This window comes from Rhineura floridana, chromosome 12 (assembly GCF_030035675.1).
Source record: "Rhineura floridana isolate rRhiFlo1 chromosome 12, rRhiFlo1.hap2, whole genome shotgun sequence".
Classification (NCBI taxonomy): domain Eukaryota; kingdom Metazoa; phylum Chordata; class Lepidosauria; order Squamata; family Rhineuridae; genus Rhineura; species Rhineura floridana.
This window is the reverse complement of record NC_084491.1, coordinates 6,667,823-6,739,355: the sequence shown is the minus strand read 5'-3', so window position 1 is coordinate 6,739,355 and position 71,533 is coordinate 6,667,823. Positions and strand designations below refer to the sequence as shown.

Sequence of the window (71,533 nt, the reverse complement as noted above, 5' to 3'; positions counted from 1 at the left end):
ATGTTTAGCTCCAGCTTTCCTCATCCTCAGCCAGCATTGTGTTGAGTTTAAGTAGCCAGCCACCTGAACATGGCATGGCACCAGCCTGGAGGAGGATAAGTTGCCATCTCTCCGCTACAACAAATGAAACAGTTCTGAAGATCTATTCTTCTTGTTCTTTAACTGATGTGGTTACCACAGCACCCTTTGACATCTGAGACAGATACTTTCAGGACCCACCCTATTCCTGTGGCTATTTGTTTTAAATTGTTTTTAATATTGGATTTTACATTGTTGCAACCCAACCTGGAATCTTATGGTGAAGGGTAGGTAAGCAATTGAAATAATTTCAACTACTCCATGGGACTTACTCTCAGGTAAGGAGGGTTAAGATTGCAGCCTCTGTATGAATCTGATATTTCTGAAGTAACTCTATTGAATACTGACATGTCTTTGGATCCAGAGTTTAAAAGGGATTGAAATTCTCAAAGAACTCAAGAATCCCTTGATGGCTAACTTCTCAATTTTCCATCCTTTTCAGAAATTCCTCCTTAGCCTGACCATCTTGTGCATCGCCCTCGGCTTGTGTCATGGAGAATGTTACACAAAACAACACAAAGCACAGATTGTTGATGGTAAGGTGAACAAGCAGCCTGTTCCTTTGGGCAAAGAATTATTCTGTGCTCAGGAGACGGTGGCCTTTCCCCACACCGTGAGATGAAGCCATGAGATAGTATTGTGGGTTGAAGAGCCACCCTAAAGAGACTGCAGCACACTGGACTGACTTGCTCAGCCCGTGAGGGCAGCCTCTCTGGGGCAGACAAAAGGGAGCTTCTTCTCCTATCCCCCCTGAGGGCAACTCCACCCTGCCCCAAGCACTTAATTGGGAGATTAACTGGCCCATGCCTTTCATTGCCTGCTCACCTAAAAGCATGTCGAGGGAGCTTTACCACCCATCATTCCCTCTAAAGTGTTTGGAAGGGAGAAGCGTCCAAAGTCCACACAGCAGGTAGGAAGAAATGAATCGGTCAGGTTCAGGTTCTCACTTTTCTAACCTTAATTTCAGTTCTCTACATTTCTGCAGCAGCTTCCGCATGAAAATCCTCATTAATGTTCATTAGCATTTTAATGTGAAGTTCTAGTAAACACATATTTGTATGCAGTTTTTATGACTTTACTCATTTTTTCAAGCAATTTTACCTGTTATTTGCATTTTTGTACATATTATTTGGCTAGAGAACTGCATTTAAAAAATCAGAGAAGTACAGTGTTCAAAGAATACCTGCATTTTGGTTTTCATATTGATGTGAGAAGTGAGGATTAGTTAGTTTCTGATTAAAATGCAAGCAAACTTGACTTTCTCCCCCCATCCCTAAAAGCACTCCCCTCTCCAACCCAAGCTGGCCAGCAATGACAGCTGGATTAGGAAGCACCCCATTATCATTGGTGTCTCAGGGTGCACCCCAGTAAAAGATATTGTATTACTTACCTCTGCCTGCCTGCCGGCCAACTGTTGCTAAACATTAAGCCAATAAGTCAAATATTTCACACCTGCCCAAATAAAGTGGAAAGGATGGAGTAGATGGGGGAAAAGATGATCCCTCAGCCACTCTGGGAAACACACCCAAAATTCCTGCTCAGCCCCAGAAACAGGCAGCTGGCTAATCCTCTACTCCTTTAAGGGGCAGGTGGGTGGGCTGCATTGCTGGACAAAAAAACCCTTTTCAGGTGCACTCCCCAAATGAGCTGATGGGTCCTGCCAAGGCCAATTGGAAGGTCAGTGCATCTTCCCCCTGAAGAGGGTGGGGCAAATCCACCTGCAGATAAGTCCGGAAGGGCATGAGTCTAGCAGAAGGAATCTTGAATACTGCTTCCAGTTCTGGTCTCCGCACTTCAAGAAGGATGCAGACAAACTGGAACAGGTTCAGAGAAGGGCAACAAGGGGACTGGAAACAAAGCCCTACGAGGAGAGACTGAAAGAACTGGGCATGTTTAGCCTGGAGAAAAGACTGAGGGGAGATATGATAGCACTCTTCAAGTACATGAAAGATTGTCACACAGAGGAGGGCCGGGATCTCTTCTCGATCGTCCCAGACACGGAATAATGGGCTCAAGTTGCAGGAAGCCAGATTTCGACTGGACATCAGGAAAAACTTCCTAACTGATAGAGCCATACGACAATGGAATTAATTACCTAGAGAGGTAGTGGGCTCTCAGACACTGGAGGCATTCAAGAGGCAGCTGGACAGCCATCTGTCGGGAATGCTTTGATTTGGATTCCTGCATTGCACAGGGGGTTGGACTTGATGGCCTTATAGGCCCCTTCCAACTCTACTATTCTAAGTTGCAGGTCTATCTATAGGGAGTATAGATATGTAAGTAACATCCATGTATGTTTCAAAGCAGCATAATACTTTACTGATCCCATCTCATCCCATAACGAGGTTTGGTTTGCTTGTCATAATATGGTAGGTGCATGATGCTGAGTTTTTTTCCCCAGACTAACCTCTGGTTTCAGGCCTTAATGTTCTGCCAGTACTGAACGCAAAACTAATTGGAGTTTCTCTTCTAGACCAGATAGTACTTCCCGATGGGTGCACCGATCTTTCTGATGGAGGCAAGCATGCATTTGGGACTGTGTGGAATTCAGCTAAATGCTTCCGATGCTCCTGTGACGAGGGAGGAATGCACTGCTGTACCAGGTGGGCAAAATGCCAAAACTGGCATTGGTATGTATTTGGGTTGTTTTCAACTAATGTTGACTCGGAGTAGAGCCGTTGAAATTAATGGCCATGACTAACTGAGAGTCGTTAACTTCAACAGGTCTTGCCCAAGTAAACGTTAGTTGACTACAACTCAAAATCTCTTTGAAAACTTCATGCTAAAAGTGGAGATGGCGTCTGTCTCCTTGCATGTGGGGCAGGGTAATGCGGCCACTACAGCAGAGGTGAGGAGCCTCAGCCCTGGAGTCTATAAGTGGCCCTTCAGAACTCTATATCTGGCCCTCTGGCCGATTCCCAAGCCACACCCACTCCACAAGCCATGCTTCCTCTCCCCAGGCCACTCCCCTCACTAGGTCTAATCCATGTCCTCGAGTGCTTTTGTCCCTCTGGAATGTGCTGTTAGACTGATAATGGGCTCTTGCCTGCCTGTTGCTCCACCCACTTTTTTGCTTCTGGCCCCACCTACTTATTGCCTGCTGCTCTGCCCACCACCTACATTCAACCACAGGAAGGTTACCCATGAAGGAATGTGGCTCTCAGGCGGACAAAGTTTCCCCACCCCCCTGCTCTGCATGAAGATGGGGAATTTGTAGTCATGGTGTTGCGATGTCTCTTTAATCATAGCTCTGAAGATATGCTGTATAATATTTATCCAAACTCATCCTTCAGTTGAAATCCTCTAAACAAGGAATAAGACCCAGCTCCTTCAACTGGGACTTCTTGGGAGGAAAAGAAGGATTTAATTGAGTCCACTGAGTCGAATGCCGCGGCGAAATCTATGAACGCTATATAAAGGGATGAATATTTTCCTTTGAGGGCTTTAGATATTAGGTGCTGTAGAATATAGACTTGATCTATTGTGGACCTATCTTTTCTGAATCCCGCCTGCTCCTGGTGGATGATCGAGAACTTGGTGTCCCACTCTACCAGTTTATTCAGAAGGAGACGTCCATATAATTTAGCTGTAACGTCAAGGAGGCTAATGGGCCTATAGTTTCGGGGGTCTGATGGATCCCCCTTTTTATAAATGGGTACTATAATACTAGTGCACCAGCCCCGGGGGAAGTTTCCTGTATTATTAATGTATGTAAATAAATTTGCTAACAGAGGGATCCACCAAGAGGATTCCGTTAGAAAAATCTCAGGCGGTAACATGTCTTCCCCAGGGGCTTTATTTAGGTGGAGAGTTGACATTAAATCCCTTATCTTGGTATAGGTGACTGGTGGCCACGGCGGCAAGTCCAGGCTCGCATCTGGAGGGCGGGGCTGGGTTAGTGTTATAGGGGCAAAAAGGGCGCTGAAATATGACACCCACGTCTCAGGAAGAATCGGGGTAATAGGGACTGGATCACTCTGAGTAAAACGTCCCTGGACCAATTTCCAAAATTGCTGGTCTTTTTTATGTAATAAGGCTTGGCCTAGATCCCTCCAATTGTTTGCAAAGAAGAGTTGTTTTTTCTTTTTTAGAAGGCATTTATAAGCCCTCTTTAATAGTAAAACTTGATGGATAGAATCCTCTGAAGGACATCGACGCATAATTTTAATTTGGGTTGTCAAATCACTTTTCTTTGCACGACATTCCCCATCAGGGTTTTTTCAGTGCCAGAGGCTTACCTTGCAGCGTTTGAATGCCATTCTTTTATACCAGAGCTTGGAAAAGTTACTTTTTTGAACTACAACTCCCATCAGCCCCAGCCAGCATGGCCACTGGATTGGGCTGATGGGAGTTGTAGTTCAAAAAAGTAACTTTTCCAAGCTCTGTATACATCCCTGCTTCCCTCCCAGCTCCTAAATATTGTTGTTGTTGTTGTTGTATATTTCTATCCCACCTTTCGGCCAAAAGGCCCTCAAGGCGGGCTTACAAAAAATAAACACAAATATAGAAATACATATCAATAAAACAGTACAATGTACAAAAATTAAATAACAAGGTAATAACATTATTAAAAAGCAACAAATCTTGCAAGAGTGTTGGATGTTTTGCCAAAGGCAAGAAAGTTCAGGGATTTCAAACCAATGAATACACCAGTGGAAAACATTTACAACCCTTTATTTGAAAGAAGCTGATGTTACACAGCAGGCCAGGCACTTTATAGCCTTTAAAGTGCTATTGAGCAGAGTTTTATCTTACGTTCTCATTTTTGTTGTTGGGAGCCCCAGATAACAACAACAGAGAGATCCCAGCTGGCCAGCAAATATATAGCACCTCCGCCTCAGTCTAGGACTGTATTGAAGCTCCCCAAACAGGAGTTAGGGAGCCTTATTTATACCCAAAGAGCCCCTGGACCTGGGTGCAAGTTTGCACCTGTCACTTTAACTAGCTATACCTATGGGGATGTTTTCTTAATGTGGGTCTCACGATTCTGTCTTTGTTTATCAATTCTGTTAGTCAGTGTCCTTGAGCTTTGTAGCAGCATGATTCATTGCACCAGCCTTGAAGGACATGCTCCCAGCCCTTAGCAGTGTGTGAAAACATCTTCACTAACGACCTATTGGCATCCACTGTCTATTTTGGCCAATTAAGGGCCTCTCTTACCTCATCCATGTTACATAAACAGAGCCTCCCAGGCTTATGTACTATTGCATTCTACATAGGCAGGGTGAGAAAGCATGCCCAAAAGCCTGCCTGGCTGGCATGCAGGGGCGTGAGATAGGAGCGTGGGATGGGGCAGAGCTTGAAAAAGTTACTGTTTTGAACTACAACTCCCATCAGCCCAATCCAGTGGCCATGCTGGCTGGGGCTGATGGGAGTTGTAGTTCAAAAAAGTAACTTTTCCAAGCTCTGGACAGGGGAATTGAGCATGTTACATCAAGATGGCTTCCGGAGATTTTTCCCATACACTACTTAAGATGCTAATTGCTGCCTTCCACATCATGCATGCAAACTCATAAGAATATGGGCCGCTGCCTTCCCCCAAGTAGCAGAGCATCTGCTTTGCATGCAGAAGGTCCCAGGTTCAATCCCCAGAATCTCCAGGTAGGGCTGGGAAAGATTTGTGCCTGAATTGGAGAGCCACTGTCAATCAGTGTGTAGGCAACATTGAATTGCATGGGCCATTGGTCTGACTGAGTAGAAGGTCACTTCCTATATTCCTATGCTGCTAAATTATTGGCCCATCTAACTTGGTATTCCCAACATTGACTGCCAGCAGCTTTCCAAGATTTCAGACTGAAGCCCCTTTTCCAGCCCTACCTGCTGGGGACCTGCTGCAGGTACAAAGGAGTCCTTTTCCAGCTATAAGCTGTGGGACAAAAAAAAGCACCCCCCTTTGCAAGTCCTCAAACAGGATGTTGCTGGCAATTAAGGTACGCTCTCCCAAAAGTGTGAGTTCCAGGACAGGGGAAGCACTTTGCAAAAAAAAAAAAAAAAAAAAGAGGTCCTCTGTCAGATCATTTTGATAACATGAATTTCTCTGAAGAGAAAGCTAAATCTTGCTAAACCTGTGATGACTTTGTAAAAAGGCCATAGCTGCTCCTTTACAAGAGAAACACCAGTAAATGTTTTTGCCACACCTCTTTGTGGAAGTTAAGATAAATAAATGCTTTCCCTCTTCCCCCCTTTTTAGGTATGGTGTAGTCCACTATCCAGGATGCAAGGGAGTGATAAATCCAGAAACTTGTGAATATGACTTCTATAGAATTGATAACCCCTCTGAGCGGTGCCCTTAGCCTTAAAAATCCCATCCTAAATCCTTTCAGACATGAAAGCCTGAATAAATCAGTCATTCCCACATCTCTTTGTGTCTTTTGCTCTTTTCTTCAACAAGCAATGAAGGGAACTCTTAAAGGATGCCTCTGGTTTGGCTATACAAAATCAGTTTGCCCGCTGTCTTCTTATTTGGGCAAGACTTCCAATTTTTTTAAAAAGATGCTTTCTTACCTGTTACAGTTTTGTTATCTGTGCTTGTGGAGCATGCTGGCATTCCCTTGACTCGTTGGAACCTTGATTTGGAGTTTTTGTACCTTTCTCTCTCAGAATGAAGCTCTCCTGTCCTGAAACCCTTTTTCTCAGGGCCGACCCTATAAGGAGGCACAGTTAACAATATGGCTCAGGCAGCAGACCAGGAAGGGTGGCGGGCTGCCTGTTGCTTCTGCTATCAGGACTGGAGGCCAGCCCATTAGCCACCCGCCATGGTAGTTGCTACTGTGTCGGAAGCTGCCACCACCAGTGCCTGCCCACCTGCTGCACAGCATTGTTGCTCCTGCAGGGAAATGGCTGGTGGCTCTCCAACATGCTCCCTTGAAGGTCCACCATTCCTAACTCCAGAGAAGGGCTCTCTCATCAGAGTGAGGCACTGAACTACAGGTGGCCATGGAAAGCACCTGTGCTGCTACTTCTTTGTTGCAACGGAGGCGATTTGGCAAATCCCACTTAACCCTTAACTGTCTCTGTTAAATGTTATTGAGGTTTGTCAGAAACAATCACAGTTTTAAACAGTGTTTTCATGGCAGAGCTACGGTGATGCAGGCAATCCCTCAGCCAGTATTCCTCACTTTGAAGAAGGGCCCCTTCCTCAAATCACAACATTGAGGGGTGAGGGTGGCCCCAGATAGGGGAAGCAGAGAGGTGGCACAAGGCAGAAGTGCAAACCACTCCTGGTCCCAAGCTATGGTCTGAAGACACATGAGGCCACCACCTTGCCGAAGCTAAGCAGGTCTGGGTCTGGTCAGTGCCTGGATGGGAGACCGCCTGGGAACACATGTATGCCGCCTTGGGTTCCATGGTGAAAGAAAGGCGGGGTATAAATGAAACAAATAAATAAATAATAAAACATGCAACAACTGGAGCGTTTCCAAAATGAACCTTGAAAGCAAAAGAGAATGTGTCTCAAAATGTTGAAGATGATGATAATAATAATAATAATAATAATAACAATAATAATTCTCATTATTATTATTTCTCATGCTAGTAGCCACCCTGTGCTGCTTCATTTGGGAGGAAGGATATAATATAAACATGGCAAATAAATTAATAATGCATACATTTAACTACAAGATGGCTGTAAGTCTTTTTCCTTTCTTTTCCTTTCTGGGAGCAACCATCTCCCCCCCCCCATGGCTCCAGGAGGAATACTACATCAAGTTAAGCTTGTCAGAATATGGTGAAGCTATTAGAAGCTGTAAAATGGGCCTCAAATCGGCAAGAAGGAGGCTGAGGATTTTGGCAGGCAAGATGTGGAAGCATAGCATATGGACATGCGTATTTTTAGAAACTACCCAATGGTCTCACTACCAGTCCCTCCCTCATGAAAATGTGAAGGGAGAGAGAAATGTGCCAGGCCAGTCACCCGCAAACACCCCAGCCATTGACATGATATTTTGATTAGCAAGCCAGCTAAATGTGGGCTGGATGGAACAACTATCAGGTGGATCCAAAGTTGGCTATAGAATTGTATTCAAAGCGTGCTTATCAATGCTTCCTTCTCAATTTGGGGGGAGGTAACGAGTGGGGTACCGCAGGGCTCGGTCCTGGGCCCAGTGCTCTTCAACATTTTTATTAATGACTTGGGATGAGGAGGTGCAGGGAATGTTTATCAAATTTGCAGAGGATACAAAATTGGGAGGGACAGCTAATATCCTGGAGGACTGTCGTGTCCAGGGCTGGACTCAGAAATCACACAGTCGATGAAAGCAATTCAGTTTTTATTAGTGTAACATCCAGACAGAGACTACATCTCCTCATGAAGCAACACAATACACGTGTCCTGCGACATGCAAGAGAGTTGACAGAACAAGGAATTTCCGCCCCCCCTTCTCCTTATTAAGGGGGCTTTCTGGCGCGAATTCTCTCACTCCGCCTTAGGACAATTTCTTCCCCGCCCCTTCTCTCTCTCCCCCTGACCCGTTTTTCCCTTCTCCGGGTTCGTGGTGAGGGTGGAAGTTCTGCCTCCCCCTCCTCTTCTGAAGATTCTGTTTCTGGGATTGGAGAAAGGGGAGGGTGAGCGTCATGCCCATCAGACTGACTTTTCCCTGGCTGAGGAGGGAGTGGAATCCCCCCTCCTTCTTGGTCTAATGGCTCAGTGAGGGGGGTGAGCGTGGGAAATTCCTGAGTAATGTCTGTTGGAGTTTCAAGGCCTCTGCGGTCGCTGGGCAACACTATCTCTGAGAGTTCTCCCTCCCCCTCTTCACCCAGCTCTGAGAAAGTGATCTCCTCCTCATCCTCTGAAGTGCTAAGGTCCCAAACCTGCATCCTGACAAGGACAGAAACTAAATTCAAAGGGATCTTGATAGGCTGGAGCATTGGGCTGAAAAACAACAGAATGAAATTTAACAGGGAAAAGTGCAAAGTTCTACACCTAGGAAAAAGAAACCAAATGCACAGTTATAAGATGGGGATCCTTGGCTCAGCAGTATTACATGTGAGACAGATCTTGGAATTGTTGTCGATCACAAGCTGAACATGAGCCAACAGTGCGACATTGCTACAAAAAAGGCAAATGCTATTTTAGACTGCATTAACAGAAGTCTAGTTTCCAAATTGTATGAAGTACTAGTTCCCCTCTATTTGGCACTGGTTAGGCCTTGAGTATTGCATCCAGTTCTGGACACTGCCCTTTAAGAAGGATGCAGACAAACTGGAACAGGTTCAGAAAAGAGCAACAAGGATGATCAGGGGACTGGAAACAAAGCCCTATGAGGAGAGACTGAAAGAACTGGGCATGTTTAGCCTGGAGAAGAGAAGACTGAGGGGAGATATGATAGCACTCTTCAAGTACTTGAAAGGTTGTCACACAGAGGAGGGCCGGGATCTCTTCTCAATGGTCCCAGAGTGCAGGACACGGAATAATGGGCTTAAGTTAGAGGAAGCCAGATTTCAGCTGAACATCAGGAAAAACTTCCTAACTGTTAGAGCCATATGACAATGGAACCAATAACCTAGAGAGGTAGTGGGCTCTCCGACACTGGAGGCATTCAAGAGGCAGCTGGACACCCACCTGTTGGGGATGCTTTAAGGTGGATTCCTGCATTGAGCAGGTGGTTGGTCTTGATGGCTTTAGAGGCCCCTTCCAACTCTACAATTCTATGATTTTGAAACAGCTCATGTGGAGTTTCAGTGCATGAGGTGAGCAGGCCAGCTGCAAGATCACAATCAAATGCAAATGGAGAAGAACATCTGCACAGAGCCAGACTCAGGCATCCAATATTACCAAAACGTGATACATGAAGCAGTGATCAAAGCTCAGTTTAGAACAGCCAGTAAACTGAAACCAGGACTCCACCCCCACCCAATAAGGAGATTATTTAAAAAACACTGGAGTGGTTTGTTTTTGTATGCTGGCTTTGTAAATTGCTGAAGATTATTTTTTATTTCCCACGAAACTTGATGAAAAATAAACCCAAAGCAAAACTTGTGCCAAGTCTGTATCTCCGTTCTCAAAACAGAAGCCAAGCATAAATGCAACGATGACAGTAACAGGCAAGCCGACAAACCATTGTGTGGGCAAGGCAATTAAAAGCATTTATTCCTTGCAAAAATACATCAGCTTTGCACTGAAGAGCTTGAGATGAGCCGTTTCGCCTTTTGTGAAAAGGAAATACCAGATTGTGGTATTTCTACATGCAGCAAATTCCTTGTTCTACAGAGAGCCATAATAGCATTTCTGGCCCCATGTGCACTATGCCTTTAAAGCAGGATTATACCTCTTTAGACAGTCATGATTTCTGGGAACTGTCATTTGTGAAAGTTGCTGAGAGTTGTTAGGAGACCCCTTTTCCCCTCACAGTGCTACAGTTCCCAGAGTGGTTTAACAATCATGAGAACATAAGAACATAATCTATCCCTCTTCCTAGCGAAATGTGAGGGGAACTTTGCATAACACTAACTGAGGATGATGGGAGTTGTACTTCAGTAACTTCTCCTAGAGGTACCCTGTTGAGTATCTGTAGTCTAGTACATACTAGGGCAGGCCTCTGGCACATTGAATATTACCTTTTGGAATTCCTTTTGGAGGGAAAAGTGGGCACACATTTTTAAAAGTCCACGGGGCCAGCCATTTTATTTACCTGTACAATTCCTCCTGGATGTGACAGAAGATCCTTGAGTCCCGCCGGTCCCAAAGGGACTCGCATGAAGGAGCCCCACTCGCCCGCCACTCAGGCTGTGGGTGGCTGGATAGACTTTTTAAAAAAAAGATTTTAAAGCGGGGAATTGGAGAGGGAAAACACAAGCCTCAGACTGTCTTGTGACGGAACCCGCTGGATTGTGGATTCTGAAGTAGACCATGGAACCAGGTTGTGACCCACCCAGGTCGGATCAGGTGAGTCCGCTTTGGAATGCAAGGAAGGCGTATTCCTCCTCCATCCCTAGTAGTGGAGAAGAGTTGAGCACACTCCTGTCCTACCACAGAAAGTCACCAGGTAACATTTGAATCCAGGTCTTTACTCTCGAAAGCCAACTAACAGTGGCAGAAGCTTTTCTGTATTAGGCCAGGGGAGAGCAGACTCCAGCCTTGTGGGATCTATTTGTTTTTTTACTGGAGCTCCAAAATCCTACAACTGGAGTCAGCTGCAAAGGAGACGCCCTTAGAATAAAATAATTCAGAGCCCAGGATGTCACTTATCAAGGGCTTCCACGTCATAAACCCCATTTTGTGTCAAAAATCAAATACTGTCAAATGCCATATAATGAAAGCAAAGAGCATCAGATGTCAAATACAGATGTGGAATATTCAGCAAGGTTTTTGAGCATGCCAAGTACATTTGGCACTAATATTCACAGAGAAGTTTCAGGAGCAGATTATAATTTCATATCTAACGCAGAACATTTTATTATTATTTATTATTATTTATTTATTATTATTTATTAAATTTATATACCGCCCGACTAGCAATAGCTCTCTGGGCGGTGAACATAAAACTATTTTGGCCAAATAGTAACAATAACTTTTAGGACAGCAGGCAGTGCTTTCAGAGAGGCGTCTGTTCCCCTACAGATATGTCACCTCTGATCAAAGACGCTTGGCAGGGTGGGTTTTTTTTAAAGCTGTTTAGCAGAGAGAAAGTAGAATACAGATACACTCCTCAAGTGGCAATCCCTAGTTCAAACAGCCTTAAACCATCTGAAGAGAATTTATTGTTGTTGTTGTTATCCTCCTCACAGCTTTTATTTGAAGAATTATTTTGATGATTCTGGACAGCCTTCCCTTTAACTGCATGTTAGAACAATAGCCCAACTTCTCAGCACAGCACAACCCCTTTGTTTAGGCAATCAAGCTTTAGCTGCAGTCTGTGGATTCTTCCATTGTCATTTCCCTCACTCCACAGGAAAGACTAGAAACGTAGTTATATTAAATGTAATCATGGAGCTTGGAGGTGGTGTGTATAATTTATTTACTTGCCAAACATTAACAATGATAAGGAGTTTTGCTTTTCGTTATATAAATCTCTTTCTCTTTTCACAGAACAATGCACCCAATAATCGATGGGCTTGCATAACTTGAGTGACTGAAACCAGGCAAAGGCATCTTGCACAGCAAAGGCGAGGATTTCAAGCCCAGGGGCCACTCGCCAGCCCTTAGGATTCTTCTCCAGCTGCACCTGTAACTGACCTTGCTCTGCACCCTCCTCAAGACTGTTTGCCTGGCCGGAATGTGCCTTTGGACTGGGATACTTCATGTCTCTTGATTTTCTGGATAGAGTGTTGTGTGTGCAACTACTTCAGACAAATCACAAATCCTGAATTCTGGTCCAAAGCGGTTCAAGGCACCTCTGGATTAGTCCAAAGTGGGTTGTATTGATCTGGAGTGCTTCAGACCATTCTGGAGCTCCAAATGCTCTCTAAGAAAGCCAGGCAGCATGGATAGGGAGTTAGAGCTGTCAATGAGGAAAGTCCAGCTCCCTTCCTCCCCCCCCCCCTGGTGTTCTGCTCATAGTGTGTTGTTTTGTATAGGGTGGCATTTGTTCAGCTTGTCTTTCGTTTCTCCTTCTTCTCCCACCCAGCCTGTCTTATTTTTTCCCAATAAGTCCTATCCTTACATTATTGTTCTTGTTCTTGCTTATGGTTGCTGCTGTTGCTGCTGTTAGTTCTTGTCTGTGTTTTAGTCTTACTAGTTACTTAGTCTGTGTCACTTCCCTCATCCCCACCCCAATCTTGGCCCTATTTTTTTAGGCTAGGTTTGCATTTTATTTACAGCTGTGTTCTGTTTTCTCTGTCTGTCTTTATTAGTACTTTCTTGTGTGTGTGTGTGCATGTGCGTGTGTGCATCTGTCTGCGTAAGTCTTGTGAATACATTGTACATAGTCAATGCACAAGCAGCACACAAACAGTGGGTGTGTAAACTCTAATGCTTAACACTAGCCTGAGGCGTCTGTCCAGCAGTCGTGGCATGGGTGGCTAGGGTGTCTGTCTTTGACTTAGTTGCCTGGATGATGGAGCTGCACCCTTCAGTCAAATTTGTTTTTTTAAATCTTCATGGAACAGGCCAAATAGAAACATAAGAATTGACAGGAATGAGCAATTAACTGGCTGTACTGTCTTTTTCAAAATATAAACAAACTTTTAAAGACATACCCCTGGACCTACCTAATGAACAGAATTAATCCACTCTGGAGGGGCTATCATGTCTTCAAACTGCATACATTTATGTGAAAAAATATGGAAGTTATGGCCATTTTACTTTGAATATTTTTTTTAAAACTTAATGTGGTTAGCATAAAAATCCCTGGATCTACCTGTCTGAAATTTGGCAATGTTAAACCCATATTGAGGGGTTTAATATGGGTTCCTGCACTAAGCAGGGGGTTGGACTCGATGGCCTCATTGGCCCCTTCCAACTCTGCAATTCTAGAATTCTAGGATTCTACCATGTTTCAAACTTCATGCACTTACGTGAGAAAAAAAAATATGACCATTTTGACTTCTTAATGCAAGTCAATGGGAAAGCTGTGTTGGGTGCTGTGAAGTGCACGTACTCCAAAAAGACATGGACAGGGTTAAAAAGCACACTCTGGAGCTCAAGGCCAGAGAGAAGCCGAAGGTTGCAGCTGGCAGGGCAGGAAGTTTGCCAAGGCTATAAAACTTCCATGGAAACGGCTCTGAGTGTGGGGGGTGTATTGTCGAAAGTGAGGGAGAGAGGAACTGGTGTATCTGTGTAGGACTCTTGAATCTAGTAAAAGATTCATCTTCACAACTCCTGTGTGCTGTCTCTATTCTTTTCCTGAATCACGCAGTGGCATTGCCCTAACAGGCAGGCTGCACATCCAACAAAGGGTTATGGGCCCAGGAAAAGGCAAGGAATAGAGCATGTGCAAAGTGCAGTGAAGGAAAAACGACAGCTGAGCTAAGCTAACTAACGGAAAAAGCACAGATGGTGAAAACAGGACCAGTTGGAACCATCTGCAGGACGTCCAGTGAAGGAGACCTGGAGTTCAAAGGATTCAGCTACGGTAAAGCTGATAGCAGAGGTTTTGTTTTGCAAGAGTGACGAAGGGAAGCCGTGTCTGTGAAAAATGGCAGTTTCACTTTCGCAAGGAATGCCATTGGAGCGTTTGAATGAAACAAATTATCTCAACTGGAAGATGAGAATGCAGGCGTTTCTCACAAAGGAAGACTTATGGACTGTTGTAACAGAGGATCCCCCGTCTGATCCCGCACCGGCACCGTGGATAAGGCTGGATAAGCGTGCGAGATCGTTTCTAATCCTGGCTGTGAGTGATTCTCAACTGTTATATGTGCAGGATAAACAAACTGCAAAATTGACCTGGCAAGCTCTGAATGAGGCCCACGTTCGTAAAACAGCGAGCAATAAAATAAGTTTAGCCAGAAGATTGTACCAGCTCAAGTACACAGACGACGTCACAATGTCTGAACATTTGTTTAAAATTTCAAAGCTATTTGCTGAGTTACAGGAAAGGGATGTGACATATTCAGACACACAGAAAATTTACATAATCCTGGCGACATTGAATTCGTCATGGGATAATCTCATAAGTTCTCTGGAAGCGCTCCCAGAGACGGATTTATCGCTCCCTTACGTGACAGGGAAATTGATGCAACATTGGGAGAGACGTCAGGAGGCTACAGAGCAGGAGTCGAGAGGAAAGCCAGAAAGATACAGTGAAAAGACTGAGTTTAATGACAGGTCATTGGGCAGGTCGTTTGGAACAAAGGCATGCTATCGTTGTGGGTCATTAACTCATCTTCAAAGGGACTGTGAGTTGCGGCAGAAAAGGCAGAGGGGAAAGCCGTCGCAAGTACAGCTAGTGAAAGCTGCAGGAGAAAATAAAGACAGAGACTATGATACATCAACAGTGTTTGGATTCTGGACTCAGGGGCTTCGCATACCCTAATAAGAGATAAAAGAATGTTCAGAACCATGGTCCCTGAAACATCCGAAGTGCTGTTGGCGGATGGAGCTAAAAAACAGGTACAAGCTAAGGGGACAGTGACTGTAAAAGCTTTAAATACTACAATGACAAATATTTTGTATGTGCCAGAGATCAAATTTAATATTCTGTCTGTATCTAGACTCATTGCCATGGGTTTTATTGTTGTATTTGGAAATAACACGTGTGAGTTGCTAGCAAGGGGGAAAGTATGTGTGAGAGGTTTTCTCAGGGATTCCCTGTTTTACGTAAATCTAAGCCCTACAGAAAAGGAAAGTGTGATGATGTATGCAAACCAGAAGCCCCATGATGGGTGCATACACTCCTGGCATAAGAGGCTTGGTCATGCAAATCATGAAGCCATTAAGAAATTGCCAACACTGAGCAGTGATGTTAAGCTGAAAACATGTGAAAAATATGTTGATTGCGAGATCTGTAAACAGACAAAGGCAACAGTGATTCCTAGAAACAAGGAAACTGAGAGTAAAACGACTAAGCCATACCAAACAATCCATATAGACTTGGCAGGACCATTTCAGAGCTCACAGGGTGGAGCTAGATATTTCTTAGTCATAGTTGATGAATTTTCGAGATATAGCACAATTTATCTGCTGCATTCAAAGAATGAAGCAGAAGGGAAGCTGAAAAACTTCATACAAAAGGTGAAGGTGCAACATGGCATGTGCATACAGCAAATAAGATCAGACCAAGGGGGAGAGTTTACAAGCCAGTTTTTGGCACAATATCTGGAAAAGAAAGGTATTAAACATGCGTTAACTGCTCCATTTAGCCCATATCAGAACGGTCTGGAGGAAAGAAAAAACAGGTCATTGCAGGATGCCACGAGGGCAATGATTAGAGATGCCAATCTGACTAATGCGTACTGGGGAGAATGTATTTTATATGCGACACATATTCAAAACAGATTGTACCACAGTGCCATACAAATGACACCATACGAAAAGCTGTATGGAAAGAAACCTAAACTCCAGCACATCCTAAAGTTTGGCGCAAAATGCTGGGTTCATGTCCCCAAGGGAAAACGTAGGGGGAAAGTAGCACCCAGGGGTCAGAAAGGAATCATTTTAGGTTTTCAAAATGTTTTTTACCGCATATGGCTTCCACAGGAGAAAAGGGTGATATTTAGCCGGAGTGTAAAAGCTCAGGAGGAGGACTGGGATAAATCAGTGTCAGTGGAATTAACGCACACACACAATGGCTCTGAACAAAGGGAGCAAACAGTAAAACAAGAGGAACAAGAGGAACATGCTGTTGTTGAAACAGAAACACATAGCAGTCCCAAACCAGAAGTTGTTTTAAGGAGATCTGAGAGATCCAATCTGGGGAAACCGCCTGATAGGTTCCAGATTAGCATCATACAAAAACATGATGAAATGCGTGGATATACAGGGTATACAGAGGTGCCAGAAAGCAGAACAAATGAAGAAACATTGTATCTGACATGTTTCAAACCAGAAATAAATGCTGACTGATGTGTTGTCTGATGTGAGAAAAAAAATGTATTCATGTAACAATAAAAGATGGAGTGAGAGACCAGAAGCAATAAAGGATAAAAGAAAATGTTAACTATGAAACTGTAAAAGTAAATTGGATTGTACATGTGAAAATAGTAACTGTAAAAAATGTAAAATGTATAAAGAGCCATGTCTGTTTGGAAGGTGGGGGCTTGTTGGGTGCTGTGAAGTGCACGTACTCCAAAAAGACATGGACAGGGTTAAAAAGCACACTCTGGAGCTCAAGGCCAGAGAGAAGCCGAAGGTTGCAGCTGGCAGGGCAGGAAGTTTGCCAAGGCTATGAAACTTCCATGGAAACGGCTCTGAGTGTGGGGGGCACATTGTCGAAAGTGAGGGAGAGAGGAACTGGTGTATCTGTGTAGGACTCTTGAATCTAGTAAAAGATTCATCTTCACAACTCCTGTGTGCTGTCTCTATTCTTTTCCTGAATCACGCAGTGGCATTGCCCTAACAGGCACATCCAACAAGCTGAAGTTTCAGATTTCCAAATTTGGATTCAGATTCGGGATCCAGATCAGGTCTGAATTAATCTGAACTGAATTGGGACCTGATTCAAATTACCAAATCTGGTTCCAAACTAAATCAGGCTAATAAACATGGTGTGCAGGGCACCCCAGGATGGCTCTGAGACAGGTTACTCAAGGCCAGGGATGCGGGCAGTGGAGATGAATTACTCCGATGTCAGTAGGGCTGTGAAATGAGCTCGAAAGTTTGGAATAAAACCAGGAGTAGATTCACCAGTCTCCACTGGGTGGGGGACCTATGACTCTTCAGGAGTGGTCATATTCCAAGGATGATGGAAGCTGGCATCCATTAACATCTGGAGGGCCACAGATTCCCTACCGCGCTGTAAGCCTTAATCCGTTATTTAAGTTTCAAGACAAAATGGATTCATCTTCCTAATAATAATAATAAATAAAATTTTATTTATCAGACGCCCATCTGTCCGACCGAACGGACACTCTGGGCGACGTACAATATAAAATACAATCTCAACATATACATAATCATCATAATATTAATATCATAACATCTCATCTAACAGACCATCCTACGCTAATACAGTATAAAATCTAGCCCACCCCAGAGATCCCATAGGCCTGCCTAAAGAGCCAGGTCTTCAAGGCTCGGCGAAAAGTCAACAGGGAGGGGGCATGCCGAAGGTCAAAGGGAAGTAAGTTCCAGAGGGTGGGGGCCACGATCGAAAAAGCCCTCTCTCTGGTCCGCACCAACCTAGTTGTCTTCGTCGGTGGGACTGAGAGAAGGTCCTGCGAGGCTGATCTTGTTTGGCGGCATATTTTGTGATACTGGAGGCGTTCCTTCAGATAAACTGGGCCGGAACCATATAGGGTTTTAAAGGTTAAAACCAACACCTTGAATTGGGCCCGGTATACAACTGGCAACCAGTGTAGTTCAATCAACACTGGGGTGATATGATCGTGGCGGCAGGTCTGCTTTATTAAGCGTGCCGCCGCATTTTGTACCAGCTGGAGTTTCCGGACTGTCTTCAAGGGTAACCCCACGTAGAGTGCATTACAGTAGTCTAATCGAGAGGAGATCAGGGCATGTATCACTCGTGGGAGCAGATGTATGGGAAGATAGGGTCGCAGTCTCTGTACTAGATGAAGTTGGTACCAGGCTGCCCAGCTCACTGCAGAAACCTGAGCCTCCATAGACAGCTGGGAGTCCAAGATGACCCCGAGACTGCGGACCTGGTCCTTCAGGGGCAAACTCACCCCATTAAGTATCAGGTCAAAATCACCCAACCTTCTCTTGTCCCCCACCAGTAACACCTCGGTCTTATTGGGGTTCAGCTTCAGCCTGTTCTCTCCCATCCATCCACTTACGGACTCCAGGCACTTGGACAAGGTATCCACAGCCAACTCTGGTGAAGATTTAAATGAGAGATAGAGCTGAGTGTCATCCACATATTGATGGCACTGCAGCCCAAAACTCCTGATGATGGCTCCCAGCAGTTTCATATAAATGTTAAATAGCATGGGGGAGAGGATAGAACCCTGTGGCACACCACAGTTGAGGGGCCAAGGGTCTGAAACCTCATCCCCCAGCGCTACTCGTTGATATCTACCAGAGAGATAGGAACGGAACCACTGTAAAACAGTGCCTCCTATTCCCAATCCTCCCGCAGTCAGAAAAAGCAGTTCTCCTGCTGGCTTTACATGATTGGTCCTAAAGAGACATCATCATAAGATGCCACATGAGAATACAAAGGTGTGACAGAGGACTTGTCCCGTTTAGAGAGTAGAGGAATATTGGAAGGAATCGTTCTACAAATGTGAGGCACTTATGATGAATATAGGACTCAAGGGCACTGCAAAGGCTGCTATCTCAGAGTACAAATCAGCCAAACACCGCAAAAGACGGAAGACGTGACAATTATAGATGGGGAGAAATTCAATTCGGTTCACATTTAAAGCTGAATTTCTCAAATGCTCACTTTCCAAAATAACATGGGAACCAAAACACAGCCATCCTTTTCAATTTGCACATATCCCAATTATGCAATACAGTTCTCCAACCAATGTTTACAAAAATGCAAATATTATTATTATTATTATTATTATTATTATTTATTAAATTTTTATACCGCCCCATAGCCGAAGCTCTCTGGGCGGTTCACAACATCAAAATATCAACATACAATTTAAAACCACACATTAATCAATTTAAAACATAACTCATTAAATTTCCAAAAAACCTGTACTAAACAAAAATACTAAAATACTAAAAATACTAAAATGCTAAATGCTACAATACTGAATGCTAAAATGCTAAAATACTAGAATGCCTGGGAGAAGAGGTAGGTCTTAACCTGGCGCCAAAAACACAACAATGTTGGCACCAGACGTACCTCATCAGGGAGATTGTTCCATAATTCGGGGGCCACCACTGAGAAGGCCCTTTTTCTTGTTACCATCCTCCGGGCTTCCCTCTGAGTAGGCGCCTCGAGAAGGGCCTTCGATGTTGACCGCAGTGTATGGGTAGGTTCATATCGGGAGAGGCGTTCCATCAAGTATCGTGGTCCCAAGCCGTGTAAGGCTTTATAGGTTAAAACCAGCACCTTGAATCGAGCCCGGAAACATATAGGCAGCCAATGCAAGCGGGCCAGAACCGGTGTTATATGTTCGGACCGCCTGGTCCGTGTTAACAATCTGGCCACTGCATTTTGCACAAGCTGAGTTTCCGAACCGTCTTCAAAGGCAGCCCCACGTAGAGCACATTGCAGTAATCTAGTCTAGAGGTTACCAGAGCATGGACAACTGAAGCAAGGTCGTCCCTGTCCAGATAGGGGCGTAGCTGGGCCACCAACCGAAGTTGGTAGAAAGCACTCCGTCCCACCGAGGCTACTTGAGCCTCAAGTGACAGGGATGGTTCTAAAAGTACTCCCAAGCTACGAACCTGTTCCTTCAGGGGGAGTGCAACCCCATCCAGGACAGGTTGAGCATCCACCATCTGGTCAGAAGAACCACCCACTAACAGCATCTCAGTCTTGTCTGGATTAAGCCTCAGTTTGTTAGCTCTCATCCAGTCCATTGTCGCAGCCAGGCATCGGTTCAGCACATTGACAGCCTCACCTGAAAAAGATGAAAAGGAGAAGTAGAGCTGCGTGTCATCAGCATACTGGTGGCAACACACTCCAAAACTCCTGATGACCACACCCAGCAGCTTCATGTAGATGTTAAAGAGCATGGGGGACAGAACTGACCCCTGCGGAACTCCATACTGGAGGGTCCAGGGTGTCGAGCAATGCTCCCCAAGCACTACCTTCTGGAAACGACCCACCAAGTAGGAGGAAAACCACTGCCACGCAGTACCTCCAACTCCTAGCTCAGCGAGCCTCCCCAGGAGGATACCATAGTCGATGGTATCAAAAGCCGCTGAGAGATCAAGGAGAATCAACAGAGTTACACTCCCCCTGTCTCTCTCCCAACAAAGGTCATCATACAGGGGAAAGTGTGAATTAAAATCAATATATGAGTGAAAATGACATACAAAAATGTGTTATATTGGGAGAAATTACTTGCAAAAAGTGTACGTTAGTCAAAACTGAAGACAAAAATGTGTTTATTAGGAGAACTTTGCCCTGAAATACTGACAAATTTTCATGAGTTTTTAAAATCAAAATTTGCAGAATCGAATTTAAGATTAGAAAAATGAGAAACGGAGAGAACTGACATTGATAAATCTTTCCCACCCTAGTGACAACACAACTGCCCACACATTAAGGAGGAAAGAGAATTTCGTTAGGTCCACTTTTTTAAGGGAATTGGTCTAATTTGCTCCTCCCAGAGCAATACGCAGATTGACACATAATTATCCTTTGCATTTCACACTTCTCCAGATTTTGTGACACAGTTCCTGGCTCAAAAACCCAGCCAAAATGCATTTTTTTAAAGTGACCTAGTTCAGTGGTGGAACATCTTGCATGCAGAAGGTCCCAGCTACAATCCCAGCATCTCCAGATAGGGCAGGGGGTGTCTGAAACCTTGGAGAGTTGCTGCCAGTAAGAGTAGATAATACTGAGGCAGATGCACCGTTGGTCTGACTCAGTATAAGACAGCTTCCTATGTTTTCAAAGATAAAATAGATGCATTTTATTTTTATTATTTATTAATGTGTATACAGCTTAATGCCAAAATAGGCAGCTTCTTTAGAAATGCACATATCAGATGTGGAGAAACTTTGACCCTCCAGAGGTTGTCCAATTCCAGTCTTCATCATCTGGAATAAACACTGGCCATATTAGCTGGGGCAGTTGTGAGTTGGAGCCCAAGAACATCTGGAAGGTGCTAAGCTGGAGGTTATGACAGAATGCTGAAAATGCATTACAGCAGTATCTGTCAAGGGTTATCACTAACCGCACAATCCTACACATCTGCTCAGAAGTCCACTGAGTTTAGTGGAGCTTACTCCCAGGTAATTGCAGCCTAACTGTAATGGAGAACATCCCTTCTCCTGCCTTAAAAGGATCAAACATGTCCTCTGATCTACCATGACATGATGGCTTTATCTCCTTTTGAGCACTGTGAATTTGTCAGAATCACAATGCATGTAGTGAATCATTTCAATCTGAAGATTCCCCCCCTTTGATTTAAATTTTAACATTATTATTATTGTTGTTGTTGCTGCTGTTACGATATGTAGTACCCATTCTGCTTAGGTCTTTCCCTTCCCATTAGCCTCAGGTAGTTCATACCCTTCATCTGTGTATTGTTTTATTGATGTATTATTGATGTTTTATTTGTGTTTTTTTATATTTTTTGTAAGCCGCCTTGAGGGCCTTTTGGCCGGAAGGCGGGGTAGAAATATTAAAATCAATCAATCAATCAATCAAGGCCTGGGCAAGATACAAATCTTCTCAGTACATAAATCATATGCAATGAAAAAAGAGAGGGCTGTTGAGCACCTGCCAGGAGGACCCATTACACGCTGGTGGGCTGTGTTCAACTTGTTTTAAGGGATGTGTGTGCGTTACAAATCAGGCAGGCATTCTCATATAAAGCAGCAGCTTGGTGACTTTCCTTCTCTCAGGGATGTTTGCTTTGAAGTTGGCCAGCTCTTAAATCTTAATCCCCCCCCCCAAAAAGCCAGAGCCAAAGCCACATTTGTGACATTTTTATCATCACCAAGATAACAGAGGAGTCCCTCATCAAGATCCACACCACGTGGGTGCCTCTGATCTGTAGCAAAGCCAGCATGGCTGTGAGACTGTCTGAATGGTCATGAGGCTCTTCTCCACGGAATTGGCACACTCTCTTCCCTGCAGGAAAGAATCCCCCAGAGGAAATGTTAGCTTGATTGGCTCCAGCCATGGGGGGGCATTTCAGACTCAGCCCCCAACTGGTGGGAGCCACTCATAGGTAAGCGCATCCCACGCCACTGCGAGACCAGGAGTTTAAAGGGAACCCAAATGGCAGAGAATGATTCCCCTTCAGGGAATACACATTTGAGGATTGTATTCAACTAAGTCCTACTCAGAGTAGACCCACTGAAATTGGTGAACCTAAGTTAGTCCTGTTTGTTGGTTTTAATGGGTCTACTCTAAGTAGGACTTGCATTGAATACCACTCATGATGTTTTTGACATATCCAAACAGCTAGCAAAGTGTAATCCATTAAAATGATCGACTCAGTGAACACCCCTAAATTCCATATAGATGTGCTCATGCGCATCTGGGGGGGAGTTCACCAGCCCCCCCAAACCATGAACCCCAGACTCCCAGCTTTTTTTAAAAGGCAGTACGTTTCAACGATATATTTATACTTATATAATTTATACTTAAACTTATACTTAAAGTATAATTTATACTTAAACAGCAGACCTGTTCAGATGCTAATTATGTAGGTAGGTATGCATATTTGTTTGCTTGGTGTATTTACTTTGCCCTCCCTAGAAAAATTCCTGCAGACAACCCGTGCAAATGCTCACTGGATGTGTAAGTCAGAAGCTAGGAATTGGGAATCAGGACTAAAGATAAATCCAGACGAGGAGAAAACTAGGCATCCCAACCAAACAGCAGAAGTACAAAACCCACCAGAGCTCCAGTAGCCCTTGCTGCTAAAGCAAAACACCGCTAAGACTGGAAGCCCTCTTATACTTCTTCCCTACCCAGGAGCAGCCAATAGCCATCCTGGGCAGAGTCAATCCAGAAGGTTCTTCCCTGAGAAGCTGTAGTGCCAGCGCTGGCCACATGAGGCAGAGATCAGCAGTTCCTGAAGCTGAATCAACTGCCTTTTACCAGGACAAATGTATTTCTTGATCCAGCTCAGCAGTGTTGACACTGCCTAGCATCAGGTCTCCCGGGGCTTAGAGAGAGAGGAGTCTTTTCCAGCCCTTTTACTGGAGAACCTTTTATCTGGAGAGGACTTATACCTGGGGGATTTTGCCTGTGCTCCACCACTGAGCTATGACTCCTCCATGGGAACTTATGGGGCCCATTGCAAGCCCCACTGAAATGCCCAGGAGCCATGAAATAATCCTCATCTTTTATAGCTCCTATTCCTCTCAATGGGGCTTGCAACAGGAGAGCATCCCATGGTTTTTGCTCCATTATTGCAAAAAGTTTGTCAGAACTGAGCCTTGTTTGTGTTTACTCTCCAGCCTCGCAATATCCCCTTTTCTGGTTCTAAATATTTTGAAAACAGCTACTGAAAAATTAAATCAGCAACCTCTCACATACATGTGCAAACACCGCCATCTTCTGGTAGAGAAAATGGTATGCAAACAGAAATGGGAATCAACAGAAAACCCGGTCCACGGACTGGAGATGTTAAAAATTTCAATGTACTGCCTTCAAGTCGATCCCAACGTATGGCGACACTACGAATAGGGTTTTCATGGTAAGCAGTATTCAGAGGGGGTTCACCTTTACCTTCCTCTGAGGCTGAGAGGCAGTGGCTGGCCCAAGGTCACCCAGTGAGCTTCATGGCTAGGTGGGGATTCGAACCCTGGGCTCCCAGGTCGTGGTCCAAAACCACTACACCACACTGGCTCTCCTTGAGATGTTAGCTGGATTCACAAGATGTGGGGGCTTCTGTGTCCAGGGCTTAGAGCCAGGGGTGACAAACCTTTGGCACTGCAAATGTTGCTGAACCACAACTCCCATCATCCCTGTCCATGGGCCATGCTTGCTGGGGATGATGGGAATTGTAGTTCAGCAACATCTGGCGTGCTAAAGGTTCGCCACCCCTGGCTTAGGCAATGCTTGCAATGGCACATCAAAAGCCAAATCCTCTATGGGGAGCCAATGTGGTGTAGCAGTTCATGTCGGATTAAGACTGGGGAGAGATCTGGATTCAAATCTTCTGTTCAGCCGTCAAGCTCACTGGGTGATCTGGAACCAGTCATTCCCTCTTAGCCTGACCTACCTCACAGGGTTGTTTGTGAGGATAAAATGGGGGAAAGGGCTGGATTGTAAATATAAATATAAATAAATAAAAATAAATGAACAGACTACATATCCCACAGCAACATTCCCACCCTGCAGAAAGCATGGGCTCATTTAGAGAGGCAAAAAGTAAATGGAGCTAATATTTCTTGGGTAAAGGGAAGAACACTTCAGGCTGCCTTTTGAATCTCTGAAGGAAATTGCCAGATCTGGGAAACTAATGGGGCATTGATTTAAATGGACATAACTTGTTTCCATTAGAATTCACGCATCATGACTTGTGCCTAAACTGCTACTCTGAAATAGCTGAATGGGCCAGCCTGGAAGAGGGTGGAGGGGGAGTGCGCAGCAGTGGAGTTCAGAAGGGGGGCACTGGGCAGGCCCATCCTACCTAGTTATTTTAGGGGGGCAGTCAGCCTGCCTAGCTGTTATCTTGATTTCTCAGTATTCAACCATTTTACCGATGTTAGGCTAAACAGAAGACAATGGAAAGATTTAGAAAACTAAACTTGCAGGTTGTTCAAATAAAGGTATAGATATATAGATGCAAACCCACTTTTAAGTCAATGGAGGCTAGCCCATTAGGGTGAATGTGGCACTGCTCCACCAACCTCAGTCTGCCCTTAGCCAGCCCCCGCTTTCTTCCTTATACCCAGTCTAGGGCATAGGACTGCCTCCTCCTCCTCATTCCCACCATAGAACTCAGCAGGGTGGAGGATGGGGGCGAAAGTAGACTTAGTTGGCCCCGCCTGTTGTCGGCTCTGGCTCCACCTACTGTTGGCCTCCTGTCTTACGCCCCACAGGTCCTAATGGGCACCAACCACCAATGCTTTGAGGAGACATTTATGGAATGCTCTCCCCAGGGAAACGCTGCTGATGCCATCATTATCAGTTTTTAGGCAAAAGGCCAAGACATTTTAATTTACTCAGGCTTGTGGTAGCCAGGCTGGCTTCTACAGTGGTGCTCATCTTTTAGTGGGTGGGGTAGAACCTGCCCTTTCGTTTGATGAGCAATTTAGGGATTTTGTATTATGTATAGTTCTAAATGTTTTTTGTTTTTAATTAAGAACACAAGAAGAGACTGCTGGATCAGGCCAGCGGCCCATCTAGTTCAGCATCGTGTTCTCACAGTGGTCAACCAGATGCACATAGGAAGCCCACATGCAGGACCTGAGCGCAAGAGCAATCTCCCCTCCTGCGGTTTCCAGCAACTGGAATTCAGAAACATGCTGCCTCCACCTGTGGAGGCAGAGCATAGCCGTCATGGCTAGTAGTCATCGCTAGCCTTATCCTCCATGAATTTGTCTAATCCTCTTTTAAAGCCCTCCAAGGTGGTGGCCATCACGGCCTCCTGTGGGCGTGAATTCCATAGTTTAACTACGTGCTGTGTGAAGATGGACTTTTTGTCTGTCCTGAATCTTCCAACATTCAGATTCATGGGACGTCCACAAGTTCTAGTGTTATGAGAGACGAAGAAAAACTTCTCTCTATCCACTCTCTCCATGCCATGCATAATTTTATACACTTCTATCATGTCACCACCTACTTGCCTTTTCTCTAAACTAAAAAGCCTCAAATGCTGCAACCTTTCCTTGTAGAGGAGTCACTCCATCCCCTTGATCATCTTGGTTGCCCTTTTTTTGATCTGATCTTATCTGTTTCTGAACAGACAGGCAGACAGATAGACAGAACGAACATGCCCCCAATATTTGGTTGTATGTTTCTTTGGCTCACCTCCTGGCCTGGGTGCTTAACACTGAGCAAGATATTATGTATTTGCCTTCCTGCCTTCCATGAAGCAAATGGTGTGCAATGCACAAGGTTCCCAGCATTCTCCCATCTGGGCACTGGCCAGACCTGCTGCACTGATCTGTTCAGCTTCAGCAAGGTTGCTGCATTGTGTACCTTCAGACCATGTCCCTGGCACGTGGCCACTTATGCAGAATCTAGTGGTTCCCCAAAAGCTGGACTCAATTAAGAGGCCTGCTGGATGAAACCTGTGGTTCTTCTAGTCCAGCACTCTCTTTCCAACAGCCTGATGTCTCTGAGAAGGCCACAGTCCGCAGGGCATGAAGGCACAGCCAGCAGGGCACTCGACTTGGTGATTCCATCTGGCCATCATTGATAGCTCTCTTCTCCATGAATCTGCCCAATCATTTTCAAAGCCATGACCACATCTTGTACAAGCCGTACATTCATTATGTGTTGTGCGGGTGGGGGGGGTTATTACTGCCATTCATGGCAATTCCACATTCCAAAAGCATGACCAAAATAGGCATCCATCTACATTCCATCCAATACATAAACTTCTATCATTTCCCCCCCATAGGATCAAACTAGATGTTTGCTAGATAACACTGGTATCCGCACTTCAAGAAGAATGCAGACAAACTGGAACAGGTTCAGAGGAGGGCAACAAGGATGATCAGGGGACTGGAAACAAAGCCCTACAAGGAGAGACTGAAAGAACTGGGCATGTTTAGCCAGGAGAAGAGAAGACTGAGGGGAGATATGATAGCACTCTTCAAGTACTTGAAAGGTTGCCACACAGAGGAGGGTCAGGATCTGTTCTCGATTGTCCCAGAGTGAAGGACATGGAATAATGGACACAATTTATAGGAAGCCAGATTTTGACTGAACATCAGGGAAAAATTAGTAACTGATAGAGCGGTACAACAATGGAACCAATGACCTAGGGACATGGTGGGCTCTCCAGCACTGGAGGCATTCAAGAGGCAGCTGGACAACCATCTGTCAGGAATGCTTTGATTTGGATTCCTGCATTGAGCAGGGGGTTGGACCTGATGACCTTACAGGCCCCTTCCAACTCTACTATTCTATGATACTATGATCTTGTTTTTTTTCTTAGTAAACTGCAGCAGGAAGAACACAGCACATGGATGGGGAGAGGCTCCTCTTCCTTTCTCAGCACAATCAGAGCCAACTGCCTCCTCCATGTGTGGCCTAATGAGTACCTTTTCTCCCTAAGGTTCCTCCTAGCCACCCAGAAGTATTCCCTGGTAAATTCCACCCACTGCATGCACCTATAATTGAGGAAGCAAAAACAAGATGAGCTGATGCAGGCTCTGGATCTCGTGTAAATTTAGTTTGACCTTTATTCACTGCTTTTCTAAACTAAAAAACCAAAGCAAAAACAACACTCCCATTTGGGGCCTTCCTCACACGGGAAGTTGATCTAACCTTCCACTAATTTTTCTAAATTGCAATAATTTTTAAATACTGTATTGGCTCCAGGGCCAAGAGTATTATTATCATCACTCAACCTATTTTGAGCAAAACTGGGATGAATCTAAAGGGAACAAAACAATTATCCAAGATGCCCAGCTCACCTTTTCTCGCTGCCACTGCTGCCTCTTTGGTAGCCCCAGACCACTGGACTCAGCTCATGTACTTGCAAGGCTTTTTTTTTTTAAGCGGGGATGGGCAACTGTATCCAACCAGCAGCCAGATCGTGATGTCTCCCAGCACCTGTCAGGCCACCCACCTGTCATCTGAGGTCAAAGAAACAGTTTGCAGCCCCTGCAGATCATCAGAAGCTGCAGGTTCTGCTTTAGGCAGGGGTTGGCTCAGCTTGAGAGCACCGATCAAGAACTCCCAAGTGGAATCAATCCCAGCAGAGCTTGCATTTAGTGCCCATTTAAAAGGCACCAAATGCAAGGCCCACATGCCAAGGAAGCATTGGGAGGGCATTTTAAAGCTCTCAATTGTTCCTTTGCAACTGCATCTTTACTTGACACCTGGCATCAAGTGTGAAACAGTGCAGTTTGCCATGGGGAAAACAGCCCCATTGGCCAAATTAGGACCTCTGCTGGGCTTCATTAGGCCCAGAGGCTGGAGGTTCTCCATCACTGCTTTATAGCCATATGGACTAGCATCTTGTTTTTATTTTTAAATTAAAGCTGAGAATTTGGGATGAGAAATTCTACACCCTATGCCAGTTTCAGCAATAGCATGGTAGTTCTGTGGAATCATGAAACACACAGCCTTCAATATAGAAACCCACTGTTTGAAATTATATTTCTCAATGTCGCATATTTCCTTATGATGAGCCACACCTGAGGACATGCTTTGCATATATAAAAGGTAACAGGTTCTGTCCTTTCTACTGATGGAAGGATTTCAGTTCTCTCAGTTTTTCATTTTCCTAATCTTAAATTCAGTTCTCATTTCTGCAGCAAATTGTGATTTTTTAAATAAGCAAAATCCTTGTGAAAATTCATTAGCATTTTAGTATGAATTTCTCCTAATATCTTGCATTTTGTATGTTATTTTCACTAATCTGTTTATTTTTATGCACACTTTCCCCTAATCTATGCATTTTTGTAAGCATTGTTTAGTCAGAGAACTGCATCGCAAAGTTCAGATCAGTTAATATTTTGAAGGTGGACTGGGCTTGTTCTCAGATTGTTCCAGAAAATGTGGATTTGACAGATTTGCCTTTAAATACGAACTGAATCAAATCCACCACCACCCATTCCTAGTTCTTATGTATCCCCAGTTTAAAGGAACTCAGGCAGCAGGATGAGAAAAGGCCTCTGAGCGCAGGTGGGCAACCTGCAGTCCCAGTGCTGCCAAACACAGCAGTTCTTCCATCCTATCAGGAATTGTTCTTTCAGGCTCATTTTCCTAGTTTATGGTGCAGAGAAAAGAATTTTCCTCCCAGCTGCCTGAGAACAAACAGATAGGCCTCTGCTCTGTGCAGGGGTGTAGTCGTCCAGGATCTATGAGCCAACCAGCATGACAGGGGTTTTGTGTTGGCCACTGAGAAGAGTCTTCTAACATGCTTCCTTGTCCTTTCCTGCTGATTGGAGCCAATCAGAGTGAAAGGAGGTGAGTCAGCCGCTACTCTTCTCAGTAGCTAACCTTCTCCCCTTTCATGCTGATTGGCTCCTAGCTTGGAAAAGTTACTTTTTTGAACTACAACTCCCATCAGCCCCAGCCAGCATGGCCACTGGATTGGGCTGATGGGAGTTGCAGTTCAAAAAAGTAACTTTTCCAAGCTCTGCTCCTAGGGGCATATGTTGTTGTGGGAGAAGACATTAACAAGGATCTCATTCTCAACCCCTCAGCAAAAAAAGGGGAACGGTGTGTGGCTGTGACTATAATGAAGGGACCCTGTGTGACGCCCTTCCCTGGCTCTCCCTGTCAGGTTCCTACCTGCTCGTGGCTACTGCCTGTCTCTAGGCACCACCAGGGACTCCACCAGTCCGGACTGTCCTTTTTTATGGTTTCTCTCTCCGCTCTAGCATAGACCTCACCAGATCCCCCTGCTAGGCAGCACCACCAGTCACGTCCTATAACCAGTATCCCCAGAGACTCTGCCTGAGTCTCTCTCAATCAGGTTACCTCTGTGACTGCGTGCTTAAGCTGTCCCCAACCCCCTTGTATCACTGCAGATAACTCATAACTCAGGGTTGCTCTAGATACTTATGAATGTTATAATCTCCTCTTCACCGCTGCCACCATTTGTTACTGTTTCCCTTCAGCCTTGGTCATTACCTTACCGTCCCTTCTGGTCTGTGAAACCCCAGCCAAAGATCAGGCCTTTGGTAAACCAAATATAGTTTTTATTAAATAACAGAGATAACAAGATTACTTTTCTAATGGTACTTAAGCATATGGTTTCATCTATTTCTGTGATACTTGACTTATCATGAACTAGAACTCCCACTCTCTTTTTCTCCACACGCTCCTGACATCCACCTCCAAACACCACCAAACACTTCTCAAACAACCCAGCAACGTCCACCCAGATTCAACTGTCATTCTTCCATTTATACTCTCAGCCATTCAAACACTCAGCCAATCATCCAGCATTCTACTGCTCATTTACTCCCCCCTCCTCTTTCATTCCACTTACCATGTATCTTCTATACAAACAGCACTTACCATATATACATTAATACAGGAACATCACACCCTGCACTTCTGAATTTGCCACTACACTGCTGGCACTGTATGTGTGTGTGCGCACAAGTGCATAAAGTCAGAAAGGAATTACTTTCACTGGCTTTCCAGAACAGTAGCTGTATTGGTCTGCTGTGCTAAAAAAAGGAATTCTCTGTGTACTTGAGAGTACATCAGACCTAGTGCTACTTCTCAGCAGACCTGCACAGAATTGCAAACTCTAATCAGAGGTTGCCATGAGGTGAAAATTGAAGCAGGTTGCTCTTTATTCCAGATTAGTTAATCCAGAACATTTTCTCTCTGGCTTCACCTACCATCTTTGAGGCTCCACCGCCACATGGGGCCCCCAACAGAATCATCTCGGAGGAAATACAGCCCTCAACAGAAAAAATGTTGCCCACCCTGCCCTTGATAAAACCTGGATTGCTGCCTCCCCTCAGAGAAACACTCTGTTGGACTAGATGGACCAGTGGACTCATTACAAGCAAACCTCGTCTGTTATTGTTCAGACGTGATCAAATCTCCAAACACAGATGTCTGCCTAAATCTGTGCCTCAGCTAGAACGTCATCTTTGAAAGCCAACAGGAACATGGCCGTTATAGCCACGTGCTGGCTGGGGCTGGTGGGAGTTGCAGCGCCAAGCATCTGGAGAGCACCAGGATGGGGGAGGCTGGCTTAATGAACCCTCCAGCTTCAGAGGCACTCTATCTGGGATGGCGATGTGGCCCTCCAGCTGTTGTGGGTCTCCAACTCCCATAATCATCCTTGAACCTTGGCTGTGGTGCTACTGGGGCGACCGGGAGTTGGAGCGCAACGGCCTCTGGTGGGGCCACAGCTCTGCACCTTAGCTCTAAATACTAGTTGATTTGGTACAGGGCAGGTACCTAGGTCTGTTAAAGGGCAGCACAGTATCAGTTATTTCATTGATTACTATTTTGTCTTGCCTGCTTTTTAACGCTGTCCAAGATTTTTCTCCTCTTGTCTGATACAGACATCGCTATAACTTATAGGGTCTCACTTTTTGCCTCTTTGCAGTATTAAAAATTCAGGGGGGGAAATATCACTGATAATGCAGGCGCCTGTTCGGGGATGCCTTGATTTAACATTTTTGCTAAATGCTCTGATTTTAGATTATAACCTATTTTATTTTTTATAAGTGGTCAAATTCCCAGTTGTAAATAGCTCTGTTTTAATCCCATTAATCATTTTGTTTGTATCTGCAATGGCCTTTGGCCCAAGCAGTAGTAACAATAAACTGAAACTTTCTTCTCCTGATTTGGCAAGTGAACTAGCAGAAGCTGGTAATTTAATTCAAAATGGACTACACCACTTATCAGAAGACAACTTGCTGAGTTTATCGAAAAACTCTCCTACAACACAGGCGAGAGCGTCTCAAGAAACATTTGGTTCCCTAGACTGCTCTTTTCAACCTGTCTCGGATTCACCTGACCCTCTGATTCCTCAAGTTGAGAAATCTCTGATCAATCTGGCAGACAATTTCCCTACTGAATGGTGGCTATTTATGTTAGCCTAGGACATTGACCATATTAAGAACTTCCTGACAGCGACCAACAAACTCCTAACTACATTGGTGGAAACCTGTAGTAAACACTTTCTTCCATCTTGCTCTGTATCACAGGGCATACAAACACAGGCAAGCCCAATGATAGTTAAACATTCAGGAAAGTCAAAACAGAGAAGAACTGGACCATCAAGGACTTCCTTGCGAAGGAACAAAGGTAATACCATCAAATTGAGCAAGAATATCAAACATCTGAAGTTCCAATGTTATAGAAAAATGAATTTTAATAAATTGTTTAAGGCGCTAGGAGCTTCTTCTTCTCCAAAGAAGATCGAGAGAACACATCCTGTGTCACAGCCCATCCACGGAGAGGACGTTGCAGCTGCTTCCCCCAGAGAGGATGACAACGTTCCTTTTTTGCCTTCCTCACCTTTGCCAATTGCTATTCCATCGCAACAACAAACTTCTGATCTGCGAGCTCCTTGGCCTTCTGCCTCTAGCGATGTTGTACCGGAGCAGATACGAACTACTGCTTTAGCATGGCAATTAACTCTTAACACCCAGAAGTTGGTGTTATTGAATTACCCCAAGCCTTGGGGGCATATTGTTCAAAAAGACCGCAAAATTCACCTTTTGAGAACTCTTGAACATGTTTTGCCTGGTTTCTTTTTTCTTAAAGACATAGGTCATATAGAATATCTTTACTATAATCTAACCACAGCTCGTGCTGTAGTATCCTTTAATTCTCATGAAAAAGCTGGATTGCTATTTCAAAATAAATGGTTCCTGCAATCGCTTGATATAGAAGTAACGAGATTTTTTGAAAATACAGCCCCTGTACAGCCCCTTACTAGCAGCTTCTGCAAGACAATTCAGCGACCATTAACAACATCAGAGCCAGCTTTTGTTTGGGACTTAATTGAGTTGGATTCTATACATGATTTTCCTTATCCTCTGCCCCCTCAATCTCAGTCGTCGATTCCTTGGAATGATAAATATGGGGAGGATTTTTGCGCTTTGAACTTGGCTTCACCTGTAACCAGTGATTATATTAACATTCTGCCCACAGCAAACACCAACCCTAACTTTTCTAATACCGCCCAGGTTTTCGACGGGAAGGATTATCCAGCATTAATTCCTCCTATGACACCATTATCCAGTTTACCATCTTACTGGATTGATATGGGGCACTCGGATAATAATGAAGTAGACTCTCTTCAAACGGCTCATACCTATAAGGGTCCTTCTTCAAAAGTTAAACAAACATATCCATCAAATATACGTTGTCCCGACCCCAGTCTAGAGCACACTGCACTTCTGCCAGATGAACTCCCGATGATTTTTAATAACTCCTTTTTGCCAGACTCAATATTTTCACGATCTGTCTCAATGACTCAACTGGCAAAACCTTGACTAAAAGTAATCCCTGAGTACAATGGAGGACGATCATCCATAGGGATGAATGAGGAAATAGTGGAGGGGATTCAGGGGGCGGCCATCGACGTTCTGAAGGGTCGGGGGAGACACGGCCCAGGGAGACAACTACTTAATCGAACTAAGAGGGAACCCAACAGAACATTGGTAACCCTCAAGCTGTCCTCCCATTCAGATAACCTGGATAGCCTTGGTGACAATCCCCCCGGGTTAAAAATGCTGCTTGTAAACGCCAGGTCAGTGAATGGTAAAACTAGTGCCATCCAGGAACTGATTCTGGATGAACACGCTGACCTGGCGTGTATTACAGAGACCTGGTTGGATGAGGCTGGGGGGGTTAATCTCTCCCAGCTCTGTCCTCCTGGGTTCTCTGTATATCAGCAGGCTAGACCCGGGGGTCGGGGAGGCGGAGTCGCAGTGGTCTTTCGAGATACCATTCACCTGGCCAGGTATCCTCTCCCGCAGTCCTCAGGATTCGAATGCGTGTATTTGAAGTTGGGTGCCCGGGACAGAATAGGGATTCTGTTGGTGTACCGCCCACCCCGCTGCCCAACTGTCTCCCTTCCTGAGCTAACCGGGATAATCTCGGAGTTGGTATTGGAGTCCCCTAGGCTTGTAGTATTGGGCGACTTCCATATCCATGCCGATGTTGCCCTTTCTGGAGTGGCTCAGGATTTCATGGCCTCCATGGCAACCATGGGTCTGTCCCAAGTAATATCAGGCCCCACTCACGCCGCTGGTCATACCTTGGACCTTGTCTTCTGTGTTGGATGGGATATTTGTGATCTGGGGGTGGAGGAACTCTCATTAGTTCCGTTGTCATGGACAGACCACTACCTGGTCAGGTTCAGACTTACTGGGACTCAGAACCTCTGCAGGGGTGGGGGACCGATTAAAATGGTCCGCCCCAGGAGACTGATGGATCCAGATGGTTTCCTGACGGCTCTTGGGGAGTTTCCTGTCGCCTCGGCAGGTGATTCTGTCGAAGCCTTGGCCGACCTCTGGAATGAGGAAATGACCAGGGCGGTAGACACAATCGCTCCTAAGCGTCTCCTTTCGCGGATCAGAGCTAAATCTGCCCCTTGGTTTACTGGAGAGCTGACGGCGATGAAACGCGAAAGAAGGAGACTAGAGCGACATTGGTGGAAAACTCTGAGCGAATCTGACCGAAGCTATTTAAAGACCTATTCTGCAGCAATGCGGGCCCAGAAGAAATTTTTCTTCTCCACCACCATTGCATCTGCTAGCTCTCGTCCAGCGGAACTGTTCCGAGTGGTCAAGAGTCTTTTAAGTTCTGACCCACATGAATATGATGCTGACCACTCAACAGCCCGCTGTCACGAGTTTGCTTGATATTTTGCAGATAAAATTGCTCAGATTCGCTCTGACTTAGACGCCAAAATTAATACAGTCTCTGCGGATGTAACTTCGGCCTCTACTTGTATAATTAGAATGGATTCCTTTCAACTTGTTCAACCCGAGGATGTGGACAAAATCCTTGGAGAGGCGCGTCCTACCACCTGTATGTTAGATCCTTGCCCTTCCTGGCTTATAAAAAATGCCAGAAAGGGACTGGTCGAGTGGGTCAAGGAAGTGATCAACGCCTCTCTACAACAGGGTAGATTACCACCCTGTCTAAAGGAGGCTGTAATAAGACCTTTGCCGAAAAAATCCTCCCTGGACCCCTCATTATTAGGTAATTATCGTCCAGTCTCTAATATTCCTTTTTTGGGCAAGATAATAGAACGAGTGGTAACCGCCCAGCTCCAGAGATTTTTGGATGAGACGGATTAACTAGATCCATTTCAATCTGGTTTCAGGCCCGGCTATGGGACTGAGACGGCTTTGGTCGCCTTGGTGGATGACCTACGCAGGGAACTGGACAGGGGGAGTGTGTCCCTGTTGGTTCTGCTGGATCTCTCAGCCACTTTCGATACCATCGACCATGGTATCCTTCTGGGTCGCCTCGCCGGGATGGGACTTGGAGGCATGGTGCTACGGTGGCTCCGATCCTTCCTAGAGGAGCGAACCCAGAAGGTGGTTATGGGGGATACCTGCTCGACCCCTTGGCCAGTGACCTATGGGGTCCCCCAGGGTTCAGTTCTGTCCCCCATATTATTTAATATCTACATGAAACCGCTGGGAGAGGTTATCAGGTGTTTTGGGGTTCGGTGTCACCAATATGCGGATGACACCCAACTCTACTCCTCCTTTCCACCTAATGAAACCAAGGAAGCCGTCCAGGTCCTAAACCGCTGCCTGGTATCAGTGATGGACTGGATGGGGTCAAACAAGCTGAAACTAAATCCTGACAAGACAGAGGTGCTCGTCAGTCGGAGGGCGGATCAGGGAATAGGGATTCAACTTGTGCTGGATGGGGTTACACTCCCCCTGAAATCTCAAGTTCGCAGCTTGGGAGTACTCCTGGACTCAACTCTGAGCCTGGAGGCGCAGGTCTCTGCTGTGGCCGGGAGTGCCTTCGCTCACTTAAGATTAGTGCGCCAGCTGCACCCGTTCCTTGACCTGTCAGACTTGACTACGGTAACACATGCCTTAGTTACATCCTGACTAGACTACTGTAACGCGCTCTACGTAGGGCTGCCCTTGAAGACTGCTCGGAAACTTAAACTGGTACAAAGAGTGGCAGCCAGAATGTTAACTGCAGCTGGGTTTAAAGAACATACTACTCCTATGCTATACCAGCTCCACAGGCTGCCAATTTGTTTCCGGGCACAATTCAAAGTGCTGGTTTTGACCTATAAAGCCTTACACAGCTTAGGTCCAGGGTATCTATTAGACCGTGTCTCCCTCTATGAACCTGTCCGGATTTTAAGATCATCCGGTGAGGCCCTTCTTACTATTCCATCTTTCTCTCAAGTTCTTCTTGCTGAGACACAGAATAGGGCTTTTTCGATGGCTGCCCCTAGATTGTGGAATTCCCTCCCTAGCGAGGTTCGGTTGGCTTCCTCGCTATCGTCCTTTCGCGCCCAGGTGAAGACTGTTTTATTTAGGCGGGCTTTTAACTGAAAATGTTATAATTTTAATCTATTTTGATTTAATCTATTTTTGTTTTTCACATGCATATTGGTTGTTCTGATTGTTTATTGTTTTAATTGTGAGCCGCCCTGAGTTCCTTGGAAGAAGGGCGGGGTATAAGTATTTTAAATAAATAAATAATAAATAAACTATATTTTACCAGTAGGTTGCATTGGGCTGGACAGGGCAGCATCAGGAGGAGTTGTTTTTTTGCCTTAGATACTCTTCCTGAAGCCCAATCCCATCCAGAGTTAGTCAGAAGCAAGCCCTGCTGAATGATGAGTGTAACTAGGGTGTTGCAAATGATACACAAGCTATACACAGTCAGGAAATGGGCATCAAAAATGATGCAGGATAGACATCATTACTAAAACTAAAATTAATAATAATAATAAAACAATGTTTTAAAAGAATTCAAAAGGTATCCTTTTTGGTAATGGGATTATTCGCCTGTTTTGGAGAGCAGATGAAAAGTCCCACCTCGCTCTGAAGTTTCGTGAGGGCAGTGGAGCTGGCTGAGTGGAACCCTTACAGCTTTGTAGCCTATCACAGCACAGCACACACTTGTGCCAGTGGGCAGCAACAGACAAACCAGCAAGCATCTGTCACCAGAGAGCAGAAGCTGGAAAGCTGTTGTTACTCCTTCCAAGCAGGAGCAGTTTATCTGGGCAAGGAGACCCTCAGTTCAGGTGCCGTGGCTGCAGTGGTCCGCAACCCTTCTTGTCTTTGTATTAGCTGCCAGAAGAGGGTGGGGAAAATAAATCAGCCATCCTTGGTGTCGAAAAATACACAGGGCTTCAGCCACCACAATTAATGTGACCCATTCCCAAGTAAACATGGATAGGGCGTTTGCAGATATTTAAAATTTCAGCTGATTTCTCTGATCAGAGGCCTTGTGTGAGCTCAGTACATTACCAAGCTGTGTGCTGGAAGAGGACTAGCACCATGTCATGAGGATTAAGTGCCCTCCAACTTTGATCTCAAAATACTCCCTCCACCAGAAGCTGCTGCACTTCTAGAAGAGTTAATCCTCTGGGGATCTACCCCTTGCAATCAGCCACAAAAGAGCCAATCACAGCCAGCAGAAAAAAAAATGCAGCCATATTAGCTGCCCTGGGGGGAGGATAGCTGCTGCATCTCTGCAAGAGTCACTGTTCTGGACTTTCAATCAACTGCCACCATGGACCATCAACTCCGACATATTGGGTGCAATTTAGTTGTGGAGAATGACATGAGGTGGAAGGCTGGCTGTTCTGTGTCCATCTGAGTGGCTGCATCAAGACCCCCCTAATTCAAATCGAGAGGCATGCCCAGAGATGCAGTTTACCCAGAAACATGGGAGAGGACAATGGACTCTTTACATTTTCACACTCCAGATAGAAACCTCTTTGGGTGAAGGTTGCAAGGTGTGGGGGGAGAGAGAGGTGTCTTAGGAAATAGCGCACTAGCCTCACATCAAACGTCATCAGTATGCTTTCCTATTCCTGCTAATGGAGTTGGGAGGGTGGGGTAAGCCCCACTGTGGGGGCAGCCCTTCCCTTTTCCGGATGCTGCAGCACTGGACTGAGCAAGGAGGCAAAGAAAGAAGAGTGGGGAAGCTTCTGTTGTTGGACTATGACTTCCATCAGCCTTAACTATTAGCCGTGCATGCAGCCTGGAGTGGAGAAGAGACGTGGTTCAGCCACAGCTGGAGGACTAAAGCTTCCCCTCTCCTGGTTTGGAAGTGAAAAGGAGTCTTGAATCAGCAGAGACGGTTTACAGATTGCAGGCCAGTGGAGGATGGTGGCTCTTGGAATAGGAGAGTTGGAAGGGGCCTACAAGGCCATCAAGTCCAATCCCTCCTCAATGCAGGAACCCAAGTTAAAAAGCACCTTGGACAGCTCCTTGAAAGTTTGGACTAAAACCTGGAGTGGATTCACTGCCCCACTGACATCAGAGCCACAGTCTCCACTGCTTGCAGCTTGGAGATCCACAGCACACCTTGATCGCCCCCCCACCCCCGGTAGCAGCAGGAAAGGAATATGCCACAGATGCTTCTGGGCACCTAATCATATCATCCACCCAAGCCCCCATTGTGCAGTGCACCTGCAAAGCAGCCCTAAACATAAACCAATAACCAGGCTAGGATTGTATGAATTGGCCAGGATTCTGTTCTTTCTGCACCAGTGGAAGAGAGGTCTTCTGTTCACATTCAGAGTGCTTGTTGCTGGTCCCTAATCCCATCTCCCATCGGCCCGGCCTATGACACCTCTGTGCATGAATGAAGCATCCCTTGACCCCCTCCCCCATGGCCAACCTCAAACAGATACTTTGAGGGCTCAGCCTATGATGTATCAATGAATTAGAATGGAATTAGGTCCAGCACTACAACAGATATAAATCTCTCTTTATATGAGCTTTGTTCCCTATTGGTGGTTTGTTTGTTTGTTTAGTACACATCATTTGCATATCATACCAGATACAAATACAGTTCAGAGTTCAAGAGTGGGGGGAGGGGTATTTTTGCTTCTGTTTTTGCATATATATATATTTTTAAAAAGGTCCATTTTTAAAAAAGGAACATTCCTGCTGCCTTTCTGAATGAGAGCCTTTAAAAAGGAGCAGGGGTCCAAAGACCTGAAATGCAGCACTGCTGCAGTTCCCTATTGGTTGCTCTGAGGAGTCTCTGGTGGCCTGGGTCTGCTGGCTACAGCTTGGTGTTCCGGCGGAAGGCGGTCACGTGGGGGGAGGCGTAGGCGGGCTGGCTGTGCCACGTCGACACCGGATAGAGCCTGTGGCGGAGAGTGCTGTCGTAGGAGGTGGGGTAGTGGATCAGGCTTGTCCCAAGCGGCTGGCAGAGGTCGGAGGGCTGAACGGAAGCAGTTAATAATGGGGTTGGAAAGGCAGGTATAATAAAGGGGCTGATGGAGAGGGAGGGGACCAGCGAGGCTGACTGCCCCTTTAAATGCTCCCCCGGGTTGCTAAAGTTCATGGGAATCCTCAACATTGTGCCTTTGTACACATCCTGGACCTGAGGAACAGGAGCAACCGGGTAACCCGAACTCGGCACAGCTGCCTTGGGCTTCGCTACCCCCTGCTGGCCACTGGGGGAAATGCCCCGCTCCAGCCCGTTGCTGGATTCCGCTTCCTTGACAAAAGGGGAGACGGCTTTTAGCCTCTTCCCGTGCAGGAAGAAGTCCTCGCCCGAGGCCCGCTTCTTCAGAGCCGCACTACTCGCCTGCACTTGAGAAATGGGCTGGCCGCAGCTCACGGGGACCTGCGGGCTGACCTTGGCCAGGTTGGCCACCGGGGGAACCCAAGAGGCCTTGGAGTGTGGGAAAGGGGATCCCCTCTTCCCGCCGGGGCTGGTCATCTGGAAGGGGGAGGGCTCCTGTGGATTGTCCCCTCTCCAGGAGGGCAGAGGCTGACTCGGCTTCCGGCGCAGATCTTCCGGCTGCTCCTCTGTGCTCTCTTGCTGCCTGTTCTGAGGCCCACTGCTCAGCGGCGCTTCCTTTCCAGGCTGCTGGTAGGGAGAAGCCACCGCTGCCTCTGGGAAGTGATTGAAGCCAGGATAATACTCCACCGGCCCTCGAAGAGGATGGCAAGTTATGGGCTTCACAACCTCGCCTCGGGGAGCATGGAAGTAGCCGCCGATGAGAGGGAGGCCAGGCGACGGACGACCCCCAGAGCTTCCATCACTTGCCTTCTGAGGCAGGTGGCCATCCTTGAGGCTCGAGGAGACCTTCAACATTCCTTCACTTGCTTTCGAGGGCTGGGAGGAATTGGCTGGGCCGCCAGAGCTGCTTCTCTCCAGCACAGGGTTCTGCGCCTCTTTCTGGGGGTGACTGGTGGCCAGCGGGCTCTTCGGACCAGACTCTGGGTCCGAGCCAGAGATCTCTTGGATTCGGGCCTTCTTATATTCTGGACAGTGGCTAAGGTGCTTCTCAGGGCAGGAGAGGGACTCGTCCTTGCTCACCTGTGCAAGCAGCTTCTTCTTGGCTAAGGGAGACATGATGCCGTGGTTGCCTTTGAAGTAGAAGCTGGAGAAGAGCCGCTTGTAGGACTCAGAGCAGCCGTGGGCCCGGCAGTTGCCGTGGCAGGCCTCAGGGGTCTGGCGCTCGGGCGCCGCGTGGCTGTTTGGAAGGGAAAGGCACCCCTCCAGATTCTCTTGCAGGTGCACCTGCTCGGGGTCACCAGCGGGCTTAGGGGGAGAGGCAGCATCGGGGGCCACCTTCTCTGGCAGAACCTGCAGGCAAAAAGAGACATTTATCATTTGAGGGAAAGAAGCATTGTTGGAAAGGGGGAGACAACGGTGGGGGAGAGAAGCTGTTTCCCCTCATCTGCAAAGGGCAGGAAAGTGGGATTCCTGTTCTCACCCTGTAACATCACAACTGCCATATTAACTGGTGACTGCAACTATTTCAATTCCAAATAATCACTGTCTGTTTACTTCACATATGTGCTTGCCAATTCAGAATTGCACTTCATGTGTTGGATAACATGGGGTGGTATTCAACACTAGTCCTACTCAGAGTAGGCTAGGGATAAGATTCAGTGGCAGTTCAAAAGCATTCCGTCGACCTAACAGGCTGGTATTGATTCAAATTCATTCTTCGTCTGCAAGCTGCTGCTTTCAACATTTTGTTTTCTCTCGCAAAACAATATTGATATTAACACATATTTTGAAAGGAAATATCGATAAATGAAGGAAATATCAATACAATTATTTTCTTAATATTAACATTTTAGAGGTGAATTTTTTTGAAAATAGCCACAGAAAACAGCCACGGAAAATCCAATCCACAAAAACAGAATAAGCAATATTGTTTGGATATATACAACTGCAAAGGAAGACCTGGGAGCGCACTGAGAGGGTGCACCCCATACTTCTCTTGCAACTATGGCTTTACATTTGACTCACCCAACATCATATGGCATCAGGTGACTGGCATGTGGGAGGTCCTACCCACCAGTCAAAGCGGCCCATGGAGGGTGGGCCAGTTCTGGATCTGGCCTGCTAGATGACCATCCACTTGTTGACAGAAGCTTGTATGGTCTGGGACTGGGGGAATACAGGTCTTGGCAAACCACTTAATGGCTTTTCTGCCTGTTGTACCAAATGTAATTCACTGTGCTAGATGTTGTATGATTTTAATTGTATTTTTATTTCTCATATATTATAATAATATATGTTACTGAATTGTATAGAATTCAAATTGCGATACAATAAAATAAGCAATAAAAATACAATTAAAAACCAATCTGAATATTTAATGTAATGAATGTACTGCCTCCTGTCTTCAACCACAAATCCGCAGGCATGTCGCGGACCACCTGAACAAAGCTTGTGGGCCACTGGCCATCCACAGACCACAGTTTAGGAAAGCATGGATGGTACAATTACACTAACAAATACCGTAAGGGTTAGAAAAAGGTAGGCAGGGGAATAACAAATTCATTGAAAAACTGAATTTATAGTGGAACTATAGTATAAAGTGGAGGACGTAATTAATCCAAAAACATTATTATGAAAGATCTAGGCTAGATTAATGGGGGATCTAGTAAAGTTACAAAATCCGGAAGCTGAAAAATCAGATGTTTATGATCAATCAGTTATTCCCCTTTCCTCTGATTATTTAGTCTCAAGTGCCAATTATGGAACATATTTAAAATATATGGGGAACAATGTTCAAATTCATGCAATTTACATTAAGATTCAGAACTATAATGCTAAATATATCTATGCACAATTGCAATGAGTTTCTTGTTACAATATTTTGCTAATTAACAATACAAGAGGACAGCAGCTGTTGGGAACAGAGAATTAATAGGCACAGCGAATCAGGGGAATGCGGTTATTCTTGATCAACCAGTAGAGGGCAGTCAAGCCCCAGAAGTGTTCCAAGCCAAGGGATGGCGCTTGGTAGCATTGATTAGACCACAAACCACTGGCGTGATGGATCCCAACAAACATTTCTCTGAGGTTTCTTCATATGTATCCCCAAACTCTGGAAGAACACTCCTTACCAGATCCCTCAGCTTCTCCTTCTTGGCCCTCTTTTTCTCCACAGCACTACTCCCTTTGGCCCCCTTTGGCTCTTTGGACACCTTGTATTGCTTCTGGGGCTTCGTGGGGGGCAGGGGTTTGTCATCTTCGCCTTTCAGGTGCCGGACGTACGGGAGGACCAGCCTGCAAAGCAGATGCCAAACCCATGAGATACAAAGTCATGGCCCAGAAAGAAAGAAAAACTTTGCCAGCCAGCCACATCCCACTACTGAGATTCCTCGACCCAACAATAATGCAGGCTTGTTTTCTGGAAATCCATGCAGATTCTGCCAACTGTAGCAAATTTTGGTCTCCTGCAGGTTCTCAGCTGTCATTTTAAAGTTTAAAGTGACTAGTCCTCATGGTTGGGAAAGCGTGTTTGAAACACGCAGGCAGCATCTCCAGTTTGGCATACTCACCTACCCTTTCTCCTGGCTCTCAGCTCTTCCGCTATCCTTCCCACTAAACTACTCCTTGCCAAGGTTTTATACACACACACACACACACACACACACACACACACACACACACACACACACACACACACACACACACACACAGAGCCCAATATTAAAATCAGAGCAAAACAAGCTAACAGATGATGAAGCCAGAGTGATCAGCTTCATCTCCATGTGCTTTCTTGCAAAGCAGCCTACTAAACTGATCAGCTAATTACATTTAAATAAAAAGCCGCATGTCACTATATGGTGCTCTTTGAAGTTACTGAAGGAAGTGCAAGATCGTTGTGTTTATTAAACTGGAAGCTATTGATTCTTAGAAGGAAACAGAATGAGTTTCCTTTCCATTCCCTACTACTGTAACATACCAGAAACAAAGCAATCATTTTTTAAAAAATGAGCACAAGTTACAACTCCTCCCCCAAATTAAAGTGTGCCTTCAATTATTAACATGGGCCCCTATCAATCAATCAATCAACTAAAGTTGTGGCTGATTAATCTGCTGATTAACAGAAGTATCTGGTTAAAGGCTTTGTTGATTGGCATAGTTCAGTTCAAGCGCAAAATCTTGGGTGAACTTTCTCAGGGCAACATCTGGATCCATGGTGCCCTCCAGATGTTGTTACTGGACTACAACACCCAGCAGCACCTGGCTGTTGGGCTACTGGCTGAGGCCAACAGGAGTTGGCCATTGGCCATCCCATTAAAGAAGGAGTCTGTGCCTCTTGGGCAGCCCCTTTTATGGCCCGGACAGGTGTACAGAGAAGCAGCCCCCCCAATACCTCTCGTAGTGCCTCCGGGTGCAGGTGGCAGCACTTGTGCTCCCTGGGCTGCCCCCCAACATGTCGTACACATTCTTCCAAAGACGCCTTCCAGTCACCTAGAGGGAGAAGCAAGCGGGTGAGCCCTTGCGAGGCCAGCTGGAGGGAAAGCGGAATTGGGCAATCCACAAAAATTCACAATTCCAAAAAAGAAAATCCGGGGACGGCAAGGACCGAAGGGCCCCATCCGCACTATACATTTAAAGCACTATCATATCTGTCATGGCTTCCTCAAGAAGGCCAGGAATTGCCCAAAGAATCCTGGGAAATGTAGTTTGATAAGGGTGCTGAGAGTTGTCTCTGGTTCTCCTCACAGAGCTACAATCCCCAGAGTGGTTGAGCCATCAATCCCTCCTCTTATCTGTTCATCGAGCCCAGTATGGTCCACTGACTGGCAGCAGCGCTCTCAGGCAGAGAAGGGCCTTTCCTGTCACCTGAGACCTGGGATCCTTTCAAGTGGGGATGCCAGTGGTCAAACCTGAGACACACAGAGAAGCCTCCCACACCACACAGTTTGGGCCTGACACACGCCCAACATTTCTAAAGTGACATGGAGGTATATTTATTTTCTTACATTTATATCCTGCCTTTTTTCCCCCCACCACGCAAGACCCAGCAGCACAGATCAAAGACTTCTGGACAAAGAGAGACGCCGTCCCCGATTCTCTCTCTCTGCTCCACGGCTAGCGTTGGAAGGAAATTTGGGTCACGGAGGTTCAATACAGAACTGGCCTGAGGTTTGTTGACATTTGCTGAGGTTTTGCTGGTTGCAAACCAAGCCATTGCATTACTTTTGCATGACAGGAGCTCATCCAAGGAAATTGGTTCCAGCAACCTCACCTCAAGAAGGCCAGAAAATGCCACATTCTTCACCCTTGTCTGAAGCAAGGGTTTTTCGTTCCACAAACATAGTTTTTATTCAGATTTGATCAAAAACAGCGCACATCTGATTTCTTATTTATTTATTAGATTTATATCCTGCCCTGCCAGTAGGAGCCCAGGGCGGCAATTCCTCCCCCCCCCACCAACTTCCATGCCAGGCTTAGGTGTTCCCTTTTGCCAACACAGCTACCCTCTTTCCCCCCTCCGGCCCCCCTTGCTTTCCACACAGGTGTGGGCATCAGGAACTTCCTCATCGCTTTTTGCAGGGGACAGGTGGAAGGGTGAACGCAGAGAGTGCCAGCTGAGCCAAGGCAAACTCTTCTTTTGCGTGGATCACCCCTTGGTCTGATGGATCTGCCCGGGAGAAGAAGATGACCGGAGGGGGGGTGTCTCTTGCTGCTGTTGCTCAGGAAGATAAATGGACCCTGCTGCTAGGATGGCCAGATGCAACAGGCAATGAGGTCCCTGCATCTTCGAAAGCTGTGAGGAAGAGGGAATTTCGGCAGCTGTATCTCTTTCCCGAAAGGTCGTTGGCATGGCTTTTGGGAAAGGGCTGGCTTCCCTCTGGATCCATTTTGGAGCATCTTCTGGGCTGTTTCAACTCACTGCAGAGTTGGGGCAAATTTGCAAAGTTTCCCAAGGATACCGGCGAGCAATGGCCTGTTCCACCTTTCTGTCACCGAGAACCAAAAGACTATTTCAGGGGCAACTGGAGATGTCAGAGAACTCTGACAGAAACGGAAACAGGAGCAGAAATTGCTGATGTTTGCTTATTTGCACTTTGTTTGGAATGGAAATCAGTTCCATGAATACAACCTGTATTTGCTGCTGCAGTTGCTTTTAGTCCACAAAGAATTTGTAATTGGTCACTTCCTCCCCCCCTTTGCATTGTGTTTGCCTTGCATTGAAATGAATGGGGTGGAATAATGTCATGATGATGTAATTTAAAGTACGCAAGTTATATAATTTCATCACAGCAGACACCTATACGAGTAATGTAGCTTTTGCCAGAAGATGGATTGCAGCAGAATGGAAACAGTGCTGTATGCAACGAAGAAGCAATGAACTATGAACTTGTCTTTTTTTTTCTCCCTTACCAGTTCATAGGCTCCCAGCTTTTCCACGACTTTGTAGATCTTAAACAGGTTAACTAAAAAAAAGAGCAAAAGGAACACACCCAGAATCAGTATAGAAAGAGACAATACAGATCATTGACTTAAGAATGGACTTAAGTTCCTTAGGTGTGCAGTAACCTGCTTCCTGATCAGTGTTTCCATTTAAACAAGCTTCTAGTCCTTATGGCGACAAAGATATGCCTGCTGGAATCACAGGGTCTAATTACATGTGAAATGGGCTTTTCAAACTTAAATACAAGGCATGGGGTGGGGAGAAGAGTAAGAGGGTTAAGTCTTCCCTCCAGAGTCATGATCTCAGTTTAAAACACACATGGAGAGCAATTAGTATGGGCACCAACATGAGGTTTTTTTCCTTAATGGTAATTGACATATGGAGGAGGCTGACTAAGATCAAGTCTAGAGAGAGAAGGCTTAAGCCCCTGGTATTTCATTTTTTGAAAAACCAACAACATGAAGGTTCATGATGCTTTTAATTTCATGTGACATAAGACCCTCGGAAACTGGAGGAGTGGCTAAGCACAAATTTGGCTCCTTGGCAGAACCAGAATAAATTATACAGACGTGTAAAAATGGTAAAATAAAGTGATATAAACAAAAACCAAACAGTGTAACTATCTCTATTTACATAATTTATATGAGTCACAAAATTGGCGCAGACAATGCATGCACAGGCCTGGCTTAAGATTCCAAGTGTCTACATCAGCTGCAGGGAACCTTTAGCCCTCAGAACTGCAACTCCCATCATGGCAAGCATGGCCAATGGCCAGGGATTAAGGAAGGTGTAGTTCAGCAACATCTGGAGGCCCAAAGGTTCCTCATACCTGATCTACACCAGCTGGGCCCTCTTTCCGTCTCCTGCCACATTCCTACCTCCCATACAATAGGAGGACCAAGCGAACCTTAAGATTGAAAGGGTGGGTGATAGCAGTGCTGAAGAAGAAGAAAAGGGCTGCTTTCTTAGAAGGAAGGGTGTTTTTGGACAGGTGTGTAGACCTCTTCCAGACAAAGCGTGTGGGGGGAAGAGAATTCTGGGAGCAAAAGGGATGAAAGTGGACAGGGCATTCAAATTGGCACAACCGGGAGCAAGAGACCCTCATGACTAGGGATGGGCAACTCTATCCGTTTTGGTTTCTCATTTTTCCAATATTAAATGCAATGCTCCACATTTCCGTAAAAAAACAATCCTTATGAAAATTAATCAGCATTTTAGCACCCATTTCTCCTAATAAACACATTTTTCTACACAATTTTGACTGATACACACATCTTTGCAAGCAGTTCTCCCTTAAGGTAATGCATTTCCATGTGTTATTTTGACTAAAACATGGACATTTTTATGCACACTTTCTCTTAAGATATGCACTTATGTGCACATTGTTTGGCTTGAGAGCTGCGCTGTAAAATTTAGAGAAGTGCCAATATTGAAGGAGAGCACGTGTTTTGGTTCGAGGAGCGCAAATTAGGCAGCGTCTCATTAAAGCACAAACATGAAATTGCATTTCTCACCCATTCCTACTCAGGACTCATCTGGCGACTGTGGTAAGGATCCCAGGGAACAAGTGCCTTTCATACCAGTTTCACTGCCACGCTTACAAACACATTCAGCCACTTCCGCTGAGTGAGAAACTGCCGTTTCACAGCAGTAGGAAGAGGTGGCAAAGCAGGGTGCCCGAGGAGAGTGAACAAACGGCCTTTGGGAGAGAAAGACTCCCCACCCTCGGAAATGGTGGCAAGGGACGTACTTTGCTTGAAGCCGAGGTGAGGCACCCTCTCAATCGGCGTGTGACGGTCCTTCATGAACTTGTAGAGGTTGACCAGGAAAGCCTGCTCCTCCTCTTTCTCGATGCTTGGCATCTGCTCGTCCCCAGAATCCTCCGCTGCGCTCTTCTGCTCCGTTTCGGAAGCACCATCCAGCTTGGTTCCAGGAGACTCCTGGGGGGAGGGGGAGAGGGGACATAAATCCAGGCATTCACCAATCGCAGTGGAGAATTCAAGGAGGTGCAGCAAGGCACCAGGTAAGCGCCAGAAAGCTGGACTCAATCCCATCCAGCATTTTAATGATGATGGTGACGTTATCACATTTATATCCCATCTTTTCTCCAAGGAGCTCAAGGTGATGTGCATTAATATGCTGAAAAAAATCTCCCCCATCCCCCCCAAGCCCAATTCTCCACCAATTCAGGAGTAAAGAAATTGTCAAAAGGGGAAGAATATTGGTGACATTCTCATGGACGGGATGCAGGGTTTTTGTCAAGGTTACTTTTGAGGGGGTTGAGTAGTGTTTGTGTGTGTACTTTCTTGCATTCTACAAATCCTCTCATCCATGGTCTGCGTTCTGCAGCCTTCCCAGATGCCTGCGCTTTGATCAAAAACCAGGAAAAGCCATCATGAAGTGTATGCACCCATGGGGCTTTTTCAGATCAGGAATCATGGGCGCCCAGGGAGACTGCAGAGTGCTGGAGAAATGTTCACTGTAAAGAAACACACATACTGCCGCCACCACCACCCTTGGCCACCTTGCAACAATATTATAAGCTCAAAACCCCATACCCACCAGAATTTTAAAGTAGCCTGAAAATGAAACCAAAAAATCTTTCACAGGGGAAATATAGATTTTGGCACAGCTAGGGACGTTGGAGAATTCTGAAGAAAACAGAAACAGGAGCAGAAATTGCCAGTGTTTGCTTATTTGTGCCATGTCTAGAATGGAAATCAGTTCAGCGAATGCGATTGGGATTCACTGCTGTTACTTTCAGTCCACAAATGATATGTGCTTCCTTTGCAATGAAATGAGTGAGGTAGAATAACGAAATTATGACAACATCATTTACGTAAGGTATGTAGTTTCACCACAGTGGCCAATGAGACAAATAATGTAGTTTTTGGCGGAAGGTGAACTGCAGTGGAATGGAAACAGTGCTGCCTGTGATGAATACAAGGCAGAATGGAAAACTGTGCTTTCCTGACGTCCCCTGTCTGCACTGATTGGGAGCAGTTCTGCCGGGTTTCAGACAGGGGCCTTTCCCAACCCTACCTGAAGCTGCTGGGGAATGAACCTGGAGACTTCTGCATGCAAAACGGGTGCTCTACCACTGAGCAAAGCATTGCAATGTGCAAAAAAACAGTTTTATAGCCCAAACTCATCACAATTTACAGTATGGAGTGTAAGGCAACATAAAAGTTCTGTGTGATCATCATGTAAAAATACTATTTGCTGCCCATTAATGGTGCCACACTTTACCTCCTGAGCTACCTGTCTGTCAGAGCTGGACCTGCCTCTGTCAGCCTTTGCCAGCCTGGAGCCCTCCAGGTGTTTTGGACTACAACTCCCATCAGTTCCAGCCAGCACAGCCGTGTGGCAGACAGGAACTGCAGTTCAAAATGCCAACTTGACAAAGGCTACTCTAACTATTGGGCAGCACATCCCTTGGCCCCCACGCCAAGGCTAGAAATGCAGCCAAACTTCCATTCCAGTCTACTCTGATCACTCAGAATAGTTTAAACCACTTTCTAATTTTAAAAAGGGGGGGAAAGTCTTCTTATGGGACTAAAATAGTCAGCTCTTGAAGAAACAGAAAACAAATGGAACTCTGTTTTGGTTTTGAACAGCTGGATAAGACAGAGTGCTGGAACTCGTGACCTGCAACCCTGGACTCAATTAGCAGGGGAAGAGAAGGTTTCCCAAGAGACATCAGCAAGGGCTGCAGCAGAAGCTGAACAAAGCCCACAAGCGCTTTCTTTGCCTTCCACCCAAAATGCATCCAGGCTATCTCGCCTCATGGAGAAGGGCTCTGGTGTAGAGCATCTGCCTGGCGTGCAGAAGGTCCCAGGTTCGATCTCCGGAGTCTCCAAGGAGGACTGGGAAAGTCTCCTTGCCTGAAACCCTGGAGAGTCACTGCCAGTCAGTGTAGACAATACTGAGATAGATGGACATAAATACCGCTTCCAATGTTCCCAGGTCACGCAGTCCAAAGCTGGGTAAAAAGATTAAACATTGGGGGCTGCCCAGACTGCAGGAAACACCGTCGTGGCCCCAAAATGGTGCCACAAGTGGGAAATAAATGCAGCCAGGGTGGATTTGGAGAGACACACAGAACCTGCTACATCCCAATTTTGAGCCGAAACAAATTTTAAAAATTTATTTAATACATTTATAGTCCGCCTTTCAGGGCAGCTTACGGAGAACTAGGAAATAATAAAACGTATAAAGATTGAAATTGCAATTAAAACCATCCGAGACTAAATAAACACCCATGCGCACAAAAAGACCCAGCTGCTACCATTGCAACCTTGCATAAAAAGCCAATCAAAACACAGAGTGAAATAAAAACGGTCCAGGGCTGTGGGGGGGGGGAGTTACTGCAGAAGTCAGGTGTACTTTCCGCTCAGCCTTAGCGTTCATGTTCTTTTGATATCCTTTTTATCAGTGGTCACTTCAAGGGTTTTTAAACAAAAGGTGGGAAGGGATGGGGGAGGAGAGAGAGGGAAACAGAGACGTTTTCTTTAAACAAACTTTCTGCTTGCAAAACAGGGGCTCTGCTAGTCCCAAGTGACGGTGCACTGGCCATGGAAATGCCAGAATGCTTACACAGACCGGATCACTCTCTTCCCCCTCCCGTCCCGCTCCCGCGCACAAAGTGCGGCTGTTCAATCCCATCAAGAGCTGTTTTTGTGGTCGGAGGCAATTTATTAGCTCCAAAGAGTAACCAGCTTGTTCAGCTCCGAAAGAGAGAGAGAGAGTTGCCGAGTGTATTATGCCTGAGACTGGGCAGGGCGCCAACTTGGTCAGAGTGCTGGAGATGTGTGAGAACACAAGAGACTGTTTCCAGGAAAACAGAACAGCACAAATTCTCACTCTCACACGCCCTCCCTCCCCTCAGCTGAAAAACGTTTTTGCATTTTTGTTTGTTCTAAATTTTCCGGAGTTATAAAACTTGTTGCTATTTTTGGTCAAGGCAGCTGCTGCTCAGCTCGCAATGCTTCTGCTCCTTTCTATTCTTTTCCTCGCTCACGATAGACGTGTTATTTTAGTTGCGGTGCTATTTATGGGGCTAGTTTTCTTTTAAAAAATGTCGCTAATTCTGAACCGGACAGCGTGCCAGGCTGACAGTGTTGCAAAGTTCTCTCTCGAGGCATCTCCCCCCCCAAACAAAAAGGGTGCCTGTGCAGGACTCATCCAGACCCTGCCCTTAAGAAATGCAAAGTCTGCTAGCCAGCAGACATGATGACAATGAGGAAGGGCTGCATCCATTTAGACTGAAGGCCCCTGCTCCAGAAGAGGGAACACATTCTTGGCCTGTAGTGCGCGCATACATATTCCACCGCCACCTCCGGTCAAACAGGTGTTGCAGGCATTTGTATTGTTTCCAAAACCTGTTGGACCGGCGATTACGCGTGCGTGTAAATACACCAAAAAGAAATACTTGGTAAGATTATTGTCCATCCGCAACCTTACTTTACCTGGCATTATGAACCCTGCTGATCTATTACACCCAGTGTGGCGCAGAGGACAAAGGTTTGAACCTGGATCAGGTTATTCCAGGATCCAATGCCTCCTCATTCATGAAATTCACTGGGTGAGCTTGGTCCGAGTCTCTCTCTCTCTCTCTCTCTCGCTCACTCACTGGGTTGCTGTGAGGGTAAAAACAGCAGAGCAACACCCATGTATGGCATCCTGAGCTACTTGGAAGAAAAGTAGTGTACAAACGTGATGAGACAGGTTGGCGCATTCTGCAATGCCTAGCCCCTACCTTGAGGGGCTACCTGGCGGCATTTGCTTCACAGCCACCTGGAATGAAAGCCACAGCCATCTGTTTGAGGATAAGCTGAAATCAGTTTTGCTTGGCAAAACATGTGTGTCCACACTGCAAGGGAGAAACAGCAGCAACAATTCTGGGGGGATTCCCAGGTGCTGATTTGGGACTCTGACTGCTAGACCAGGTACTTGTTGCTGCCCTCCCTTGCTCCAATTCCAAACAAGATTTCACTCCACTTTCATTAGGGAGATTTTCAAATCATTTGGATTTTTTATTTTTATTTTTTGCAGGGAGGAAGACAGGAAGATTGGAAGTGCATGGCTAGAAAAGGTCAGCCCTCGTCTGCTCCATTCCAGAGCAGTCCAAATTCTGCACGATTTATTTGGTGCAGAAATTACTTTCAGGGGCTGAAGGAGAAGAGAGAATTTCCCCTACAAGCCTACTTCTTAGGAGCAAGAGCAATTTCTTGGCAACGGAGCACTCATTTCAGAAGTTCACACACGTTTTTTCTCAATATGCACAGCACTTGCATTTTCAATTTCTCTCTTTTGACGCTGGTTCCTCTGGTTTGGAAATTTTGACACTGCTCTTCATTTCTTATTTAAACCTCACCTACAAGCTTGGGCAAAAGCAAACTACACGCTGCCAACACAGAAGATTCTACGTGGCACTAGAGAGAGAGAGAGAGATGAACCCCCAATCTTACAAGGGGTTGCAGACTCCATGCTGGTTTGTACTATAATATCTTGTTTGACAAGCCAAGATATTAACATGCATTTTGCCAACATACGCTGCCCCTTTGTAACTCTCTTTGCTTGAACCACAATTAAACCAGGAAGTCTCTAATTTCTGGTAGCTTCCCATTTCAGTCAAACTAGAAAGCCAAGGGTTACCAGCTCTGAAACAAGCCAAGATCTTAAACCACTGTCTGAAAGTGGCTTAAGATGCAAAGTTGGCAATCCAATGTTTTCTGGTTTGGATGAAACAGGAAACTATGGCTGATTAAAGATTTCCTGGTTTAAACGCAGCTCGCATGAAGGGAGGAGCAAAGATGCTGCATGTGTGGACAAAACGTGTGTTCATATTTTGTCTTGTCAAACCGAAATAAAGATAGTCCGAACTAGCTCAGAGAGTCAGCAATCCGTAGTAAGGCTGGGGGCTGCTAAGCAAAAATAAGATCCCCTCCAAACTGGTTCTCTATCAACTCACTTTAACTTCCAAATCAATCTGTGAACAGGTCAAGAAACCAAAGGAGGAAGAGAGTTCAGGAATTGTTATCCCAGGTGATGTGATCAAGGAAGCAGACCCAAAATGAAGGTAGCAGGGGACCAGATAGTTCTCATATAAACCTCAGTGCAGATGTTAATGGCCATGATCTGCTCAAACACAGCCAGCAGTAGCAGCAACATGTGCTCTGCCTCCTAATCGTCCCTTGTCAGTCTAAGCCACAGTTCAGCAACACATCTGTACTAATGCTAACCATGGCTGATGCTAGCCAGGGTTCCCATCTGACCTGAGATTTACAAACCCTAGTCTCAAACCCTGTTTAAGATGGTCGCTCTGGTTATCATCCATCACAGTTTACAGATCTATTGCTAAACTGCGGTTAATGCAAACAAGGGAAGGGGGGATTAGCATTGGAAGAGGGAAGAAGCATGAATCCCTGAGGCTGCCTCCCAATCTGAACATTGTGATTTGAAGGGAGCCAGCATTACAGAGCCAAACACAACTGTTTGTAATCCATGTGGCCAGCAGCTCTCTACACCAATGGATGGGCCACAGTCTGGCTGTAGGCAGATTGCACCAATGGTGCTGCCATCATTTTCTTGCTTTTTTATACCCCCCTCCGTGGCCACCACATATCCTAGTTATTGTCAGTGAAGAAGTGGAATGCAATGCAGAGAGGGTGGAGCCATTAACAATTGGAGGGGGCAGACACAGGAAGTGCATCATTGGCAAGTCAGCAAAGGACACTCCAAGAATCCAACTTTCAATCATGCTTGGGAGAATTGTCTTGAGGGGCAGATTTTATGTTAGAACTCCTGGGTCCTGATGCCCATCATCCTATTGGATTCTATGACTTTTCATTGTGCACCTCCCGTGACAAAATATTCCCTTTTGTAACTTGAGGGTTGATAGCGCTTCTCACGTTTTACCAAGCATGAGGATGAAACAACCTTCATGTGCCGCAAGAAGGGAGAATTTTGCTCTCTTTATTCCCTAAACTGAAACAAATTACAGGCAAAATTCTAAGAAATGTATCAGATTTAAACAACATATTCAAGATGGGAATTTTTGAAAGTCCTTGGGCTGTATTCAGCTAAGTCCTACTCAGAATAGACTAGGGATGGAAAGATCTGTCAATCTCAGTTCTCTCCGTTTCTCATTTTTCTAATCTCAGATTCAGTTCTCTGCATTTCTGCAGCAATTTGCCATTTTTTTAAAAATCCTCATGAAAATTCTCCAGCATTTTAGTACAAATTTCTACTAATAAACACATTTCTGTAGACAGTTTTGTAGGTAGTTTTGACTAATGTACACATTTTTGTAATCCATTTCTCATCATATAATGCATTTTTGCATGTTATTAATTTTTATGTGCACTTTCCCCTAATATAGGCATTTTGGTAAATATTGTTTGGTTAGCAAACTGCATTGCAAAATTCAAGTATGTGTGAATTTCGAAGGATGGCTATGTTTCAGTTTTCCTATTGTTTCGGAAAGTGTGAATTTAATAGATTCGACTTGAAATGTGAACTGAATAGAAATTCTCTCCTGTCCCTAGAGTAGACCTATTGAAATGAATGAACCTAAGTTAGGCTGAAATCCAATACACACTTACCTGGGAGTTTACTCTGAGTAGACATGTATTGGATTGCAGCCTTAGTAATGTCCATTAACTTCAATGGATCTACTCTAAGTAGAACTAGCACCCCTTGCTGTGTTCCAACTTCATGTTTATTGAATTACAAGTACTACCGGTAACAATAGTTAATGATTTGTGATTTTAAATTTGTGATTTTAAATTTTACATGGTCTTACTGTACATGTATATATGTTTATGCTTGTTGTAAACTGCTTTGATTTTTTTTTAACAGCGGTATACAGATATTTACATAATTAATAAATACACCCCATTCCATTCAAAGAAGAAAGCTTCTCAGTGTTAGGGATGGGGCACAATATCCATTAAATCAGGCTTAGTGCCAGATTTTGACAGAATCCAATAGTCTGCTGTCTTTTCGGACCGGCACTTAATTCTTGCAGCGGGCCGTGGCTGTAATCGGCACGGCTTCCACCCCCCAAATTTCCCCCCAGTTTTATGTAATTATCTTTGTAATTACAATCACTATTATTAACTTCCATGGATTTACATAAGCATTTATATTAAAAATTACGTAATTTTTTCACCACGAAAAAAACCCCCAGCAGATACAGTCGGCAAGCACCAAAGCAAGCAGGAACGAAAAAAGGCAGATCGGGATTGAACAGTGGACTATCGGAAAAGAAGCAGATTGGAACTCGGCAGCGAATCCCATCCCTACTGGGTGGTAGAACAAAAGACCATAATAATAATAATAATAAAATTTATTTTTGAGTCGCCTATCTGGCCGAATTAACGGTCACTCTAGGCGACGTACATTTACATATTAAAATACAATAAAAACCAATGAAAACCAAAACAGTAATTAATGTACCAGTATTAAAAACTAACCCACCCCAGAGGTCCCATAGGCCTGCCTGAACAGCCAGGTCTTCAAGGCCCGGTGGAAACCTATCAGGGAAAGGGCACGGCGAAGGTCAAAAGGAAGGGAATTCCAGAGGGTGGGGGCCACAATCGAAAATGCCCTCTCTCTGGTCCGCACCAGCCTCGCTATCTTAACTGGTGGGACCGAGAGAAGGTCTTGTGTGGCTGATCTCGTCAGGCGGCATAATTGGTGCTGCTGGAGGCGCTCCTTCAGATAAACTGGGCCGAAACCATATAGGGCTTTGAAGGTCAACACCAACACCTTGAATTGGGCCCGGTAAGCAACTGGTAGCCAGTGTAGATCTATTAACACCGGAGTGATATGATCACGGCGACGGCGTTCTTAATCAAACGTGCCGCCGCATTCTGTATCAGTTGTAATTTCCGGACCGTTTTCAGGGGTAACCCCACATAGAGCGCATTACAGTAGTCTAAGCGGGAGAAGACCAGGGCATGTATCACCCGTGGGAGCAGATGGGCAGGAAGGTAGGGTTGCAGTCTCCTTATCATGGTTTGTTTAGATATCTGCACCTGACCCTGCCCACAAACAGTAGTTTGTTTGGGACTGACAAACCAGTGTCTAAAACATAGTTTGAAGCTGCCTTGAAAACCACAGTTTCTACTGACTGCAGTTTGTTGTGCCTGAATGTAAAGACCATTGGGGGGAAAAAACACTTTCAGGCCCATTGTTCCAGTTCAAAAGCTAAGTGTTGAACAGATGAGAAAAAAAGAAATCAGAAAATCACTTTAAACCATGGTATGTTTGTATGTCTGGAAGATCCAACTACAGTTAATCCAAACCATGGTTCCATGATACATTAAAACCCAGCCTGTACGTTATGCCTTCTCTCTTCTTTCAAAACCCACAAAGCCCCTTAGTCCTCATCCCTGACCAAAATGAAGCCTAATCACCTGCAACTTAGAGCCAGAGTGGCAGGCTGCTTTACAAAGCATTACAAGGAGAAGCCTCAGCAAACCTCCTGCCCAACCCCTGCCCACCACCTTCTCTTCCAACACAGCCCAAATTCAGAAGCTTCCACTTCCATTTTATATCAACTGCAGCTTGTTGTGATGTCCCTATCTAGACAAACTGTGGTTAATCTTACCCATGGTTTGGTGAAACAAGCCAACTTCATACCATAGTTTATGAAACTAGATTGTTTAAACAAACCATAGTTAAGATTAACTACAGTTTATGTTTTGGACACAGCACTTAACAGTGGTTCACCTAGAAGAGAAGCGGAAGCTTCCAACCTCCTCTTCACAACCATGCCAGAGGAGGCTTGCTGCGGCTCATCCTTGTGTGGACACTGCTTTAAGATTTAGACCACCCAACAAAGAAGCTCACTGAGTGACTCTGAGCCAATCACTAACCTTTCTCCTAGGATTGTTGTAAGGATAAGATAGGAGGAGTGGAACAACTCAGTCCCAAGATTCTTAGAGGAAGGTTGGAATAAATATGTAATTCGCTAGCTGCACTAATAATTCTTTCCATTACCCTTTTCTCTGTCGTCTCTGCTGTTGTTGAAAATTTGTATCATAGGCTGCTCAGGCAGGGATCTGTTCTTTTCATCCCCTCTTATGTTTAGTCTGTAAAGCATGATGGTCATTCATCACACCAATTAAACAATAAAATGTACCCAAATCTAGAGTTATGGCTAGGTCAGCCTTTTCCATCCTAGTGTTGCACCAGGTTGGAAAAGGCTGACTTAGAGTCTGGATGCAAAGGCCAAGATCTAAAATTTTGGAAAGAACATCATTACAGATATGTTACGATCAGTAGTGTAGTGGCAAATGCAGAAGTGCAGGGTTCCCTCATGTTGATCACAGCCACGCCCCCTCCCCGCTTTTTTTGCTGTGGGGTTGAGAATGAGATCCTTGTTAATGCCTAGGAACCAATAAGTATGAAAGAGGAGGGTGTTAGCACTGAGAAGAGACTTCTCGGTGGCTGACTTGCCTCCTTTCACTCAGATTGGCTCCAATCAGCAGGAAAGAACCATGTTAGAAGACTCTTCTCAGTGGCTAACATACTCTCATTTCATGCTGATTGACTTATAGGATGCTGGAGACATAGGGACTCTGCTCCCAAAAAAGTAAAGGGTCTAAGAACCCCCAAGACCCAGCACAACTACGCCCCCGGTTGTGATGCAATCCTTTGCTTTCATGATGGGATTATTATCACCATTTTCACTCACCACTTGCTCCAGCTTCTCTGGAGCACTTCCATGCTCTTCAGCACCAGGACTCCCCACCACCGTCTCTTCCGGCAGGGACAGCCCTGGAGCCTTCTGGGATTCGTTCTCAGCCATGGGAACGGTCTTCTTTTTCCGCCTGCCTTTAAGGCTGGGTGCTGCAAAACAAGGGAGAAGAAAGGAAAGCCAGTGAGAACCAAAAGCTCAAGAATAAAAGGGCATCATGGACCCAAGCCCTGCTCCCCTCAGAATGAGGGACCCTGAACCACAAGGACCCAACTCAAAGTCTCCACTGGCATCGTGGGTTCTTCTTGAGGCCACAGACTTTAGTGCCTGCCCCCCTTCCTCTCAAATATTTTTCACCGCTTTGCCTAGCCCCGAGCCTATCCCAGTCAACCTCAGCTTTTGGCCACCTGCTGCCTCTTTCTCTTCACCCGCAGTCTAGATGACCACTCTGAGCCCCAGCCCTCTACCTGCAGGCTCTATGCAACCCCGTGGCTTAGCTCTGTCCATCTCCCACTCTCTGCCCTCAACAGCAACCAAGATTGATGTGTTCCTCATGACATACCTCACAGTAGGCCCGTCTCTGGCAAGACATTATGGACAAGATCAAGCCAAAGGAAGCAGCAGTGGTTGCCTCCAAGAACCAGCCCTGGCTGAGATTCCGCCACCTTAGCAAGATGCGTCCTCTGACGTATGCAACTTGCTGGTTTCCTGCTTGGCGATGCAACTTCGCACGGGCAAGCACACATACTGGCAGACGGGCAGGCCTGCCCAATTTCCGCTTTCGCTTTCAAGGTGGTTTCCTGAATGGTGTGAACCTCCCCCACCAGCCACATCCTTCCCTCCTAGACGTTACTCAAGTAACTGCCACAATCAAGCCCTCCAAAGTCGCACTCCCAAGGCAAAAGATTATCTACTTCTGTATACGGAAATGCGCATTTCCCACATTCACCCATCGCTTCCATCTGACCCATCTCCCGTGCAGGTGAGCACAGAGGGAAGCCAAGACAGAGGTGGCCTGCAGAGGGCAAAACCAGCTCACCAGACAGTGAGAAAGTCCCAGGAGCTTTTATACAACATGTCAGGGAATATCACCTGGCCTAATCCAGCCTAGAGGTGCAAGGCGCTTCCTTTGCAGTTCTCCCTATAGTTTCTCAGCCAGAGTTCAGATATGATAACACGGGCTGCGTGTGCACCATTCATTTATTTTTTATTTGTTTATTAAATTAATATCCCGCCCTTCCTCCTAGAAGGAGCTCATATTATGTCTCCTAAAGAATCCTGTATGCATATGCTGGGGGGTAAACAAAGGCTGGGGAAGGAACTGGCAATTCCACCCCATTTATACGGTCTGCCTAGTAAACGTCGCAAGACATCACCCTAAGAGTCGGAAAAGACTCGCACTGTAAGTGCAGGGACACCTTTACCTTTTTAAAGAATCCTAGGAACTGTAGTTTGTTAAGGTTGCTGAGAACTGCAGCTCTGTGAGGTGGTAAACTAAAGTCCCCAGGATTCTTTGGTGGCGGGAGAAACGTGCCATTCAAAAACTACCCTGCCTCTCCATTAAATATCTGAGGCAGCTTACAAAGAAAAAAAATGAGACTAATAAAATATAGGTTGCATTGAAAAAACTGAAGGCGCTACCCCAACAGTAAAAATACACACACCAAAAATAATCACCCCCAAAGTAACTCTAAGAAATTGCCTTAAAAGGTGTGGGCCAGAGAAATAGAGATGTCTTCACTGAACCCGGAAGCAATGTAGGTGTAAGTTGTGGAGACTGATGCCTCCGACGTCAGTGGGGCAGTGAATCCACTCCGAGTTTTAGTCCAAACTTTCAAGGAGCTCCAGGGTCTGTCTCGGACGTCAGACAATCCTCATCGTGCCCATCTTCCATCTGGAAACGTGTCTTCACTGTGGGAGGCTGTATGGATTCAGAATTGGCCTTCACAGTCATCTACGGATCCACTGTTAAAAACCTTATCTTGGAAGACAATCATACTCAGCCATGAGTGATTGCCAATGAATGAATGGTATGACAACAACCAACGTCATCAGACATCCCCCACCCTTTATGAGCTCGTGCACTTCTACTCCCCCATGACTCACTGAGCAGTATACCAATAAAGCACATAGAACATTTCGTTACGTGAGCAGTGGGAGCACGATCCATGAAAACCTTAGGAAACTTACAATGCAAAATTCCTGCAATATTCCAGGTTTCCAGGGTTGCAAATGGATTTTTTTCTGGAATCAATTACCACAGAAATGAGCACTAAATTTCTGCTAGATTTCCAGAAGTGGCTTTTGCATCATGCGAAAGATCACATAAAACACAAAAATTAACAGGAAAGGAAACATCTGGAAGATGGTATAAAGAGCCATATGAATGCAGCCCAGTCTTGCAATGTGGAGCTCACCGTCTTCTGTTAATCTGGGCTTTTCATCCCATTCATGTATTTAAACCAAGTACAAGTGAAATGAATGTTCTCAAACACATTTATGAGTCACTTTACACCAGAACCATCTCAAAGAGACTTACGGAACAAAGATTCTGTAAAAATTTACAGGATACAAATAAAAATTAAAACACTACCTACATTAAAAGTGATCGTTCAACAATGCTACTCAAGAAAACATCATTAGGAAGCTTCCTAAAGGTCAACATTCCCAGCCTTTCTGGAGACGCCAGGGATTGAACCTGGGACTTTCTATATGCAAAGCAGATGCTCTGTCACGGCGCTACAGCACTTCCCTTGTCCAATCACCAAAGGATAATCAACACAAAGCCAACAGAACAGCCTCAAAAAATTCACAGTGTCACTATTCACGTTCTTCCCCCCCCCGAAATTCAGAAAAAGCATTTTTACCTCATAATTCAAGCATTTTTAGACTTTTTGGTTTTACAGCAGGTGTCAAATACAAAAGTCTCAGCTAACCTGCTGTCAATTGTCAAATGCTAAACCCACTGAAATGTTATCAGTCAAATATTATCACACGGCAACCGTCAGAAATGCTGTTTCATGTCTATTATCAAATACTGTCAAATGCTAACCATCAAATAGTGAAATCAAAATATTGACACGTGTCAAGACAGGTATCAAATCTGTCTCACTGAATATTAAGTATTCAGGGAGTATCTGGAGAACATGCAGCATCAAATTTCACAGAGGAGAGTTGCTAGTTCCAATCTCACTAGAGCTACAATCTCTCTCTGACCCACACCTCCATGATCCTCAGCCTTCCCATCGGCAATACGATGGCAATTCTAACCTATTTATTATTAAGGACAATGTTTTGGGGTAAAACATGAGGTGTAGGTACTCATGCCTTAATAAAAGTACCATGAGCACCAGCACAAAATGGCTGGCATGAGCGGCAAAAAGGTGTCAGTACTCTGTACCAGTGAGTGCTATCACAAAAAAAGCCCTGGTCAAGCACTTCTGCAAGGTTTGCTATGGGAATATTTACAAGGGGCTCTGAACACTCACAATATGCTCATCATTCTCTATCATCAGCCAAAACAAAGCAGCACTGAGTGATATGTTGAGCTGCCTCTGCACCCTTGACCAGCCTTTTCATAGCTTTGCTTGTATCCTGTCCAAGAAAATGAAAATGGTATTTCTTTCAGAGGACATCCCAGGGACTTTGGAGCTTATTGTGCTGATCTTTAACCTTCCCAAGAGCCGGTGTGGTGTAGTGGTTAAGGTGTTGGACTACGACCTGGGAGACGAGGGTTCGAATCCCTATACAGCCATTAAGCTCACTGGGTGACCTTGGGCCAGTCACTGACTCTCAGCCTCAGAGGGAGGCAATGGGAAACCCCCTCTGAATACCGCTTAACATGAAATCCCTATTCGTAGGGTCGCCCATAAGTCGGGATCAACTTGAAGGCAGTCCATTTCCATTTTCCATTTTACCTTCCCAGGAGCAAACAACTTCCAACTGACAAGAGCACAAGTCAGTGTGCTTTTTGGATCGGTAAAGTTACGCCAGGGTTTTTTTGTGGTGGGTGTGGAAGAGAGCAGGGAAGAAGATGGAGAAGAGCAAAGACAAATGAAGAGGTACTTTTATTGACAGGGGGCTACAAAATGCTACTTGCATACAGTCATCAGGCATGGTAATTAACAAAGAAAAACAAGCAGGAGGCACGTGATCCTGCCCCAAAGGAACTTACAGTTCAAATTCTGATAAAATATCCTTCCAGAAAGAAAAAAAGACCATTTCTAAAAACATGTAAATGGGGGGAGACTAGGGTAGGAGTGCCAAATATTCTTTCCACCCCACTGTTTCCCTCTCCCCACCCCATATTTCTGGCAACCCTCCTCCTAGGGATGGAAGAATCTGTCAATTTCGGTTCACTCAGTTTCTGATTTTTCCAATCTTAAACTCTGTTCTCCACATTTCTGCAACAATTCCTCTTGAACATTGTTCACTTTAATATGGATTTCTCCTAATATGCACATTTGTGAACACAGTTTTGACTAACACACACATTTTTTTTGCTTTCCCTCTTTCTCCTAATATAGTGCATTTTTGTAAACATTGCTTGGTTGGTGAACCGCATATTCGGAAGGATGGCTGTGTTTCGGTTCTCATATTGTTAGAAAAAGGGAGAATTTGATAACATTTGGCTTTAAATGTGAACTGGATCTAATTTCTCCCTCCGGCTTCCTTGCCCCTTTCCCAAAACCAGCCTTCTACTCAAGGCAATCACAAAAAGCATTTGCCACCGCTTCCAAGAACAGCATGTCAACAGTGGAGGCAAGGGGGAGATTAGTAATGGGGCACAGGAGGCTTTCATCTCTCCAGGTCATCAGCCTGGATCTCGCATGGGTCAGTAGCAGCTTAACTTCAGAATAGGGGATGGGACGCAACGTCATTTCTTCACCTCTCCATCACAGAAATCACAGCTGTGATGGGAGCTCATTTAGCCTTCCCTCCCCAACTCTTTTGGCTAGTGGCCCTTCAGAGAAAATGAGGACCAAACGAGTCGCAGCAACAGCAAAATCATTTTCTCATCCATGTAAGCAGTCCTTAGAGAACTCAGGATTAGGGAGTTATCACCAGCGCTTTAGGGCAAGGAGGGGGGCCCTCTGGCCCTCTAGCCATTGTTGGACTCCAATTTCCATCAGCCCTATGCTGGTTGAGGCTGATGGGAGTTGCGATCCAAAACATTTGGAGGACACCAGGTTGCGGACGTCTGTCATAAAGGAATTCAGAGGGGTGGATTCTAAACACTGTCAGGAGTGGGAGATGAACCACTCTGACTCAGGGAATACTGACCTCCCCAGCTCAAACAAAATGTTTAGGAAACAGTTCTGTAGCTGTTTGGGGCTTGGCCCAATCCCAGCTCTGCCACTATCATTCTTAAAAATATTGCTATCCCATCAGCTGCTTCAGTTTAGGGCTGCAAGCTTCCAAAAATCAGCAGGTTAATCAACCAAATGCTTTAAGTTGATTTATTGCACAGAGCCAATTAATTGGTGGTGGTGGACTTTTTAATCAGGTTGCACGCTTGTTCCTCATGAAGCTGGTTCTGGTGCGTCACTGCACCTACAGTTACAGTGTCTCCAGCTTGATTTGAAGCTTCAGCGCCTCTTTCTCAATATCTCCAGAAGGGCAAGAGAGGGGCCAGAATGCTCAAGGGGGCAGTAGGCCATTTTCTGCTTGGCAGGATGAGAGCTTGTGCCATTCATTTTACCCCCATTATTATTTATTAAACTTCTGTCCTGACCTTCCTCCCAGAAGGAGCCCCAGGTGGCAAAAAAATGTTAAAACACTAAAAAATCTCAAAAACAAAGCATCTGAAAAATATTTTAAAAATAAAACATCTTAAAAGCATCTTTTAAAAACATATTTAAAAAGCAAATTCAAAACAGGAGTAAGGTCTCCACTTAAAAGGCCATCTCTACCAGGCTACACAATCAGATTTCTCATTTGCCTCACCAGGTGTCATTCTCTGCCCCGCCCAAGACACCACGAAACTCCACCCTTATCTGCACTAAGCTCCGCCCTAAGCCCCACCCATGCATTTTGGGGTCTGAGGCTCGGGATCCTTGCAACCCTGACCTTTAATATAATATGGGCCTTTTTCTTTTGAGTGCTTGATAGGAGCTTTTGCCATCTATCCATCTATCCATCCATCCATCCATCCATCCATCCATCCCATCCTTCCTCTAGATACCCAGCCCACACACCCACCTACCCACCCACCCACTCTTATCCATCAGGTTCCACTCCTGGTTGGCCAGAGGCCATCCTCTGCCCTCTCCCTGGGTACCATTAGACTCCGCCCCATTCCATTAAGCTCCACCCCCTCGAGTGGCCAAAGATAGCTTTTTCATTCATGTGTAGTGACTTTCAAGAGATCTAGCAACCCTAACTCACAAAAGCAATGAAAAAGAAAAAAATATATTAAGGAAGCCCTTTCCTTCCAACAACATAGCATAGCTTTTGATTACTGAAATTTTCTGTATTGTACGGTATCTCAACAAGGCCTCTATACAGAGGGTTTGGTGAATATGCAAATTTGTATATATTTAACCAAGTGATCAGGAGAAACCGTTAACCATCTTTAAGAGTTGCTTGGCCCTTATACTGCCATCTGTTCTGCATTTATGGGATTAATTACACATTGCTTCAAATAGGGCCCCATCTGCACTATTGTAGCATAACACTTTAAAGTCATGGCTTCCCCCAAAGAATCCTGGGAAGTGTAGTTTGTGAAGGATGCTGAGAGCTGTTAGGAGACCCCTGTTCCCCTCTCAGAGCTCCAATTCCCAGAGTTCCCTGGGAAGAGGGATTGATTGCTAATCCACTCTGGGAATTGTAGCTCTGTGGGGAAAAGAGAAGCCTCTTAAGAACTCTCAGCACCTTTCACAAACTATACTTCCCAGGATTCTTTGGGGGAAGCCATGATTGTTTTGGTCCCAGGCTATGGTCTGAAGGCACACAAAGCGAGCTCACTGCTGAAGCTAAGCAGGGTCAGGTGTGGTCAGTGCCTGGTTGGGAGACCACCTGGGAACCATATGTAAGCTGCCTTGAGTTTCAGTCATGAAAAGAAAGGTGGGGTATAAATGTAATAAATAATGATAATATAATACATAGTGCAGATCAGCTTTCCCAACGTGATGCCCTCCAACATGATGCCCTCCAACATGTGCTAGCTAGGGCTGATGGAGTTGTAATCCAAAACACCTGGCAGGCACCAGGTTGGGGAAAGCTGGCTCTAAACTGTTTCATACAGCAAGAGAAGGTGGGTGTGAAATCACCCACAATCGCAGCTTCAGCAATTGGGTTCCGAGGGCTTGAAAAATGTGTGTCAAGTACGCAAGAACTCCAAGCCCAAGTGGACTGGCATGAAAGTGGGCTGCTTTGCTCCAGGAGAGGAAGAGCCAGGCTCTCTCCTGAGGAAAACAGAAGGCCAAGTATTTGAGCGATTTCTAGTCCTCCTCTGCCCCCACATCCAATTCCAGCTCATGTTTGCTAAAATGGTTTGTATGTCACTCTCTCCCGCTGCGGGGTCAGTGAGCTCACACAAAACACTCACATACTGTACAAAGAGGCAGTGCAAAAATAGGGGAGGGAGAAAAGGAGAGATTAAAAAAAAAAAAAAGGCTTCCAGTGTAATGTTCTCTGGAAATGAGATCACAGCACACGGCAGCCAAAACAAGACCAGCTTCTCAGAGGATTACTGGACATGACGACAACTTTGGGAAACCAAAAAAAAGGGGGGGAGAAACTAGCTCAGCCCCTTTCACAAACCAGAATTATGGAAATGGGGGGAGGGGGGGAGGGAGGGGGCACTGGCAATCCCCCCTCCTCTCAATGCTAGGGGGAACACACAAAAAAAGCTGTGAACAGATTTTCTGGAGGGGGGGGCGAATAGACCCATGAAACCCAAACAAGTTAAATTGAAAGCAGACAGAGGATGGGGGAGAATATCCGCTAAACTGGACTTAGTACCAGATTCCAACTTAATTCACCAGTCCGCTATCTTTTCGGACTGGCACTGATCTCTTGCGGCGGGCCACAGCTGTAATCAACATGGCTTTTTTCCCTGTATTTCCCCCCCCCCAATTTTACGTAATTATCTTCGTAATTTCCTCTAAGTTGATGCATTTGTAACAGTGTGTAGGTGTGATAAATAGGAAAAAATAAACCAAGTGGAACCCTGTGATCATTTATACAGGCACTTACATTAAAATTGCACAATTGTTTTCGCAAAAACAAAAATACAGTGGATCAAATTGGCAAATGCCAAAGCAAGCAGGAAAAAAAAAGGGTGGATTGGGATCGAACAACGGACTATCGGAATATAAGCAGATTGCAGCTACACAGCGAGTCCCATCCCTACTCCACTCTCTCTCTCTCTGCAGGAAAAGCAGTAGATTCTGTCTGGCTTGACTTTGGGGGCTGGGACTGCCTTTTTAATGATGCTTGATCATCTTTATGCGTTACGCAAACAGAAATTCCTGCTTTTCTTCCCTCTGCCACTCCAAAGTATTGATCATGTATTGATAGTGTTTAATTGCACCAAGCTTTTGAAGTATGATTAGAAAAGTCCCATTAACATCTTTGTCAATATGAAAGGGTTTGGGAAGAGGGGTGCTGGTCCCAGAGTCAAATCTGACCCTGAATAGCATCCTCCCATTGGCGTCAGAAGAAGAAAAGATCTCCCATCATCCCTGGAACACAGGAAGATGCTGGCTTATTCTAAGTCAGACCATTGGCCCATCTAGTGGGGTACCACCAACCCTGATTGGCAAGAGCTCTCCAGAGTTTCAGTCAGGAGAGACCTGACTATTGGCCATGCTGGCTGGGGCTGATGGAAGCTGGGAGGAGCCAACTTACAGACAGGCCCGGCTGCAGCAGTGGGGCAAGTGGGGCTCTGGCCAAGAGCCCCACAGCTCAGAGGGGCCCCTCCCTGGCTCCACCCCAACCCCGCCGGCAGATTGAGCCTATGGATGTAGCTATAATATCAAATACTATTTGTTTACATACTTTGCCTGTACAAAAATGTTACGTTTTTATCTCCAAAAAAGGAACTGCTCAGAACTGTTCTTCCTTGGAAAAGAGGGGGTTGCCATATCAGTCAAGATCTGTTTGACTTTAAAGGAGTGGGGCCAAGAGGGAAGAAGAGAGTGGTTTGAAGAGGACAGCAAGGGGACCAGCTTCACATCATTTATAGAGTGCATTTAGTGACTTTTGTGAATTGGGGGGAGAAGAAGAGAAAAGTGGTCTTTCTGCCTCTCCACATTTCCTAACTAAAATGTTTTAAAATCAGAAGCCATAGCTCTGTACACGCTCAGTTGGGATGCTTCAGTTTGCTTCAACAGTCCTAAAAAACACCTGTTTTACAAAGGGATTTTTAATTCACTCCCTGCACACACTACTATACAAAACAGCTGCTTGTGGGACTCTCTGTGGCTTCAGTGAAAACAATTGTTTTCCATGCACAGTTGTGGAATTGACACATGGAAGGGAGGGGGAGGGCACTTGCCTGTTTCTGTAACCCCAGAGAGAGGGGGGGGAGGGGGAGGGAGGGAGGAATGTGCTGACCTCAACCCAATTATTTGTCCTTCCATCTGGTATACATTTAAAGCTTTTGAAATGATGTACCCCACCCCAAGAGGGGGTGGCATCAAGCCCATTTCAGAGATGAGGAAACAAAGTAAGGAAGTAAAATTATGGGAAAGGTTTTGGGCTCGGGGTGTGTTCTTCCCTCCCCCCTCTCTTGTAATACTAGAATTCAATGGAGCTGGCTGGCAGCAGGTTCAGGAAAGACAAAAGGGAATTAGTTCGTCACACAATGCCAGATTAATTTATGGAACTCAGTGCCACAAGATATGAAACTTGCTTAGATGTGTGTGTGCTTTTAAGGGGATTAGGCACATTTATGGGGGCTAGGTATTTTAATGGCTGTTAGCCTCAAAAGACAAATGGAACCTCCCTCTTCAAAGGCAGTCTACCTTTTAATACCAGATGCCACAAACCAACAACATGGGGAGGCCAGGAACTTCATGCCCTGATTGTGGGCATCCTGGAGGTGTCTAGCTGGCTACGGTGGGATACGGAATGCAAAGCTCAATGGACCATTGGTCTGATCCAGCCATGTCAATACTTACAAAGGAAGCTGCCCCAGTGAAGATCTCAGAACAGCAGCTTCAGAGCTGCTATCGGCAGCCTCTTGACAACAAAAACACCTTCTCTTTACTTGGAAAGCAACTTTTTAACAAAACAAAAAAAATAACAAAAGCCCAAAATAGCATGACAAAACATCAGGGGATTAAATGGGGAAATAAGATTGCCAGTGCCAGTAAGTTATGTGTTTGTGTGTGCTTTTTTTATGCAGTTAAAGAGAAGTACCACAGATCAGTTTCAAAACTTCAGGGTGAATCATAGAAAGATGCAGCATAAAGGCTCTGAGCTCATCGCATTTGTTCTCAGAGTTGGGGGGGTGGATGATCTCTGCCTAAGCCATTCTCTAGAACAGGGATGAGGAGCCCGTGGCCCTCCGGATAGGGTTGCACTCTGGCTCACCACTGGCCAGGCTGGCAGGGGCCGATAGGGTTTGGGAGTCCAGCAATGCCTGGAAGGCCACAGCCCCCCCCCCCGGTCCAGAATATAGAGATCTGCCCCATCCTATGAACATAGGAAGCTGCCTCACACCAAATCAGACAACTGGTCCATCTAGCTCAATATTGTCCGCCCTGGCTGGCAACAGCTCTCCAGGCTTTCAGGCAGCGAGTCTTTCCCAACCTGGAGATGCCATCGAGGATTGAACCCGGGACTGTCCGCATGCAAAGCAGATGCTCTCCCACTGAACAACAGCCCTTAACGTTATCTGGCCTCCTAGCAAATTTTAATCAAACTATAGCTTTTAAAAAACAGTGTTAATCACAGTTTTGCTTATAAGGAAGTGAAGCAATCAGGCTGTCTGTATATGATATAAAGCGTATTGCAATCCACAGCCTGGAAAAGTAGAGGGCAAGCAAGTCAATCTACCTCTGGAGGGGATTTTCAAGGAAGCACATTCACTTCTCCGTATCACCAACTATTGGCCTCATCCCATTTGAGGGCTGCATCGTATAGATCACATGGAAGATCACAGAGCAGCATCAGGAGATCCAACCATGGATCTCCTGCGTAACATGTAGTTTGGCCCCGAGGACCATAACTGCAGGGCCCTTAATACTCAGTGGTGCCAACTTTACTATACAGGGCTGGGTGAATGCCATCATTCCAAAGTAGCACAGAAAAACAGCAGAATACATTAGCAGGCACAGAATTCAGCAGCTCCCTTTTGTTTAAAAACTACGTCCGTTTCTAGCCCTCATGGCTGCAACAACATCCTCGAAAGCATGTGGACAACTGCTTCCGAAATCTCAGAAGAACATTTTCAGTAGCTGGGGGTGGACTGTCACAGCATTGGCCTCTCCCGCATAGAATAAATTATGCCAAAGAGCAAAAATGGTAGAAGAGAGAAGATCCACAAACATGCTCCTGTTGCATAATTTGTACAGGCTGCAAAATGCAGCTATTATCAGTGCAGAATTTGGAACGCAGGAGCATAATTCTTTAAAGCAGGTGGCGCTCCAGATGTTACTTGACTCTAACTCCCATCACCTCTGACCATTGGACATGATAGCTGGGACTGACTGGCGCTGGAGTCCAACAACACTTGCAGGAACAGGATCCTCACTCCTGGCCTAAAGAGAGAGGGAGCGTGCATACTTGCAAACCAGGGTAATTTTATTAAATAACGCCCCCCCCAGCCACCCCCTAAGATTCCAACACCAATCTAAAGTGGAACAGCAGGGCACTGCTGGCATTTCAGAATTCCCTGGCTCCTGGACAGTCCTAACTTTGCCAATGATGACAGTATGTGGTTTTATTTCACAGCGATTTATATCTCTCTCTCACTCAGGCACGCACAAGCATCAAAGATTTATCTCGCTTTCCAGGGTATGCTGCGCACAGGAGGAACGAAAAGGCCAGAGAAGCCAGGCTCAGTTCCTCCAAGCAGATGCGCTATTCACAAAAATAGTTCTTGGGAAAAATGGAAAAGGTCAACAACCTACCAAAACATTTCTTGGCTGAGGAGGAAGCGACACAAAGCCCTTCGCATCTTCAAAGAATGTAGACCAAGCCACTTTCAGGAAATGACAGACTACAATGGAACCAGAACAGCGTGTACACACTTCATTCAAGAGCCCAGCTTTTGTTTAACTCTTTATGCTCTGCGCGGTTGGCAGGGCGGGAGTGTGGGATGACAGAAGGCAACCAAGGGGGGGGGCTCTTCTGGGAAGGGGGGGAGAGGAAAAAGCTGTTTTGCTAACATCTGACACAATAAAGGCGTTGAGAAAGGCGAGAGGTTCAAAACCACAACAGGAAAAGGGTTGACAACATCAGAGAAGAGAGCGCTGAAATTTGCTGAATTGGAAGGGGAGGGGAAGAGGAATAATTGAGCTCCAAATTACTGGGAAGCCCCTGCTAGCCAAGAAAAGCCTTTCTTTTAAAAAGGGGGGGGGGAGAGAGAGAGAAATGTCCTTTTAAGTATTGGGAAAACGCACAAGAAAACTTCAGGCAAGTTGACCCGGGTTTTGGAAAAAAAGGCTCTGGTCACGTGCCTGGAGCTGGCACACACGATGTCCCGAATACCAAGTGTGGGGGGAGCTGCGGGGGGGGGGAAGAGCTTGTTTTGACAGTAAACTAAGATGGTTTCAGGGGGGGAAATTGGCTAGCTTGGCAGAACACATCTTCCCCCCGCCGCCCTCTGTTATTTTCCTCCACCTGCTCAGAAATGCAAACTCGGTGACTTTTACAGCTCCGTCGCAGCCGAGTCTGAACTGCCGAGCCCCGCGGAACGGGGGAAAAGGCGACTTGCGCAGCAGTCCCAGGACCACAAGCCCGAACACCAACAACGCCCGCTCGCATTCCCCCCCCGGCGCACTCCCACCCACCCCGAAAGCCCCCCCAGCCCACTTCCCCAGAGCAGGACGAGCCGACCCCAAGAAAAAAAGACGCCCCCCCCGCCCGGTCCGTTCCGTTCCTCGCTTGCCCTGGGGAGAAGTCAGCTCTTCGCGGACAAGCTTGCCTCGGGAGAATTTTTCCCTGCGGGTGGGAGGCAGCCAGAAATCATTTCATTAGGAATGCTTTTAATTCTTAGATCTCGGGAGGGGGAGAGAGAAGCACGCACAGACACCCCAATACACAAACGTCTCCTCGCCCCCTTTCTAAGTTCACACTTTCTAAGTTACACGCCAGCATAAGCTCCTCAACGCAAACACGACCTTAAGCAAGCCGCTTGTGGTTCTTTTTTTGGGGGGGGGGTCTAGATTCCTTCTACCTCCCCCCGTTTTCTCACTTCCCCTGCTATCCCTTCCCCGCCAGCTAAAAGGAAGCGCCTCTGAACAAGCTGCTAGTCCTCAACGCGCCCCAACTCCTAGTGTCCAAACGCGCACGGCTCCGAAACGCACAACATCGTGCATCGCTCACCCATCGCCCGGAGCGCAGATCCTGCCAGGCTCAGCACCAGCAACTCCCATGTGATACTAAGTTCGCACAACTGAACCAGCGGCTTGCTCGCTCCGCTAAACTCGTTTCACGCGCTAATAGGGCGGTGCCGAGCACTCCTCTCCGACGATTAGGAAGACGGGCCGTCGCTCGGACCGAAGGTATCCGCCTTCTCTGTCCTAGTGGATTCTGGGAAGTGTGGTTCTGCAAGCGAGATCAATAACTACAAATGTTCCTTCCAAATTTCCATGTACCATGAGCCGTACAGAACGATTTACAGGAAAAGCAGAAATTAAACTAATCAAAAAAGAGAAGTAGGTTATTGCAATGTTTTTAAATCATTTCCAGAGGGGCAAGCGTCATAATTTGTTGCACTAAAAATAACAAAGAGTTCAACAAGGTTCTTTAGGGCTGCCTTCCCCAACCAGGTGCCCTTAAGATGGTTTGGACAAGAGATGTAGTAGTCCAGGATCCTGGGGGTCTCAGCCAGGTCCGTATGTCTCCAGCATCCTATACACCAATCAGTATGAAAGTGGAGTGTGTTAGCCACTGACAAGAGTCTTCTAACATGCTTCCTTGTCCTTTCCTGCTGACTGGAGC

The 71,533-nt window shown here is 45.7% G+C and overlaps 2 protein-coding genes and 1 long non-coding RNA gene across 5 annotated transcripts in view; 1 reads left to right on the top strand and 2 right to left on the bottom strand.

Annotated features, from left to right (window-relative positions):
• The window catches only part of LOC133368468 (small serum protein 5-like), a 13,870-nt gene extending 7,435 nt beyond the window's left edge, over positions 1–6,435 (top strand). Inside the window, exons 3-5 of the mRNA XM_061592731.1 lie at positions 521–614; positions 2,552–2,681; positions 6,269–6,435. Of these exons, the coding sequence (XP_061448715.1) occupies positions 521–614; positions 2,552–2,681; positions 6,269–6,371 (327 nt within the window). The 3' untranslated portion in view covers positions 6,372–6,435. The remainder of the gene's footprint in view (positions 1–520; positions 615–2,551; positions 2,682–6,268) is intronic.
• LOC133368470 (uncharacterized) overlaps positions 1–6,997 on the bottom strand; it is a 10,407-nt gene extending 3,410 nt beyond the window's left edge. For both annotated transcript variants that reach the window (XR_009758651.1, XR_009758652.1), the window contains exons 1-2: positions 6,883–6,997; positions 6,583–6,722 (exon numbers count right to left, since the gene is read on the bottom strand). This is a non-coding gene — a long non-coding RNA (uncharacterized LOC133368470). The remainder of the gene's footprint in view (positions 1–6,582; positions 6,723–6,882) is intronic.
• A 31,772-nt stretch (positions 6,998–38,769) lies between these two features.
• ARID5A (AT-rich interaction domain 5A) lies at positions 38,770–71,072 on the bottom strand. Of its 2 annotated transcripts, XM_061593131.1 has the most exons (8): positions 70,916–71,072; positions 59,118–59,336; positions 57,413–57,567; positions 47,456–47,645; positions 45,675–45,727; positions 43,657–43,754; positions 42,398–42,560; positions 38,770–40,616 (listed from the first exon to the last, which is right to left on the bottom strand). In XM_061593131.1, exons 3-8 carry the CDS (start codon positions 57,524–57,526, stop codon positions 39,078–39,080), a joined length of 2,157 nt encoding a protein of 718 aa, XP_061449115.1. In that variant the 5' UTR covers positions 57,527–57,567; positions 59,118–59,336; positions 70,916–71,072; the 3' UTR covers positions 38,770–39,077. The 2 variants fall into 2 exon arrangements, with proteins under 2 accessions (XP_061449115.1, XP_061449114.1); XM_061593130.1 differs by lacking the exon at positions 59,118–59,336.
• Between the last annotated feature and the right edge of the window lie 461 nt (positions 71,073–71,533).

Excerpts from the sequence above, each read along its gene's own strand:
- ARID5A (XM_061593130.1), bottom strand. Across the intron at positions 47,646-57,412 it reads CAGAGAAGCTGGAGCAAGTG|GAGTCTCCTGGAACCAAGCT; the intron begins GTGAGTGAAAAT and ends CCCTCCCCCCAG. Across the intron at positions 45,728-47,455 it reads TCACCTCGGCTTCAAGCAAA|TTAACCTGTTTAAGATCTAC; the intron begins GTACGTCCCTTG and ends TCTTTTTTTTAG.